This window comes from Lissotriton helveticus, chromosome 11, assembly GCF_964261635.1.
Source record: "Lissotriton helveticus chromosome 11, aLisHel1.1, whole genome shotgun sequence".
Taxonomy (NCBI): Eukaryota; Metazoa; Chordata; class Amphibia; order Caudata; family Salamandridae; genus Lissotriton; species Lissotriton helveticus.
The window spans coordinates 746,761,100-746,833,188 of NC_136072.1; positions in this window are offsets into that span (position 1 = coordinate 746,761,100).

Sequence of the window (72,089 nt, forward strand, 5' to 3'; positions counted from 1 at the left end):
AGCCATAGATGATGTGTGTAAGCGGTTGAGTGACATCTGGGGGTTAGCTCGAGAGAGGTTGTTGGAATCTAAGGCTGAGATGAAGCTTCAAGCAGATAAACATCGTGTCCCTTCTCCTGACTATAAGGTGGGAGATCAGGTATGGTTAGCTTCCCGTAATCTGAGGTTGCAGGGTTCCCGCAAATTGCAGCCTCGGTTTGTGGGTCCCTTTCCTGTTATACAGGTGATCAACCCAGTGGCTATGAAGCTTCAGTTGCCAGAGGATTACAGGATTCATCCTGTGTTCCACACCTCTCTGCTGAAGCCGTATATACCCTCCGAGCAGTTGTTGCCCCCTCCCCCTCCGTTGGTGGTAGACGGACAAGTTGAGTTTGAGGTCCATGCTATACTCGATTCCAGAAGGAGAAGGGGTCGCCTGTTTTATCTGGTGGATTGGAAGGGGTATTCCCCGGAGGATAGGACCTGGGAACCGGCTGGAGGGGTGCATGCGCCGCGTTTCGTTCGGATGTTCCACAGGCTGCATCCCTCCAAGCCTCGCCCGGTGGGGAGAGTCATCGGGGGGGGGGTACTGTTAGGGCTAGTCCTGTTTCAGTGACCATGGTTTGTCATCACGTGTTCCTCCAGGAATGGAATAAAGGTTTGTCCTACCTTCATTTCCCTGGTGACTCACTCGACGCTTGCCAGCTGAGTGGTCGCTCCCTTTGGCTGCGGTATCGTTGCTTAGCACTTCTTGCTGCAAACTGTGTCATTTAAATTGCCTGCTGTGCGCTTTGTGTTCCGCTTTGATTGTTTCACTGCTCAGATTGCCAGCGCGACTTTCCGACCTTTAAAGTGTATTCCCCCCAAGCGCCCTCCATTTTGTTGTTGTTGTGCTTCTACCTAGCCCGCCCCGCCTCCCAGCTGAGACGCCCTCCCACAGACTACTTCAGCGCTCCGTTACCTGGAAGCGCTGTGACTCACTCGACGCTTGCCAGCTGAGTGGTCGCTCCCTTTGGCTGCGGTATCGTTGCTTAGCGCTTCTTGCTGCAAACTGTGTCATTTAAATTGCCTGCTGTGCGCTTTGTGTTCCGCTTTGATTGTTTCACTGCTCAGATTGCCAGCGCGACTTTCCGACCTTTAAAGTGTATTCCCCCCAAGCGCCCTCCATTTTGTTGTTGTTGTGCTTCTACCTAGCCCGCCCCGCCTCCCAGCTGAGACGCCCTCCCACAGACTACTTCAGCGCTCCGTTACCTGGAAGCGCTGTGACTCACTCGACGCTTGCCAGCTGAGTGGTCGCTCCCTTTGGCTGCGGTATCGTTGCTTAGCGCTTCTTGCTGCAAACTGTGTCATTTAAATTGCCTGCTGTGCGCTTTGTGTTCCGCTTTTATTGTTTCACTGCTCAGATTGCCAGCGCGACTTTCCGACCTTTAAAGTGTATTCCCCCCAAGCGCCCTCCATTTTGTTGTTGTTGTGCTTCTACCTAGCCCGCCCCGCCTCCCAGCTGAGACGCCCTCCCACAGACTACTTCAGCGCTCCGTTACCTGGAAGCGCTGTGACTCACTCGACGCTTGCCAGCTGAGTGGTCGCTCCCTTTGGCTGCGGTATCGTTGCTTAGCGCTTCTTGCTGCAAACTGTGTCATTTAAATTGCCTGCTGTGCGCTTCGTGTTCCGCTTTGATTGTTTCACTGCTCAGATTGCCAGCGCGACTTTCCGACCTTTAAAGTGTATTCCCCCCAAGCGCCCTCCATTTTGTTGTTGTTGTGCTTCTACCTAGCCCGCCCCGCCTCCCAGCTGAGACGCCCTCGCCCCTCCCCCTCCACTATCCATATATGACAGGAGTTCCCGCGCGCAGCGTTTACGCGCAGCGACCGCGCCCAATCCGCGCCGAAGGTGCGCCAAAGGTAAGCCCGTCTACGCCCGTCCGCGCCTGGACCGCGCCCAGCGCCAGACCCCCTGCCCCTCGCGCTGCCCAGCCCCCCCGCATTACCTACGATGCCGCCACCCTCCTAGCCCTTAACTCCGGTCGCGCCCCAAACTGCGTCCAAGCCGCTCCCGGACACACCCATGGACCTTTCTCCTGCTACTCCTGCAAATTCATCGGCACCGACAACATCTCCGCTATGACCACAACACAGACTCCTGACCCCAACCACCTACAATGCATCCTTCTCAACACCCGATCAGTCCACAGACACGCCATTGACCTATGGAACCTACTAGACACCATCTCTCCGGACGTCGCCTTCCTAACAGAAACTTGGATGAACGCTTCCTCCGCCCCAGACATCACCATTGCCATCCCTGAAGATTATAAGATCATTCGTAAGGACCGCACCGACCACACAGGAGGAGGAATCGCTATCGTCCATAAGAAGTCAATCCGCATCTCAACCAGCTCTGACGCCAATCTCACCAACTCTGAACACCTTCACTTCCAGATCCACATCGACCCCAAGACCACACTCAGAGGCTCCCTCCTCTACAGACCACCAGGACCCCGCTCAAAATTCAGTGAAGACATCACGGACTTCATCACTCCTCACGCGCTCCCCTCCAAAGACTACATCCTTCTGGGAGACCTCAATTTTCACCTTGAAAAGATCAACGACCGCAACACCACCACCCTCTTGGACAATCTCGCCAACCTCGGACTTAAACAACTGGTCACGTCCCCCACCCACATCGCAGGTCACACACTCGACCCCATCTTCACCTCCAGCAATCATGTCTCCTTCAGCCACACTACGGAGCTCCTCTGGACTGACCACAGCTGCGTTCACTTCACCTACAACAAACCAAAACCCACCAACCACCTCCAACCAACCCTGCAAAGAAACTGGAACAAAATCACCACGGACCAGATCTCCGCATCGCTCCTTCTAAACACCCCAGCCCACTCTTCTAACGCAAACGAAGCCGCCGCCAACCTCACCCTATGGTTATCCAACACCGCCGACACCTTAGCACCACTGAAGAAACGTCAAAACAAACCTGCCAGCAAAAAGGCCTCATGGTTCAACGATGATCTTAAGAAGTCCAAGAAACTCTGCCGCTCCCTCGAAAAGGCCTGGAAAAAAGACCCAACTACTAGCACCAAGGACGCCTTCAAAAACGCCACCCGCACTCACCACCATCTAATCCGAAAGGCCAAGAAAACAGCATTCAAGGATCGACTTGACAACAACGCCCACAACAGCAAGGAACTCTTCAACATCGTCAAGGAATTTTCCAATCCCTCGGCCAACTCCAACGACATCACCCCCTCTCAAGCCCTCTACGACTCCCTAGCCTCATTCTTCCACAACAAGATTGCAGACATCCACAACAGCTTCGACAACCAACCCGGAAACCAACCCACCCTACCTTTTGCTGAACATTCTCCCCCCGTGAACACCCTTAACGACTGGAACCCAATCTCCACTGAGGACACAATCCGCCTGATGAATTCCATCCACTCAGGATCCCCCACAGACCCATGTCCTCACCACATCTTCAACAAAGCAGACTCCGTCATAGCACCGCACCTCCGAGACGCCATCAACAGCTCCCTCAACTCCGCCACCTTCCCGGAAGACTGGAAACACGCTGAACTCACCGCCCTTCTGAAGAAACCCACAGCGGACCCCACCGAACTCAAAAATTACCGCCCCATCTCGCTCCTTCCATTCCCGGCCAAAGTCATCGAGAAAGCTGTCAACAACCAGCTCGCCGCCTTCCTCGAAGCCAACAAATCCCTCGACTCCTCACAATCTGGCTTCCGAACAAAACACAGCACTGAGACCGCCCTCATCGCAGCAACAGACGACATTCGAACTCTACTGGACAATGGAGACACAGTCGCCCTCATCCTCCTCGACCTCTCTGCAGCATTTGACACAGTCTGCCACAGCACCCTTTTACAACGCCTCAATAACATCGGAATCCAAGGAAAAGCACTTGAATGGATCACCTCGTTCCTCACCGGAAGAACTCAGAAAGTCCGCCTCCCACCATTCAAGTCCGAGGACACTGAAGTCATCTGTGGCGTACCACAAGGATCCTCACTCAGCCCCACCCTCTTCAACGTATACATGAGCCCCCTCACGGCCATCGCCCGCCAACACAACCTCAACATCATCTCTTACGTGGATGACACTCAACTTATCCTTTCTCTCACCAATGACCCCAGCACCGCCAAAACTAACCTACACGAAGGAATGAAAGAAGTTGCCGAATGGATGAAACAAAGCCGTCTGAAACTGAACTCAGACAAAACAGAAGTCCTCATCTTAGGTACATCCCCCTCTGCATGGGACGACTCCTGGTGGCCGGAAGCCCTCGGAAAAGCACCCATCCCGACAGACCACGCACGGAACTTAGGCGTCATCCTGGATTCTTCACTCTCAATGAATAGACAAGTCAGCGCCGTATCCTCTTCCTGCTTCAATATTCTTCGCATGCTTAGAAAAACATTTCGCTGGATCCCCACAGAAACAAGGAAAACAGTCACCCATGCTCTGGTCACGAGCCGACTGGACTACGGAAACACCCTCTACGCAGGCACTACCGCTAAACTCCAGAAGAAACTCCAACGAATCCAAAACGCCTCAGCCAGGATCATATTAGACATCCCACGCAACGAACACATCTCTGGTCACCTTAAAGACCTCCACTGGCTACCCGTCAATAAGAGGATCACTTTCCGACTGCTAACCCACGCACACAAATCACTCTACGACATCGGACCAGAATGCCTCAACTCTCGACTGTCCTTCTACACCCCCTCCCGCCAACTACGTTCTTCCGGCCAAGCCCTCGCCACTGTACCTCGCATCAACAAGACCACCATGGGAGGCAGATCCTTCTCATACCTGGCTGCTAAAACATGGAACTCACTCCCCGCTTACCTTCGCCTTACCCAGAACCACCTAGCATTCAGAAAGCAACTTAAAACGTGGATATTTGACAAATAATCCTCCTCCCCTTTCTAAGCGCCTTGGGACCCTCTGGGTATGTAGTGCGCTATATAAATTCTCTGACTTGACTTGACTTGACTTGCTTGTTATTGCCTTTTGCTTGGGTTCCTGGTCCCTGGTTGCTGATTGCTGATTCTGTGTCTTCAGACTCTTTTTTCCTGTTATGTCTCACGGGCTCGTGAGGATAACTTTGCCCCTGTTTGGTCCCGATAGGTTTTTCCCTTAATCCCCTGGTGTTTGCTGTGTTATCTCCAGAGTTAGTTAGTGTTCCCTGCCCGTCTGCCCCGTTTTTTCACTGCCCTGGCGTGATCGCGGTGCTCTGGTTGAGAAGCTGTGAGGTGAACAGGGGCTCCTGTTTGCTTCCGTTAATCACCTGTCTGCTCGTGGTGGTTCCGAAGGAGGTGTGGAGGAATTGCGGTTCAGTTTGGAGCATATACTATTGTTTGCTTCGCGTTCCGCTTTTTCAACCGCTCCACCTCGTTATGTGCGGATATGACGTTTTTTGGGTCATTCCGCGAGTAAAGAGCTTCTTGAGTGCCGCGTTTGCCGGTTAGCTGTTCTTCCCCTTTTTTTCTTCTTAGTTTGTTTGGGAGTCTAGGGGTTTTTTTTTTACATGCAGGTTGCTGGGCATGTTATATTTTTTCCCTAAGACATCGGTGTTTCCCTATGAGAGACGTCATTTACACGATGCAGTCTTCCTGAGTTCTTGCTCGGACTGCTTTCCATCTGCTGCCCTATATCTTCACAAGGCAAATCCTGCAACAGCTCCTGGTAAGCAATTGGGATTGTGGTGGCAGGGCATGGTCACTGTGATTTGGGCACTCTCCGGATTGGTAGTTATATGACAAAGTGTGTTCCTTACTTTTGTGTGCTAGGTGCAGAAGCGTGGAGGAGGGAGCAGTCACCTTATTACAACAGGGTGGAAGACGTGGTGTCTCCTCAATATACCACCCTCTTTCCGGGTCCATGGGCATACTCACAGTTTTCGGCCTGTGAGTGGCATATGGGCAAGGGGAGTGGATTGGTGCATACTTCGTTCCTGCAGTGCATGGGCTGAGTGGGTAGAACCCAACACTCTGCTCCCGCTGCAATGCTGCACACAACATCTTCAGGATCTCATCATTAAAATGGACTCCTCAGTATGATTCCAGAGAAGTCAGGTATCTGAATCTCTGAATCAACTCCCTGAACAAGAACTTAGCTACTGTGAGGCTGGCATTTCTCCTGGTCCGGTAAGCTTCAACCAAATGTGAAAAGATGCACACAATCACCAGGAGATATCTCAGCCCATTACGCACAGGCATCTCAATAAAGTCCAGTTGCATTCTATTGAATGGACCTCCTGATCTCAATATTGGACTCAGTGTTCCTACAGTTCTTCTTCCCACATTCATTTGCTGACACACACCACACCTGTGACACAACTCTTCACTATCAATCTGAACGTAGGATTTGATCACTTCTGCAGAAACAGTAACACCATGGCATCCCTACATACATGAGCAGGTCCGTAATAGTGTCTTGCCATTGAGAGTAAAAACTTGTCTGGCAACACAAGTCTTCCATCTCCTGAAACTCAAACGTCATCTTCATCTCTCTTGACACAACCTGCTCTAACCCAGCCTTCCTTCTGACACTTACTTCTGAAGTCTCCTAACTTCCTCCCATTTATAAGCCATAGTTAGCAAGAGGTTGTAATTGGACTCATATGTTCCCTCATTGTGATATTCAAAATTCAAAGAACAAGCATTTAAGACACACTATTTGGAGATTTCATCAGCGTACCTGTTGCCCACAGTTATATAATCATCTTCTTTGTGGTGTGCTGAACATTTCATGTCTGGTAATCTGAGAAGGTAGCTGCAATGCCTTCAACAAGTTATGTACACTTTCTCCATTCCTCATAAGGGACCCTAAAGGGTCGTCAATCCTCACTGTGATCATAACTGTACAAAGTCATGGACGACACCAAAGCCATACTGACTATCATTGAAAAGGTTCACTTTCAGCTGGTCTGAAACACAGCATGCTCTAATAAGTGCAGTTAATTTGGGCACTTGTGCAGAAATCACTCCTTGAAGCCAGGAGGCTTTGACCACACCTGAGACATTACAAACTGCATAGGCAGCTCTCAGGCTTCCTACATGGTGTTGTAAACACCAACCGTCAGCAAACATTACGTAATCTGATTTCGGTAGCGGCTCATCTTGTATGTTAGGTCTTGGTTTGGTGCACAGTTCAGTAACATCGAGACAGTCATGTTCAACCTCACCCTCAATAGCATCATTTACAGGAACAGGCAGCAGATTAGCAGTATTTAATGTGGTACATCACTTAAGGGTTAGTTGACTACCAAAAGTATGGCTTCTTAATACGGCTATTGGTAAGGTACTCGATTCTGGTGCAGGTCAACTATATTTTCACAGAGTGGGGGACAAAAATGTTTAGAGAATTGTAGGAAGGTGGAATATGACTGCATGGTTACCCCCACTTTTTGCCTGATGTTTTGCTGGTTTTCAACTTAGCTTGACTGGGATCCTGCTAATCAGGACCCCAGTCTATCTGCCTTCTCCCTAAATTGGTTGTTCATGTACTTTAGGTACACTCCAGATTGGATTCTGGGGTACCCTTATAAGTCCCTAGTATATGGTATGCTACATACCCAGGGCATAGGTGCCCCGGATGCCTCCCAGGGGCTGCAACATGTATTATGCTACTCCTGAGAGGCCCCTCAAATTGACACCACAGGTCTGCTACTGCAACCTGTGTAAGGTGGTGCATGCACCCCTTACTTAGATATAGGTTCACTATATCTACTTTTTCACTGCACATATATACCTATCAGTTACCCCTATGGCAGGCCCTATCAATCCTGAAGGCAGGGTGCTGGGCTTATGTGAGAGGGTGCCCATGCATGAGCAGGGCCCCACTGCAGCCTTTAAAATCTATTCTCTGTGGTTGTTTTGTGATGCAGACATACCATATACTTTTAAGTGCATTATAACTTTGCGGTAAATGCTAACTTTAAAACGGCTGCACAGAAAACTGTTGTGTTTGGTAGCAAACACCTTGGAATAATGCCTCCACACCAGTAACAGACCTGTGATGTCAATTTGAGTGGCCTCATGCATGGGCACCCTCTCAGATAAAACCCAGCACCCTGCCTTCGGGATTGGTGCCATGTATCCAACCTTCCAGAGCCTTAGTAGCACAATCTACAAAGTCAACCCGTTGCTGAGTCTGTGCCTTTTGGGTATCTCTGATTTTAATTCTGTATTGCTCAGTGGTTAAGCCAAACCCATCAATCAGAGCACTCTTCAAGACTTTGCAATTATCAGCATCTTCTTCTCTAACAGTGAGGGGCTTGTCTCTACCTTTGTCTGCAAAGGAGTGCAACAAGATTGCTGTCCACTGCTCCTGAGGGACTGTCTGTACTTTACAAGCCCTCTCAAGTGCAGTTATCATTTTGTGGATGTCATTCCCACCCTGATAGGGAGGGACAATCTTGTTCAGGTTCCTATGTTCATGAGTATGTTCTCTATCTCTAGGGACACTGTTGCTGCCACCATGGGGCTCTAGCCCCAACTTTTTAGAAGCTCTCTGGAGCTCCAGGGATTCCCTGTCTAAAGCCAATTGCTCTCTCTTGATTCTCAGCTTAGTCCTCTCAAAGTCAAGCAGTTGGCACTTTCTATCATAAGAGGATTGCCTTCTTTGAGAAGCAGAGGTCTTTTGAGAAACAGAGGTCCCTACAGATACACCAGAATGATTAGACTCCTGAGAAAGAGATCTAGATCTTCTTAGCACACTGCTAACTCTTCCTGGTGTAGTGAAGAGGGGACCCCTTGGGCCGTCTCCTCCATCCCGAGGAAGAATTGGATTGTCCAGGTTAGAATCATCATGATCCTCCTGATCAGCTTCAGAGTCTAGGTCCTGGATGTTTTCAATTCCTGGCCTTTCTTCTTCTACTGGCCACCCGATCTGCCTGTCTCATCAGACCCTGGGGTCTTTCTGAAGTCCTCTAAAAGCAAAGCCTCTATGAGGTATTGAGTATTTGGGTTTTTCCCTGTCTTCACCCTTCTGGATGCACACATATTTCTCAATTCCCGAAGTGAGAGATGGTCATAGCTAGCAAGCAAGGAACCACTGGCTTCTGCCCTAGAAGACATACCAGTTTTATGTGGTGTAGGCACCTACCTAACCTAATGGGAACTACGAAACTCTCTTGAGTTGGAGAAAGGGCGTGCTAGACCCTTGACATACCCAACTCTGAGTTTAGTAGAACTTACTTTATTCTAGACTTGATTTATATGTACCTAAGTACCTTTAGTGGTTTTCAGTTAGTCACTCAATGAGATAATCTGGTAAAACAATAGCAACCTTGAATCCCAACAAAAAAAAGCACACCAATGTGAGAAGTTGGCCTGGTACAAGGTGCCCACTATAACTAGTGGACAGCATATACCAGGCCAACGTCTCACAAGAATGACCAATAACAATGCTCACACACTGCTCAATGCTGAAAACTGCAGAGACCACAGGTTTGGGACAGCAGGGCAAAGCAGCAGCCACTGGGTCAAGTGTAGCTGAAAAATAAGCAACGGGTCTGCAGGCATTTCAGTACATCTGAGTTAGCATTGACAGAGGGCAGCCTTCCCTCTGACTGTAAAACAAAGTGAAACATTTATTGTAATCAGACATTCCCAGTGCTGGGGCATGACAAAGACTTTCTCTGAGCTCTGAGAAGGCATGCATGCAAATGTCATCCCATGGTACCGGATCGGACACATATCTGTGTGTCAGCCTTTGCAAAGGCCTGGCCACTAGGGAAAAGTTGGGAATACAATGTCGTCAGTGCCCATAATTCCCAAGAACATCATGAATTCTTTCTGAGTAGATGGCGGATTAATTTTCAGAATCACCATGGTTTTCTTTTGTGACACTATCCTCGCTCCTTTCTCAATGTGATGTCCATTGTGTCCATTGTTTTCTCTTACAGTACTGCAACTTAGTTGGGGATACTTTATGTCCATTCTCAGCTAAGTGGGTCATCAATGAAATAGTATCCTGCCTACAAGCTTCCTGTGTATTTGGCGCAACCAACAGGTCGTCAATATACTGGATCAAGTCTCAATAGTAGAGCATTACCAGGGACTCCAGATTTTTGTTAAGGATCTAGTTGAAGAGGGACGGACTCTGCATACACCCTTGTGGGACTCAGCACCATGCCATAACATGGCTGCCAAACCATATTGTGAAGAGAAGCTGACTGCAACGGTATGGAAAGGAAAGCTTGGCACAAATCATTGACAGTGAACCACTCAGCCTCACATGGAATCTGAAATGAAATCATGACTGGATTCGATACCATACGTAAACAAGGAATTATCAAGGTGTTGATATTTCTCTGGTCCTGCACTATACAATATTTGCCATTGGATTTCTGCAAACCCATAATAGGTAAGTTACATGGACTCCCTATAATATAGTTCAGAATCACTTGTTGAATCATTGAGTCAATCACAGGTGTAATCCCAACAATCGTTTAAAGGGTCAGATAATATTGCAGGATTCTCAGATACTCAGCATTAGGTTTCACTGTTATGCGGACAGGTTGAACACCTTTAGTGAGTCCTATATATTTTCTTGAAAAGCCCCAGACTTCAGATAGCACTGTGTCTCTAATTTCTGGTGGTAGATCATCACGTGTCAACATAGGATACAGTCATATATTTGATATCTGATTTACACGTTTGAAACTCAATGCCCTGAGGTGTACTGTAAATGGAACAATTCAGATTGCACAAAAGATCATGTCCAAGCCGATTTACGGAACTTGAATCACATACCACAAATCAGTGATTGTCCTGAAAAGGATCCTATTTTCACAGGTACAGATTCAGTACTAGTGCTAGTCATTTGTTTGTTGGCACTGCCTACAAATTGAATTATTTCCTGAGAGGGGTCGGTTGGGAACCTCTGCTGTTCTCACAGTAGAGCGGGTAGCACCAGTATCAATTAAGAATTATACATGGTGGCCATTCACCTTTCCATTCACAAATGGACCACTCTGGTATACCTCTAAGGTTGCGTCAACCACACAATCCTCTTCCTCCCTCAGGTACCTTCATTGCAACATGCCTGAATTGTAATCCTCAAATGCTTATATGATAATATGGTACTGTTGAGACATACAGTGATTCACAAAAGGGTGTGCTGTTTGCAGTGGAGTGACAAATAGAAAACGCAATTGATGGACACAATGCTTAACAATGTCAAACATTCACCCTAGTACAGAGATTTGGGCAAAAATCCATCATTTTTTGCTTCCAATGACATTCCCGTTTAAACCCAGCCATATGCAAAACAGTCTTGACCCTGTTGCCAATGGGAACAGTCCATCCCGAACTGCCTAGCCAGGTCCTCCCTGGACTGGAAACAAGCATCCTAGGACTGGTTTCAGGGTTTTATTGGAGACCTGATTCTGATTAAATCTGGAAGCATTTGCATTCAGCTGTGGCCTTGGGGCTTGTGGGACCTGCATTACCTGAGCTTGAGGATCCTGACATTTTTGCATCCTTTGCCTCTGTACATTCTGTGTCTGAACTTACTGTTGGGGTTACACAATTCAATTATTGTGAACCTGAATCCCAGCAGTCAATTGGCATTCCCTCTTCTAATGCCACAACTTGCTACAAACGTTACAAGGATTTGACGTTTTCAAAAGTTGCCACATAAATCCCTGTACTTAGATCAATTGGAACACCATGCCCACTACCTTGTCGTTGAAGCTCATTACCACCTTGCATCATAGGAACTCTCTGTTGATACACTCCTTACATCGGACCAACATTCACAACAAACTGTGAATTCTGACATTGGTGTGCAGCTTTCATCTGTATCACCATCAACTTCTCCTTCGATTTCTTCTGCTTCATCTCCAATAAATCAATACAATACTTCGCATACCTCAAGTTCTCATCAGTTGACTTATTCTTCTGACAAATCAGATGCTGTTGAATCATCATGCTCATTTCTAATTTCAATCCCTGCACAAATCTGAACACAATGGGCCTTCGTACGATTCGTATTCGAAGCCATCTCCGTACGAATGAAAAAAGTCCGTCCGAATTGCGTAGTACGATCCGAATCCCGAAAATACATCCGAATATCAGCGAACCGTACGAACCACAATCGAAGACCCGTACGAAATGTAATCGGAACTCAAACCGTACGATTTATAAACATGCCGTACAAACTACCAAGTACGATCCAGATCAGGGACCAAGTACACGATTTGTACGGGAAAACATAGTCGCGCATGAAGCTTGATTCGTACGGAAAACATCGCGTCTGAGCGAGCCGCACCAAAAAATATGAACCGCACAACCCTCAATCAAGCGTACACGAACCCCTACCCCGAAAACGGACCGTAATAGCTTGCCGCACCGCACACCCCTCAATCAAGCGTACACGATCCCCCACCCCGAAAACGGACCGTAACAGCCTGCCGCACCAACAAATACGAACCGCACACCCCTCAATCAAGCGTACACGAACCCCCACCCCGAAAACAAACTGTAACAGCCTGCCGCACCAACAAATACGAACAGCACACCCCTCAATCAAGCGTACACAAACCCCCACTCTGAAAACGGACCGTAACAGCCTGCCGCACCAACAAATACGAACCGCACACCCCTCAATCAAGTGTACACAAACCCCCACCGCAAAAACGGACCGTAACAGCCAGCCGCATCAACAAATACGAACCGCACACCCCTCAATCAAGCGTACACGAACCCCCACTCCGAAAACGGACCGTATCAGCCAGCCGCACCAACAAATACGAACCGCACACCCCTCAATCAAGCGTACACGAACCCCCACCCCGAAAACGGACCGTAACAGCCTGCCACACCAACAAATACGAACCGCACACCCCTCAATCAAGCGTACACGAACCCCCACCCCGAAAACGGACCGTAACAGCCAGGCGCACCAACAAATACGAACCGCACACCCCTCAATCAAGCGTACACGAACCCCCACCCCGAAAACGGACCGTAACAGCCAGTTGCACCAACAAATACGAACCGCACACCACTCAATAAAGCATACGCGAACACCCCAAAAACGTCCCGTATGAGCCAGCAACAGCAACGAAAACGAACTGCACACCCCCACTAATAAAGTGCACACAAATCCCGAAACCAGCACAAGGTGGGTGCAAACGAGTCGCACAACCCCACAAAACATGTCTCCTGTGTACACACCATAGGAAAACAATGTTCTGGCCACATCCAAACAGGCAAACAGAGGGCCCAAGTCACACCCACCCCTTATAACACACCCACCAAAAATTCCAAATAAGCCACACCCACAAAGGGACCAATAAAAGGGCCCACGCATACAACCCATCATCCTTTGCAACATACCTATTTGCGCAAAGACACTGATAGCACACCAACAACTGCAGCCATAAACCTTCACACATACACCGTATCTCATTCACACACACAGCACCCCTTCAAAATCAGACCCACACACCCTCATCCATACACACCATTACCCCCTAATCACATACACCCCACACCATGCCCACACCAAATAATCCAAAATTCGCTGACCCGGAGATGGAGATCCTTACAGATGAAGTCATCAGAGTTGAGCCACAGCTGTTGGGTGCAATGGTCAAACAGACCAGCATAGCTGAAAAAACACACCTGTGGGAGAAGATCGTCGATAAGGTCAATGCTGTTGCAGCCATTAGGCGTACCAGGAGGGATTGCCAGAACAGGTGGTACGATCTGCGTAGGATGGTCAAGCACAAAATGGATGAGGACTATGCCAACGCTCATCACACTGGAGGTGGCGGTCCCCGCAGACCTGCACAATACCATCCCTGGGAGGAGAAAGTCATGGCCCTGCTACCACAAGTGGGAGTTCACGGAATCTAAGGAGCCGTGGAGTCTGGTGAGTATACAAACAACTCATGTAACATGGGGGGACGACCAGCAGTGCCTAACAGTATGGGGGTGGTGTGGGGGGGTGTGGCTATGACTCCCAGCATTGCCTAACAGTATGGGGTGGGTGGCCATGACTCCCTGCAGTGCCTAACAGTATGGGGGGTGGCCATGACTCCCAGCAGTGCCTAACAGTATGGGGGTGGTGTGGGGGTGGCTATGACTCCCAGAAGTGCCTAACAGTATGGGGTTGGTGTGGGGGTGTGTGGCTATGACTCCCAGCAGTGCCTAACAGTATGGGGTGGGTGGCCATGACTCCCCGCAGTACCTAACAGTATGGGGGTGGCCATGACTCCCAGTAGTGCCTAACAGTATGGGGGGTGGTCATGACTCCCAGCAGTGCCTAACAGTATGGGGGTGGGTGCAAGGGGAGTGCCAGAAGGCTGCAAGGGGGAGGGTGAGAGGGTGCAAGGTGTAGGGTAGGAGGCTGCACTCAACCCATATGGCCCAGGTACACACCCATGCACCATGCTCAATTCACAGGGAGTGTGAAAGTACTGACAAGATAGCTGACACTGGGCCCTGGTGTAGGCAGCACAAGGACTTCCTGTGACCAGTGCAAACACTCACACCAGGACAAGGTCAGATATCCTGCACAGGAACTCACAACCACTATCATGGCAGCATGCTTCATGGGGGGACAGACACGCCACGAGGGACGCCCACTTGCAAATCACACTCAAACTAATAGCATGGCCTGTCACACACACCCCTTACAGAAACTGAGCCCCTGGGGACAGACAATGGAGTGCAACACTGTCACAATCTCATGTAACACAACCTAAAAATACTGATCTGAAGACGTATCCAAGCATATAAAGCACAGTGCTGAATCACAAGTCCATTGTGCCTCTTACACAATGCTGTTGCCACAGCTTTGTGACACTATGGATGTACTCAAGTTGCACCATGGACCTGGGTATTGACAAGGTAATGCATCTTGGAGAAGTGCATACGTTCTAAAGCCCTGTGCCAGAAGTGGGTGTACTGGTCCTGGGGGGTTGGGCCAGGGTGGCCGTCACGGCACAGCAACACCTCTCAAAAGTTGCTGAATGAAATCAGCAAAATTCCACTCAGTCTCCATCATAAATATGCTGCATTAAAACCCTGTGCATGCTTGAACCAGGCACAAGTATTGACGCTGCATTGTGCAGATTAGGCCACACAGAGCACAGCTGGATCTGTGTGGTGCTGGCGACACAAGCCACAGCAATGGCTGTGCCAGTCATCGTAAACAGTAGCCAACATGTCAAGCACCCCTGAGCACATGTCAATCTCATCCCACAACATACCCATACACAAGTGAACAATTACAACAATCCAAAGCAGGTGGAACAGTGCTAACAACAACAACGGATATCAACATTGGATGTTGCATGATAGTGCATTAACAGTGTTTGTCTCTCACACCCACAGGGGAACGTGTAGAAACTACCCCCAACCAGGGGGGAGATGGATCCCAGTCCCAGGCTCAGCACGGCCCTGACCCCACCGACAGCGAGACCTCTCAACACACTGTGGATGACCCCAACCAACCTGGCCCCTCTGGATCCCAAACCAGTGCAGCAGCTGGAACAGATACATCTGTGCCAACCACCATCCCGATTCCCGCCACATCCCAGCAGACAGCTCAGAGCCCTGCCCATATTCCACAACAGAGCCAGTCTGACAATGAGGGACAAGGTTCGCCAGGCACCCAGGAGGTGGCAGACGACACCACCACTGCCAGCACTCATGGGTCCCGTCGTCATGATGTGCCTACAAAGGCTGGCTGGGCTCATGTGGGCAGGGGTGGTGGGAGTGGCACAAGGCGGAGGCGAGAACCGGACCAGCCAGCTGCAGGGCCCGGTATGGCAGAACTCAGAGACATCGTGGATGTATACCGGCGGGACACCAGGGAGTTCAGCCTGGTAGTGGAGGCCCTCAACAAAATGACAAATCAGCAGGCCCAGCTACATGCCAGACAAGAACGACACCAGGGACGGATGGAGGCAAGACTGGATGAGCTCATGACGGTGCATAGGGAAATTAACCAATCACTCCGTCTGATCGCTGTCAACATGCAGCACCCTCCCTGTGTCACAAGGCCAGAAACATCTAGGCAAAGACCAACAACAGAAACAGGGAGGGAGGAGGAAGAGGAATTGTCAGACGGAGCATCCCAGGCATCGTCAAGGCCTGCACTTGAGGGTCCCCCTAGGAAGGTGGGTCGTCCACGGACAAGACGTTGAGAGGTATAGGGCCATGCACAACTCTTAGGTCACCTGGTCTGGCATCTTGCCTTCGTGTGCAACAGCATCACCTCATTGACTTTCTGACTCTCCCACATGGACTTGCTGGTCGGAGTGTGCCCAATGATGCCAAGCACTGTGGCCTGCACTCAGTTGACTCATACTGTAAGGCATCACATCTCCCGCTGTGAACTTTGGATTCCCCCCTTGTTGTACAGCACCTACTCACGTTACATGCACAAGAGTCCAAAATAAATCTAACTAGCACAATATGCTTTGATGTATTCGTATGTACCCAGATTCAAATACATTCGTGATGTGATATGTCTTCAAATGCCACAGTCTCCTGCAAACTCTAGCCATCCACACACTGGGATCTGAGTCCGGCTGTGGACACACATAGGTCACAAGATTTTCAAAACTACATACATGGATGGCAATACTCACCCGTGATGGTTACTAACTGCAGAAGGTGGGGTTTGCTTGAAATACTGCAATGACAGACAGTCATAGAAGAGTCTGTGAGGTGTCAAAAGCATGGCTAATATGTAGGTGTCCACGGAGGGAGCACCAGGATCTGTTTGATGAGGTATGAGAACTATCATCCACATACTGTTGTACTGTGGATGTGAAGATTGTTGGCCTGGCCAAGGGTGGCAAGACGGACTGTGGGCAACGGGCTGTTGGATGGTAGACGTCCATATCATTTATTTTGCCTGGGTCTGTGGAGTGCCCACTGAGTGTGGCTGAGGAGTATGAAGGTGAACCTGCAGTTGACTGTGGGACTGTTGTAGGTATCTCAGGCGGATGGGCATGTGGCAGTAGCAGGGGATGTTGAGGATGAGGTGTGTGCATGCACCCTGGCTTTCCACAAGTACCCCTGGAGTCAGGTTCTTGTTCCTTTGTAGAGGTTGTTGCTGCAGTTGGGCTGGCTGGTGTTGGTGACGGCAACCAGGCTGAACACCACCTTGCCAACAGACATCACCATAGCCATACCAGAAGGCTATGACATCTCCCGCAAACACCGCACCTACAGAGTGGTAGGAGGAATTGCCATCAACCACAATAACATTGTGGGACACCCCCGCGCCGCACGGCCACCAGCTGCTGCGTGTGCCCCATTGCCTTGCCCTCTGCCTCGCTGCCTGCCTCGCTGCCGGCTGACCCTGCTGTCGTTTGTTTTGTTTTGTTTTGTCTCCATTTGTGCCATTTGTTTTGTCTCCATTTGTGCTTGTTTAATTAGTATTTTTTGCCCGTGTTAGCGTTTTTGATATCCATTTGTGCCTGTATTTTGTCAGCTTGTGCCCGTATTAGCGTTCTCCTTCCTGTTTGCCCGCCTACCTCGCCGCCCCCGTCTTCCCTCCCCGCTCCCCGCTTCCCGCCACCACCGCTGACCCCGCCCCTTTTTGCCTTCTGTTCCCTCCCCGCTCCCGCCTCCCAGCTGCTCCGCCCACCCGCGCACTTCGCCTTATATGGCGACCGTGCGACGCAGGTGAGTGTGACCCACTTGTGGGACACCCCCGCGCCGCACGGCCACCAGCTGCTGCGTGTGCCCCATTGCCTTGCCCTCTGCCTCGCTGCCTGCCTCGCTGCCGGCTGACCCTGCTGTCGTTTGTTTTGTTTTGTTTTGTCTCCATTTGTGACATTTGTTTTGTCTCCATTTGTGCTTGTTTAATTAGTATTTTTTGCCCGTGTTAGCGTTTTTGATATCCATTTGTGCCTGTATTTTGTCAGCTTGTGCCCGTATTAGCGTTCTCCTTCCTGTTTGCCCGCCTACCTCGCCGCCTCCCGTCTTCCCTCCCCGCTCCCCGCTTCCCGCCACCACTGCTGACCCCGCCCCTTTTTGCCTTCTGTTCCCTCCCCGCTCCCGCCTCCCAGCTGCTCCGCCCACCCGCGCACTTCGCCTTATATGGCGACCGTGCGACGCAGGTGAGTGTGACCCACTTGTGGGACACCCCCGCGCCGCACGGCCACCAGCTGCTGCGTGTGCCCCATTGCCTTGCCCTCTGCCTCGCTGCCTGCCTCGCTGCCGGCTGACCCTGCTGTCGTTTGTTTTGTTTTGTTTTGTCTCCATTTGTGCCATTTGTTTTGTCTCCATTTGTGCTTGTTTAAGTTTGTATTTTTTGCCCGTGTTAGCGTTTTTGATATCCATTTGTGCCTGTATTTTGTCAGCTTGTGCCCGTATTAGCGTTCTCCTTCCTGTTTGCCCGCCTACCTCGCCGCCCCCCGTCTTCCCTCCCCGCTCCCCGCTTCCCGCCACCACCGCTGACCCCGCCCCTTTTTGCCTTCTGTTCCCTCCCCGCTCCCGCCTCCAAGCTGCTCCGCCCACCCGCGCACTTCGCCTTATATGGTGACCGTGCGAACGCTCAGCGTTCACGCGCAGTGGGCGCGCCGATTGTGCGCCGAAGGTGCGCCAAAGGTAAGCCGCGACCGGACCGCGCCCAGCGCCAGGACCCCTGGCCCACGAAGACCCTGACCGCGACCGACCCGCCTGACGTACTCCGCCGCCACCCTCATCGCACTCAACACCGGCCGACTCCCAGAATGCCACCAAGCCTCACCACGACGCACCCACGGACCTTTCAGCTGCCACGCCGGCAAATTCTCCTGCACCCGGACCTGCCTCACACCAGCACCCGCCAAGTCGAACACCAGCAGCACCCACCTCAAGTGCATCCTGCTCAACACCCGCTCCGTCCACAGACACGCCATCGAACTCTGGAACCTCCTAGACGCCACAGCCCCTGACGTCGCCTTCCTCACGGAGACCTGGATGAACGCCTCTTCAGCTCCCGACATCGCCATCGCTATCCCAGAAGGCTACAAGATCGTCCGGAGGGACCGCAACGCCAACCAGATGGGAGGAGGCATCGCCATCATCCACAGGAACACCATCCGGCTCACGACCAGCACCGACAACACCCTGACCACCGCCGAACACCTGCATTTCCAGATCCACACCGACCCGAACACCACCCTCAGAGGCACCCTGATCTACCGACCCCCGGGACCACGCACACAATTCAGCGAGGACATCGCCGACTTCGTCAGCCCGCATGCCCTCCCCTCCGCTGACTACATCCTCCTGGGGGACCTCAACTTCCACCTGGAGAACATCAACGACCGCAACACCAGCTCCCTGCTCGACAACCTCGCCAATCTTGGACTCAAGCAGCTGGTGTCCACCCCCACCCACCTCGCCGGACATACACTCGACGCAGTCTTCTCCTCCAGCCCAGACATCGACTTCAGCCACGCCACAGAGCTTCAATGGACGGACCACAGCTGCGTCCACTTCACCTTCAAGAGAACGACGACCCACCACCACCAGCAACAGACCGCCCGCAGAAGCTGGAACAAGATCACAGCAGACCAGCTCGCCACCTCCCTGAGCCAGCACCCTCCTGCCAGCTCAGCGAACCCCAGCCAGGCTGCCGACAACCTCACGAAGTGGATCAGCATCTGCGCGGACGAGCTCGCCCCGCTAAGGACCCCGCCCAGCAGACCCGGCAGCAAGAAAGCCCCGTGGTTCACCGACGAACTCAAGAGCTCCAAGAAGAACTGCCGAGCCCTCGAGAAAGTCTGGAGAAGGGAACCTACACCGGACAACAGGACCACCTTCAAGCTGGCCACCCGGAAGCACCACCAGCTGATCCGAGCCGCCAAGAAAACTGCATTCAAGGACCGGTTGGACAACAACGCACACAACTGCAAGGAACTCTTCAACATCGTGAAAGAGCTATCCAACCCCAGCGCAGGAAACAACGACATCACCCCATCGCAAGACCTCTGCAACTCCCTCGCTTCATACTTCCACAACAAGATCGCAGACATACACAACAGCTTCAACAACCAACCAACGCACACCAGGACCGAACAACCACCCCCCACCACCACCCGCCACGCCTGGACCCCGATCAGCACCGAAGACACCATCCAAACGATGAACTCCATCCACTCCGGATCACCGACTGACCCCTGCCCTCACTTCGTCTTCAACAAGGCCGACGCTGTCATCGCACCCCACCTGCGAGACATCATCAACACATCCTTCGACACCGCCACCTTCCCTGAGAGCTGGAAGCACGCCGAACTCAGCGCTCTACTAAAGAAACCAACGGCGGACCCCACCGAACTCAAGAACTACCGCCCCATCTCGCTCCTCCCGTTTCCAGCCAAAGTCATCGAGAAGACCGTCAACAAGCAACTGGCAGCCTTCCTCGAGACGACTGGATCCCTCGACCCATCTCAGTCCGGCTTCCGAGCCAATCACAGCACCGAGACCGCCCTCATCGCCGCCACCGATGACATCCGAGCCCTGATGGACAACGGAGAAACAGCGGCCCTCATCCTCCTAGACCTCTCCGCGGCATTCGACACTGTCTGCCACCGCACCCTAGTACAGCGCCTCAGCAACGTCGGAATCCAGGACAAGGCGCTGGAATGGATCATCTCCTTCCTCGACGGAAGAACACAGAGAGTCCGCCTTCCACCGTACAAGTCAGAGGCCTCCGAAGTCATCTGCGGCGTCCCTCAAGGATCCTCTCTGAGCCCCACCCTCTTCAACGTCTACATGAGCCCCCTCGCGGCCATCGCACGCCAACACAACCTCAGCATAATCTCCTACGCCGACGACACCCAGCTGATCCTCTCCCTGACCAACGACCCAGCCGCCGCCAGAGCCGACCTGCACGAAGAGATGAAAGAGGTAGCCGAGTGGATGACGACCAGCCGCCTGAAACTGAACTCCGACAAGACGGAGGTCCTCATCCTGGGCTCTTCACCCTCCGCCTGGGACGACTCCTGGTGGCCTCCTGCCCTGGGCACCGCACCCAAACCAACAGACCATGCACGCAACCTGGGCTTCATCCTGGACTCCTCCCTCTCCATGACCAGGCAAGTCAACAACGTCTCCTCGGCGTGCTTCAACATCCTACGCATGCTACGGAAGATCTTCTGGTGGATCCCCACCGAGACCAGGAAGACCGTCACCCAGGCCCTCGTCACTAGCCGACTGGACTATGGCAACGCCCTCTACGCCGGTACCACCGCCAAGCTCCAGAAGAGACTCCAGCGGATCCAGAACGCCTCTGCCAGACTCATCCTCGACATCCCACGAACCAGCCACATCTCCGGACATCTGAGAGACCTTCACTGGCTCCCCGTCAACAAAAGAATCACCTTCCGCCTCCTCACCCACGCACACAAAGCCCTACACGACCAAGGCCCGAGCTACCTCAACAGCCGAATCAACTTCTACGCTCCCAAACGCCACCTCCGATCAGCCAACCACGCCCTCGCCGCCGTCCCCCGCATCCGAAGAGCGACTACAGATGGAAGGTCCTTCTCCTACCTGGCCGCCAAGACCTGGAACTCCCTCCCGACCGACCTGCGCCTGACCCAAGACCACCTCTCCTTCAGGAAGAAGCTGAAGACCTGGCTGTTCGAGCAGTAGCGGCACCCCGCCTCCCCCAGCGCCTTGAGACCCTACGGGTATGTAGTGCGCTCTATAAATGTCATTGATTGATTGATTGACCCAGAGTCACTACCAACACCAACGACACCCTCCCCACCGCCTAACACATGCACTTACAGATCCACACCGACACCAACACCACCCTCAGAGGAACACTCATCTACAGACCACCTGGAGTCCTACCACAATTCATCAACTCCATCGTTCACCTCACTCACGCCCTCGCCTACACGGATTACATCCTCCTTGGGGAACTTAACTTCCACCGTCATAACAACAATGACGCAAACTCCACTGCCCTGATGGACAACCTTGCCAACCTTGGATTACAACAACTCGTGATGACCCACACCCACACCGCTAGACACACACAGGACCCCATCTTCTCAGAAACTCCACACGTCTCATTCAACCACACCACCTAACACCACTGGACAGACCACAGAAGTGTCCACTTCACCTTCAGGAAACCCTCCACACCCCCGGCACACAGAACATGCCACGCCGCTGCTGGTGCAAGCTCACCGAGGACTAACTAACAGCAACCCTTGCACTGGGACCACAAGCCTACCCCACCTACCCCCACACCGCTGCCATCTGCCTCAAACAGTGGATCAACGACTGCGCAGACGCCTTCGCCCCACTCAAGTCCTCCGCGACCGATCACAACAACAACATTGCCGCATGGTTCACCAAAGACCTCAGGACCTCCAAGTGCACCTGTCGGAAGCTGTAGAGGAGCAGGCTCTGCAAACAAACACCAGAAAGCTACAACGCACACAAGAGTGCCACCTGCAGACACCACCAACTCATCAGGACCGAGAACAGGACAGCCATCAAGGACCGCCTAGACAGCAATGCACACAACAGCAAATAGCACATCAACATCGCAATTCAACTCTCAAAACCCAAATACAGCACCAACGACATTCCAACATCACAAGACCTGTGTGACTCACTAGCCAACTTCTTTCACTGTAGGATCATCGACATCCAGAACAGCTTCTACTCCGCTAGCCCCACATCCACAACTACCCCCCACAACCAACACCCACACAAATCACCTGATGGCATGCTACAACGTCAGCAATGAAGACACCATCATGACCATGGACTACATTCACTCTGGATCCCCATCTGACCCATGGCATATCCACATTTCCAACAAAGCCTGATTAGCCATCTCACCCCTTCTCCGTAAAAATATCCTACATCTCCTTCGAGATAGCAACCTTCACTGGGAGCTGGGAGAATGTCGTGATCAACGCCTTACTGAATAAAGCAAAGGTGGACCACAAATACCTGTAGAACTTCCGGCCCATCTCCCTGCTCACCTTCCCAGAACAAGTCACGTAGAAGATTATCAACAGACAGCTGACCCGCTACCTCAAAGACAACAACATCATAGAACCAATACAGTCTAGATTCTGCATCGACCACATCACGGACACCGCCCTCATTGCCGCCACCAACAACATCAGCATCCTCATGGACAAAGGAGAAACAGACGCCCACATCCTTCTGGACCTATCAGCAGACTTCCACACGGTCGTCCACGGCACCCTAACAGTACGCATCCATGATGCAGGAATCAAAGAGATTGCCTTGGTCTGGGCAACATCCTTCGCCACCGGCAGAACCCAGCGCGTCTGCCTCCCACAGTTCTGTTACAAGACCACTGACACCATCCGCAGTGTCCCACATGGATCATCCCTCAGCCCGACGTTGTTAAATATCCACATGGCACAACTCACCCAAGTGGCACAACAACATAGCCTCAACATCATCTCCTATGCCGATTACACCCAGCTGATCATATCCCTCACCAATGAGCCACACACTGCCAAAATCAACCTCCACAGAGGAATGAAGGCAGTTGCAAAATGAAGGAAGGACAGCAGGCTGATGCAGAATCCTGACAAATCGGAGGTACACATCCTCGGCCCCACCTGCTCAGCCTGTGACGACTCCTGGTGGCCAACATCGCTAGGAACAGCCCCAGAACCCACCAACCACGCACACAACCTGGGGGGCATCCTCGACTCATCACTCCCCATGACCAAGCAGGACAACGCCATCTCTGCTTTCTGCTTCAACACCCTCTGAATGCCCGCAGGATCTTATAATGGATCACCTCAAATACACAAAAAACAGTCACCCTGGCCCTCTCCACCATCTGACTTGAGTAAGGGAACGCCATCTACGCAGCTACAACAACCAAACTCCTGAGACGGCTGCAACGCATCCAGAACACCTCAACACGTCTGATCCTCGATTGCCACAACACGGCCACATCACACGACACCTGAGAGGCCTGCACTGGCTCCCTGTCAACAACAGGATCACCTTCAAACTCCACATCCACGCACACAAAGCTCTACACCACGCAGGACCTGTATACCACAGCGACAGACTCAGCTTCTACACCCCCCCGTAGCCTCTGCTCTACCAACCTTGCTCTCGCCATTGTCCCTCACATCCTGAAAAACACAGCCAGTGACAGATCCTTCTCCTACCTCGACTCAAAGACCTGGAACACCCTCCCTACAAGTCTACGACAGACTCAGGACCTGCTGTCCTTCACAAGACTTCTCAAGCCCAGGGTGTTTTGATTAATAACAGCCCCCCAGCGCATTGAGACCGTCACGGGTAGGTAGTGCGTTTAACAAATGAATAGATTGATTGATAGATGGCTTATCCAAATTGTGTGTGTAGGATAGGAGAGCTGTAGATGATAGTTACAATGAGGCTGGTCAGGATGCTGGTGTAAAACTGGATGTGCATATGTTTGACAATGCAGAGTGTGTCCATAGTGTTGGATGTGACTCTGAGGGTGTACCCCGTAACGTTTGACCAATCATAATCCTGGATTGGGTGTGTGGTCCCTGTGGGATTTTGACAATCCATATATGATGGCTAGGCAGAAGTGGTGTGCTGAGGTTGCGTACCACCAGGTTACAGCATTGGAGGCGATGTGTGGTGGTGTTGTGTCAATGATGTAATACACTACAATGTGGTGCTGCTGGAAGTAGTGTGTGTGCAGTACGAGGCACATGACCTGGTTGTACGTACACACACTGTTATGTGTGGCTGCGTCGTGTTGTCAGTATGAGTTGCACACACAGCCTGAGAGGCTGTCATGGGTGTGTTTGTGGTAGCGTGTTACCAGGTGGATGATGGTCTGGTATTCACTGTGTGGAGGTTGGCTGGGGCATGAGTCTGTTGTGTCACATGTGTCATTAAATGAGATGAGTGTCTTGCAGTGTGCATGTTGCAGGTGCTGACGGACCTGCCTTTGTCATGGCGGTTGTGCAACAGTGGCACAGACAAGCTGCTGCATGCTTCAATAATGGATGGATGGATGGAGGAGTATCTTATAGGCGTGTGTGTTGCTGGATTGGGCCACTCGGTGCAGCGTTGTGGCTGGGGATGCAGCAGCTGGGATGAGTGAACACATGACGGCAGAAGGGGCGATAAAACATGCTAAACAAGCACACAACCCAAGGATTCTTGCTAGGCAATAAGTGACATGTGTATGTGAAGGCAGGAGTGGCGGGTTACCCTTGGGTCACTGCGTGAAAATGTGTGAGCATTCACCAAAGATCACAGCCACAGGACGAGTCACCATAATGCCAAGCGGGGCACAGGACACACTGCATCAGCAGCTGTAGCCTGCACGTTGTGTGTAGCAAGCTACACAACACATACACAAACATGTACATCATGCACAATATGGTCCATTAGCCATTATGAACAGCATACTTGTTGTCACTGTACACATACCCACATATGAGCAATCATTGTAAACAATTCCATATTGAACTCATGCAGACTGGAAAGATATCGGCGGGGACAGCAATGAGGCACAATGTACTGTGTGAAACACAGTTCCTACACAATAGGATGAAGTTTGTTGCAAGGCCATGCTGCCTCAGCCAATTTACATGCCCAGTGGCATTGCTCTGACGACAATAACACTCATGCAATGATGTTACCTGTAATGCTGGGGAAACACTCTCCACACGACTGCCAGGGACTGTCCTTACCTGTGATCATCAGAGTGGTGTGATGCTGGAAGGGTTCCATCTCCCAATATCCCCTTGGTCTGACTACAAATGACAGACACATTAGGGCGATCAGGCGAGGGAAGGGGAGGATGGGAACTGCAGGGAGGGAGATCTGAAACAAAGGAAAACAAGCATAAGGATTCCATACTTTTTATGACAGATTCACAGATTACCTTGGCACCTAGACTGTACCACTCACACCTGTGTAGTGAAACCACTGTCACTGTGTCCTATTACTGATCACAGATCTTGCAATGAGACAAGATCAGATGCTTGAACACAGACACATAAAAGTTAGTAGAGGTTGTCACCAAAATGGTGCATGTATGACGCTCACTAGGCTGCTACAATGCAATTAGATCCATGCAGTCATCAACTCCGTCACAGTGTATCATTAATGCTCGCTATCTCAGTAATTGTGACGTATAGCAGTGCAAATGACACAAAGCCAACAATCCGTAGTTAGCCCTGTGAATCAGTAAGGGTCATGAAGGGAAAGTAGATATCACCCGCAAGAGCTGTAAGCAGCTCCTCAAATGAGGTAGAAAATCACCTAAACACCAGGAAGCCCCATAGAGGGCAGTCATTACCTCTTGCAACTGTGCCTTACTATGCTATACAGGACAAGCATGTGTAACCAAACTCAACAGCGAGTAAATAGGAACAAAGCCACAAAAACAACCCTACCGTGACCAGGATATGCTGCACGGCACAAGAGATTTCGGGCAATGACCTCACCCGACTGGTACCACCTAAGTGTGAACATTTGCTACAGTCATCAGCGCAACATACCTGGCATCATCAGAATGGAAAGTTAACATCAACTTACTAAGAAGGCGAGCGAAGCAGTGTTCTCCACCGGCACTGAGGTAACGACATGACAGTGACATGACATACTGCCACAAGGGGCAATGCATCCTTGCAAACAGACTCACAGGACAGTTGACAGAACATGTGGGACATACACTGGCCCACACCGACACAACATGGTTTTCTGGAAATCAAACTGTACTGGCCCACAAGGTTGAGTGGATGATTCAGACACATCCTGCTGCACACAGTGAGGCTGCAATTCTCCACGGAGCCTGTGTTTGTGATGTCACACACAATGGCAACCCATGGTATCCGCAATGTATCAGTGTCAATGTTAACACACATTGAGGCATTCACCAAAGTCAACACTCAACTACAGATGACTGTCAAGAAAGGTGACTGTCTTGTTATGGGAGTGGCGCAACATGAAATTTGATACATGGTAATGTGAAATGTATGTATGGGCCTACAGTATGCGCATGAACAGTTTCCACACATTTAAAAACCATACCAACAATAAAATGCCTGTTTGGAATCCTTACCCAAAATGACATTTCCACATGTCCGTGCAGGTAACGCAGATTCATCCGACGTTGCTATCATCAAGAGGAATTGCAGGAGGACCGAGATGACACGAACAGACAACAGGCAGGGCGACCTGGAAAGGACAGGCACACAAGGGGTCACGTACTGAATATATTAATTCAGACATGGTCATGTACAATACACTAACAATAATAGTACACTTGTACATTCAAAGTTCACTCATTGCGCTCATGTGTGGCATGACATCGGCACTTGTGTGACACTGCACCACAAACTTCAAAGTGACATAGTATACAGTCTGCTGGACAAACAGTATGCTACACATGTCACTCTATGGTAGTGGTTTTACAGGTACTCACCGTTATGAGAAGAAGTTGCAAATGAGCTGACTCCGGATATCATCATCATCATCCTCACCGCTAGCATCCTGGCCAAGGCCTTCATCCTCAACGGGTGGATGTTCCTCATCATCAGGATCCAGGATGATTGGCACTGCCATGATGTGCAGCATGCAGCACACGGTGAAGATGTCACACACCTTGAGTGGGGCGTGTGGTAGGGATCCACCTGTCTTGTCGAGACACCTGAACCGGCTCTTCAGGAGTCCAAACGTATGCTCTATCACAGGAATGGTCTGGCCATGTGCATTATTATACCGCTGGTCTGCAGCAGTTCTGGGGTTTGCGTAGTGGAGTCATGAGCCACGGCATGTTCGGATCGCCCCTCTGCATTCTGGTATATTTTTCCCAAACTCTTCAAGTTACACGCACTGCATATACCAGAATGCAGAGGGGCAATCCGGAGGAGAGGCTAGCAGTGTGCTCCCATCGTTGTTTCCTGTTAAAAGGGCTCACATGAGCCACCAAGCTGACGAGCTTTTGGAGATGCACCTGCGCTCCTAAGAGGCAATGAAGCCTGTGACGGTAGTTTGGCGGCCTTCTCAACCACCCCAGAACTTTCACTACTCTTCAAGTTACACGCACTGCATATACCAGAATGCAGAGGGGCGATCCGGAGGAGAGGCAAGCAGTGTGCTCCCATCATTGTTTCCTTTTAAAAGGGCTCCCGTGAGCCCCCAAGCTGACGAGCTTTCGGAGACGCACCTGCGCACCTAAGAGGCAACAAAGCCTGTGACGGTTGTTTGGCGGCCTTCTCAACCACCCCAGAACCTTTCTCTACTGATGAGGGATACTATCCCGAAACACAAGCCATATCTTGTGTCTAGAGATTCTGGAAATATCAAGTACTTACTTGCACCAACTTTGGTGAAAAACTCACGAACTTTTTCCCAAACTCTTCAAGTTACACGCACTGCATATACCAGAATGCAGAGGGGCGATTCGGAGGAGAGGCTAGCAGTGTGCTCCCATCGTTGCTTCCTGTTAAAAGGGCTCCCGTGAGCCCCCAGGCTGACGAGCTTTTGGAGATGCACCTGCGCGCCTAAGAGGCAACAAAGCCTGTGACGGTTGTTTGGCGGCATTCTCAACCACCCCAGAACTTTTCTCTACTGATGAGGGATACTATCCCGAAACACGAGCCATGTCTTGTGTCTAGAGATTCTGGAAATATCAAGTACTTCTTGCACCAACTTTGGTGAAACACTCACAAACTTTTTCCCAAACTCTTCAAGTTACACGCACTGCATATACCAGAATGCAGAGGGGCGATCCGGAGGAGAGGCTAGCAGTGTGCTCCCATTGTTGTTTCCTGTTAAAAGGGCTCCCGTGAGCCCCCAAGCTGACGAGCTTTTGGAGATGCACCTGCGCGCCTAAGAAGCAACGAAGCCTGTGACGGTTGTTTGGCGGCCTTCGCAACCACCCCAGAACTTTTCTCTACTGATGAGGGATACTATCCCGAAACACGAGCCATGTCTTGTGTCTAGAGATTCTGGAAATATCAAGTACTTACTTGCACCAACTTTGGTGAAACACTCACAAACTTTTTCCCAAACTCTTCAAGTTACACGCACTGCATATACCAGAATGCAGAGGGGCGATCCGGAGGAGAGGCTAGCAGTGTGCTCCCATCGTTGTTTCCTGTTAAAAGGCCTCCCGTGATCCCCCAAGCTGACGAGCTTTTGGAGATGCACCAGCGTGCCTAAGAGGCAAAGAAGCCTGTGACGGTTGTTTGGCGGCCTTCTCAACCGCCCCAGAACTTTTCTCTACTGATGAGGGATACTATCCCGAAACACGAGCCATGTCTCGAGTCTAGAGATTCTGGAAATATCAAGTACTTACTTGCACCAACTTTGGTGAAACACTCACAAACTTTTTCCCAAACTCTTCAAGTTACACGCACTGCATATACCAGAATGCAGAGGGGCTATCCGGAGGAAAGGCTAGCAGTGTGCTCCCATCGTTGTGTAATATTTGTTGTGTAGCTAGAGCTCACATTTTAAACCATGCAAAATATATGGCAGGGCCTTATGTGGAATGGGATTGGATGAAACATAGGATGCAAAGTAATCTGTCCTATCACACTGTCTTCCTGAGACTGACAGCCCCTCAGCAGAACAGATTTAAGGTTGCATGTGGCTGTGAGAGAGCATTTGCCTGCACAACATTGGAGTGGACTACACTGCTGCTGTCTCTAAATTCCCTGGACCCTGATTTTGCTGACCATGGAGAGGGCACCTCCATTCAGTGATGAGGAGAACCAGGCCCTGCTTTATGCCCTCCTACCTAACTACAGCAAGCTGTATGGGAAACCAGGGGATCAGGTGAGTGATGAATGTGTGATTGTCACTACAGCCATTGTGTATTTATGGGACAGAGAGATGCAATGTAGTTTGGAGTGACTGCTGGGTGTGTACATTGTGGTATCTACCATGCAGTGAATGATGTACCTAAATAGTGTTTACTGCTTACCGGCATTGTGCTAACTGTGACATTCAATGCAATGTAAATCACTCTTTCTGCTGTGCCACACCTTGCATGTTTTTTGGCCTTTTTTACTGAGGTGTAACAGTGTTCCCCCCAGAGTGACAGATGAATGTACTCACTGTTGTCAATTGGTTCTCGTGACGTGTGTGGATGTTTGATAAATGCATGCTTTGAAGTCATGGACATTGAAGAGTGGATGTATGACGGTACAACGCGTACCGTTTCAACGCGTGCCTTTACAACACGTCTTTAACAACGCAAGTCGTTACAACGACTTGCGTTGTTGGGCGCGGATAGTGAATAGTATAATTTACTATTCTAACACCAGTCCCCATGGATAGTAGGGAAGGTGTTGGAATAGTAAATATACTATTCTTTATCCTTTAGCGCCCTCCAGCGCAAGTCGTGGTTACGACTTGCGTTGTAAAGGACGCGTCGTAAAAGCACTGCGGGGTAACATCCGCGTTGAAAAGGATGTTCCCCTTGGAGAGTGTGTATGTTCCTTGTCACCAGGCTAATTGTGTATGTGATGTTTAGCAACACTGATGCATGGCGTATGCCACAGCTGTACCCATCTGATGTGACAAGTATGCAGTGCCGTGTGCATGACTTGGACAGTTAGCATGAGGCCTGTGTCACATCTTTGTAATGTGTGACATGTGCAATGTGAGGTTGTATACACAGTTGACACTGATAAGCAAGTGATCTGTGCCAGGGCGTGCATGTGTGGTCTGCTGGGAGTTCTTAGGTGTAGTGGGATATGTGACAGCATGTCACGTGCTGTCCAACACCCTGAAGTTGCATATCTTGTTCAGTGTTAGCCATGCTCAGTCAGTGGTTTGCACCCCTTAGGGCATCTGTTGCCTTACAAAGGCATGTAGTGCATTGGTGTTTGCTCACAGGCCATATTCACATGGACAATGATGCAAGTCCTGTCAGCATCCTATGCCCTTTGGTCATCGTCAATGTGGTACAAGTGTGCGTCTTTGGGACATGGAGCAGGTGTACTGATGTTGTTTCACTTTGTCTTCCTGACAGGTATCTGCCTATGAGAAGGGGGAGATCTGGCTGGCCATAGCCAGGGCTGTCAGGGAAGTCAGGTCTGTGGGGGGCCCTCACCGCAAGATCCGTAACATCCGCAAGAGGTGGCAGGACATCCGGTGCTGGAGCTGCCGTATCGCCCGGGTGCATCTGAAGCTTGAAGCTCCACGCTGGCATGGCGGCACACGTCACCTCCCCCCCCTGCTCCGGGCCGTGGTTTTTCCGGACCTCCATAGACAGTTGCAGGAGGGACAGCAGCAAGGAGGGGGTAGGTACATGTCTGTTTGTTGTTGTGTGTCACATGCTACCTACAGTGCTCCGAAGCCAGGTAACACTCCCACAGTTGGGGTGGTCTGGTCAGACAGGCACTTTATGCATTGTCATTTCAATGCCCCATATTCAGCAGATGCTCTTTTAAAACCCTTCCCCTCCTCCACATTTGTCCCCTGCTTTGGTTATTTCATTTTTGCGCATATCCTCCTAGGGTGCAATGTATAAGTATGCATATTGCTTAGCACATCATCATGTTGGAGGGAGGTCTGTGACACGTGTTGGTACCTTACCTGTTCCACGACCTGTGCACTGTGTTTGCCCTTCATGATTTTTTGGCACTGATCATGAGTCTCAACATGGAGTTCAGCACGGGTCTGCCTCAGTGGCCTTTGTCCCTGGTATACTTTGTATTTCTCCTGTGTTAGCTACATGTGCACACTGTTCATGTATCCAAAAAATGGCTTGTGCATACTCACACAGGGCAGTGCGTGTGTGCATATTCAGAAGAAATGTTGCAGGTTGTTTGGGACTAATATTGATGGGCAGCCACACAATGTGACCTTGGCTTACCTAATATAGCTGCCCAGTTATTGATACCCAGATTCTGAGTTTTCACTGCTTGAGCTGTATCCCTCACATTGAGGGAGTGATTGGGGTGTTGTGCATGGGAGGTGTGATGGAACTGCCTGTTTAGCCTTGTCAGTGGTGTGCTGTGTATGTTATTTCTGATGTGAACTTGTCACTATGCACTTAGCCTGTGCTGCTGGACAATGCAGTCATTGTTGGATTTACAGGCGATGTTATTGGCTCACAGAGATGATTGTTCCACATAATTTTTTGCTACATGTATGGATTGGTGGTGCAACGCAGTTTTGTCTTGGTGTGCACACTACTGTATTCACATTTCCCATGTGGTTGCGGGTGTGTCAAGAATGCATCAATGTTTTTCACATTCACAATTGTAGGCACATTAGCTTTGTCTTTTTCTGGATTTTGGACATATGTGCCAATTCACTTGACAGCCAGTGTGTGTTATGCAACTGTATGTTCTGGTGATAGATGCCCCTGTGAGGAGTGTCTTTAAAGTGTGTGGTGATGGAGGGAGCCTCTGTACCAATCATATACTCACGCCCAGTCAACTGGTCAGGGTTTTATCCATCACCTCTCTGTTGCACAGTCTGCCCCCCAAGTTTAAACATGGTCATGTGCAAATCTGTCTCTCCATGTGCCTCATGGGAACAGTCCAGCCATAATTGTCAAGCCATGCCTTCCCTGGACTGGGAACAAGGTTCCTGGAACCACTTTCTGGCATTACAGCCGTCTTCAGTCATGCTTGTTTGTATACACATCTGTGTTTCACACAAGCCTGGCTGTAGACAGCTGTGATGCCAGTGAAAGGTGATGGATAACTTGTTTCAGGTCCAGGGATGGCATCACATGGCAGTTCGGGCAGGACTGTCCCCATGTGGCACTGGGTCAAACAGATTTGAACATGACCATGTCTGGACTTGGGTGGCAGAGTAGGTAACTGAACAGTGATTGATCAACACCTATCCTGTTGACAGGCAGTGGCTCATCATTGTGACTCTCATCCAAGTTGTGGCCTGGTCTGTTACTTGTATCTTTGTACACAATGAGCATTGTGTCTATTACAATTGCGCATTACTAGACTTATATATGTGCAGAATTATGTGGCATGTGACTCATGATGCATGCCATGATTAGAAATATCCCCAAATGATCTGTTGCTGATATGTCTGATGTGCACAGGTGACTGATATATTTTTCATTTTCTCCTTGCCAACAGCATCATCACCACAATCTGTAGGAGACACAGGCACGGACCAGACAGAGGGACCCAGCAACAGTGCCACCAGCTTTGAGGAGTCGGAGGGAGGCAGTGGCACAGAGGGTGAGGGGAGTCAGGCAGCCGGACCTCATGAGCACGACACCTCATACCATGCGGACGGCTCGGATTCGGACTCCCAGGAGGAGGGGGAATATGCAGCTATGGCATCTACAACAACTATGCCTGTCCCCTCCTCCTCCAGACCCATCACCACCCTCCCAGTTGTTAGGGTCCCTAGGGTCCGTGCTTCTCCCGTGTCTCCTTTGTCCCCGGCACTGCAGCCCCTGCCCCTGTCTCCCCTGCTGCCCTCAGTGCTGAGTCTGTGGACCTGCTCCGGCAGATCCAATTTGGTCAGACGTCAATGCTGACTGTCCTCCATGGCCAAACACACATCATGACACAGTTGTTGTCATATATGGAGGGCATGTCATCAGCCATGTCTGGCCATAGTCGGAGTTTGGCAGCCATAGAGTCTTCACTGACGGCAGCACTGTCCATCCTGCAGCGTCAGCCCCCCCACTCCTTCGGACCCATCCACATCACTCTCTCCCATACCTGTCCAACTTACATGCAGACGCCACAGGTCAGACGCCACAACAGACACACCCAGCACACCCACACGGCAGTCGAAACGCAAATCTCCATGCACCCAATCTCAAGGGGATGTAGGCACACCCACAGGGACAGGGGACAGACGTCACACACGCATCCACAGACACACGACACCTGACTCACAGCCCACTACCTCCACCCCCATTGTGTCCCCGGGTTCAGGTGGTTCTTTGTCTGAACTGGCAGCAGTGTGCAGCGCAGAATATGTGTCATCCTTTTGCGCTGCGCCGGCCACTGTGGAGGAATCCACCCCACCTGCACCCACTACACCTACTCTTCCCTCTCCTGTCCCTGCGGTGCCGGACAATTACCCCGATGATGCCCCACATGTGTCCACAGACATCTGAACTCCATGTGCAGGCAAGTTTGGGTGTGACAACATCCACAACGCCACCACTGTTGAGGACATTTATTTGGACTTGCCATTGGCCTACTGTAAGCCTGGACTCATTATTTTCATACTTTTGATTATGGCGCTGAATAAAGATTTTCATTTTTCATTCTGAACTTCTGCATTTCAGGAAATTGCTTTAGATGCTGTGTGCCTATGAGTTGGTGTAATGTTCATTTTGGGGTATTGTAACATATGTCTATTTCCTGATGGTAATGAGGTGGACCATGGTTTGTTTGTGCTATCCCAATGTTGCAGTAAAATATCTAGATTGGTGTGTGTGCAGTTTGCATGCAGACATTGTCCCAAAGAGTGTCCCTTCCTCAGTGACACATGTGATCTTCACTACGGACAGTTGCACAAATGTTGTGATTACGTTTGTATTGATTCCCTATGGATTTGTACCTTCCCGTCAGCAATGGCCATGCCTGCTCACAAATGAATTCAAATACTTGGTCAGTGCCATCCATGCTACTCACTGTGCTTGGGTTTGTAGTATGTAGTAATGCCTTCAGGGAGACCATCATACTTTATCACACTATACATGACAATGTTATCAGCCTTGACGTTATGATTCAGATTGTACATTTTTTATATTTGGACACACAAAATCAATTTTGGTTCTTTGTATCTATGGGATTTCTAACCTGTTACATCCATGAGGGAGTACATGTTGCACCACCTGGACATTCACATCATGTCCGGGATGTACATGACACTTTATTGGTCCATTTGTGCTTCATTTGATTGGTGGTCTGTTACATGACTACACACTATTGAGTCACGATGGAGGGGTGTGTGCCAGCGAACTAGACGGGTGGATATACATGTGGGATCTGACAATACACACACATGTGGTGTGTCACCCAGTGTGTGACAGGATACCATTCTCCGTGGAGTAGGTCACTGCTGTGTGTGATGTGTTGATATGCAACTATCATGAGTGTTCCCAGTTAGGGATGTACACATACAGGCATGTAGTTGCTGTATGATGTTGGACATGCACACCCCTATGACTGAGCAGTGCTGGGAGTCCTGTGCACCCACCCCCTATACTGTTGGGCACTGCTGGGAGTCCTGTGCACCGACCCCCTATACTGTTGGGCACTGTTGGGCACTGCTGGACACTGCTGGGAGTCCTATGCACCCACCCCCCATACTGTTGGGCACTGCTGGGCACTGCTGGGAGTCCTGTGCACCCACCCCCTATACTGTTGGGCACTGCTGGGCACTGCTGGGAGTCCTGTGCACCCACCCCTATACTGTTGGGCACTGCTGGGCACTGCTGGGAGCCCTCTGCACCCACCCCCTATACTGTTGGGCACTGTTGGGCACTGCTGGTAGTCCTGTGCACCCACCCCCTATACTGTTGGGCACTGATGGGTACTGCTGGGAGTCCTGTGCACCCACCCCCTATACTTTTGGGCACTGCTTGGGCACTGCTGCGTGTACTCTGCACCCACCCCCTATACTGTTGGGCACTGCTGGGAGTCCTCTGCACCCATCCCCTATACTGTTGGGCACTGCTGGGAGTCCTGTGCACCCACCCTCTATACTAATGGGCACTGTTGGGCCCTGCTGGGAACTGCTGGGAGTCCTGTGCACCCACCCCCTATACTGTTGGGCACTGCTGGGCACTGCTGGGAGCCCTCTGCACCCACCCCCTATACTGTTGGGCACGGTTGGGCACTGCTGGTAGTCCTGTGCACCCACCCCCTATACTGTTGGGCACTGCTGGGTACTGCTGGGAGTCCTGTGCACCCACCCCCTATACTTTTGGGCACTGCTGGGCACTGCTGCGTGTACTCTGCACCCACCCCCTATACTGTTGGGCACTGCTGGGCACTGTTGGGCACTGCTGGGAGTCCTCTGCACCCATCCCCTATACTGTTGGGCACTGCTGGGAGTCCTGTGCACCCACCCCCTATACTAATGGGCACTGTTGGGCCCTGCTGGGAACTGCTGGGAGTCCTGTGCACCCACCCCCTATACTGTTGGGCACTGATGGGAGTCCTGTGCACCCACCCCCTATACTGTTGGGCACTGCTGGGCACTGCTGGGAGTCCTGTGCACCCACCCCCTATACTGTTGGGCACTGCTGGGCACTGCTGGGAGTCCTGTGCACCCACCCCCTATACTATTGGGCACTGCTGGGCACTGCTGGGAGTCCTGTGCACCCACCCCCTATACTGTTGGGCACTGCTGGGGGTCTTTTCAACCCACCACTCAGGTGTGACGCGCTGTACCCCGACATTTCAGACGTGTGTGCGGCACGTATCACTGTTGCAATGGTGATATGCGCTAGCGTGTGGCGCACCATACCCCGACGTTAATATCGTATGTGCGGCACGTATCACTGTTGCAATATTGATATGCGCAAGCGTGTGGCGCACCATAACCCCCACGTTAATGGCGTATGTGCAGCACGTATCACTATTGCAATGGTGATCAGGGGCGGCTGGTGACATTTGAAAGTGGTGGGGAGGGTAAATAATGCACTGTGGCGAGAGAACGAGCCCGAACCACTTATCCGGGGTTCCGGGGGACTCCCCCGAGAAAATTTTGAAAAAAAGAGTGGGCAAATGTTGCATTCTCAAGCAAATTTGAGAAAGAGAATAGGTGGCTTGGCGAACACATCTCTGGAAGTAGCCCGACAAGTCTCTTTGCAATTGCACAGATTCATCACTCTCCCTGCATTCTCATAGGCACAGTCACCCTGCACTCATAGACCCATTACTCACCCTTCTCTGACAGATCACTAAGCCAGCATTCACCCATCCACATCACTCACCCTGGACTCACACAGGCACATCGCTCACCCTGGACTCACACAGGCACACTGCTCAACCTGCACTCACACAGACATCACTCACCCTGGACTCACACAGGCACATCGCTCACCCTGGACTCACACAGGCACATCGCTCACCCTGGACTCACACAGGCACACTGCTCAACCTGCACTCACACAGACATCACTCACCCTGGACTCACACAGGCACATCGCTCACCCTGGACTCACACAGGCACATCACTCACCCTGGACTCACACAGGCACACTGCTCAACCTGCACTCACACAGACATCACTCACCCTGGACTCACACAAGCACATCGCTCACCCTGGACTCACACAGGCACATCGCTCACCCTGGACTCACACAGGCACACTGCTCAACCTGCACTCACACAGACATCACTCACCCTGGACTCACACAGGCACATCGCTCACCCTAGACTCACACAGGCACATCGCTCACCCTGGACTCACACAGGTACACTGCTCAACCTGCACTCACACAAGCACATCGCTCACCCTGGATTCACACAGGCACATCACTCACCCTGGACTCACACAGGCACATCGCTCACCCTGGACTCACACAGGCACATCGCTCACCCTGGACTCACACAGGCACATCACTCACCCTGGACTCAGACAGGCACACTGCTCAACCTGCACTCACACAGACATCACTCACCCATCAGTTGTAACAGTTTGTATAAAAAATAACAGTTTGTATATACCACCCCCACGCCTTCTCCCGGGCAGGGGCCCCCTAAGTCGGCATTGTAATGCACTTCTTTTGCCAAGAGTAAGCCGCATGGCCTGCCTGCAGGATGGCTTTGCATGCGGCAGTATAACTGGATATTGTTTGTTTAAATCAACCCATGATGCCTTAAGCCCTAAAAAGCTTGTTAATTTGTGACGTTTATGCTGCTCTAAAAAACCTCACTGTGTGACACCTTTTTGTGTCCTAGTACCCAGAAGCCCGAAGTCGCATCTCACACTGATTCCATCAAGTGACAACCCCTTAGGGAGGCTCTTGCAGGACAGACACATTCAGGGGGTCCTCTGTTATACCCAAGAGCAGGCACCCACCACATGCCCTGCTGTTGCACATGTCCGTCCTCCCTTGGCTGGAACGGAAATCATGCAAATTTGTCAGATTCACATGCTCTGCAGTTGGCGATAGAAATGCACATTGAAAATTGAGTCCAGCATTGAAAAAACAGGCCAGTTAGCAGCACCCCCCCCCCCCTCTTTGAATACCACCCCAGTCAACCATTAGCCCCTAGATGTCCTTCATCACCACTGGCAACTCAGCCACTAAAAACGGGCTTCAAAGCACTGTTTATGGGATCGGACTTCATTTAAAAAAAAAAAAAAATAGCAACAATAGGAAGTTCACCTGTAGTGACATCAAGAGAGGTGCCTATAACGTAAAACACCCCCTGCTTCCATCTGTAACGCAAAATGCACAGAGCTACCTCAGTGAACAACACGCTTCGTCCATTTTAGTTAAAGTCGAGGAAATGGTACAAATAGTGCATTTTAAATCACCATTTTTAATTAAATTGACTAAGAAGTTACAAGGGCAGACATCTGAAGTTGACCTCCCACATAAGTGGTGAAGAAGCCGTAACTGTCAATGAAATTTCTGAAAAAATGAGGCTAAATCGTGCATTTTAAAGCACTATTTTTAAAACGTAGGCAAAAAGTCACAGGCTTTGATTACAAATGCCTCGTAATTGTGCACCCATGCTGAAATACCTGTTTCTGCATAGAGAGGTGGCTATGACGCATACATAGATTGCCTCACATTGCATTTACTGTGTGTGATAAAACCCGATGCTTAAAAAAAAACATTTTGTGCTGGAAAAAGTTCAACAAAGATACACTGACTTGAATAGGAGCATCCCGAGATATAACGACGGGGGCGAGACACAAAAGTGTACAACCTGCACCGCATGAGGACTAGTGCCCACACCATCAGCTTACTTCGCCCTGCATGCATAAACTTACATACCAAAGAAACCATGAGACATATTTGTGGGAAAGCAGTGGTGCAGGTTTATTTCGTACAACACAGGTACTTGGCAGGTGGGTCATCTTACAGGCGATCCAAAGCGGCAGCCTCTCGCTGACCCGCATGCCCAAGGAGCCATCTTGCACGGCGAGTCGATGCTCAGACGGTGCAGTACATTCACTTTATTTTGTTATACTCCCGCCACCCCTGTCAGGGCGGAAGATGAGGCACACCCCGGTCGGTTCAGGCCCCCCGACCGCCCGAAGGACTAACGGGGCGCCAACGCTGTTTCCTGGAACCCCCTCGGCTCCAGGTTCTTGGCTCGGGCACCCTACTGTGCCAGGCAGAGGTATTTAGACTGTATCCTTCTGCCGCAGAGGTACCCCTACAGTCCATCTGCTTCCAGATCGCCCTGTGACTCCGCCTGCAACATAAAACATGATCATTAAAGTATTCCAAACTGTGCCAGCCGCTCTACAGCTGGGTCAGGGTTCAGGGTGGGTTACAGTGCAGAGCAGCCACGGCGCGGGAGAGAAAGGCCGAGCCAGGCTGCTGGCCACGTATATACTTGGAAAGCGCCCTCCCCCGTCCACAACGAGCCCTCCCCATTGGCTGTTGTCCGGGGGGGGCGGCACCGGGGGCGCGCTGCAGGCTGCGCTCGCCAGATGTGTGGGACTAGGGCGCTGTCCCCCCATACTCCCCTTCGTGTCATGGTGCCAGCGGCATAGTGCCCACACCATCAGCTTTCTTCGCCCTGCATGCATAAACTTACATACCAAAGAAACCATGCGACATATTTGTGGGAAAGCAGTGGTGCAGGTTTATTTCGTACAACACAGGTACTTGGTAGGTGGGTCATCTTACAGGCGATCCAAAGCGGCAGCCTCTCGCTGACCCGCATGCCCAAGGAGCCATCTTGCACGGCGAGTCGATGCTCAGACTGTGCAGGACATTCACTTTATTTTGTTAGACTCCCGCCCCCCCCTGTCAGGGCAGAAGATGAGGCACACCCCTGGTCGGTTCAGGCCCCCCGACCGCCCGAAGGACTAACGGGGCGCCGACGCTGTTTCCTGGAACCCCCTCGGCTCCAGGTTCTTGGCTCGGGCACCCTACTGTGCCAGGCAGAGGTATTTAGACTGTATCCTTCTGCCGCAGAGGTACCCCTACTGTCCATATGCTTCCAGATCGCCCTGTACTCCGCCACAGCTCTGGAGGAGGCCCCCGTCGATGACAGAGCCCCCCCACCTACCCAGTTACCGGCACCCTGCCACCAACAGGGCTTCATGTAAGTCCAGGAGAAAAACATCCATTCCTAGCTCAGACAAATGCTAGACATTGCTGCAGTCTGCCCTTTAGCTGACCCCATCTCATTCCCGGGAAACCCAGCCATAGAATTAGAGTCCTCGCTAAGGTCAGCTCCCATCTCTTGCGCCTCGCCCACTGCTCCAATCTGGTAACGTAAGAATGGCCCATCACCCACACGCGCCAATCAGCTGCAATGAAAGACACCATTGGCACTACTGTTTTATTTTCGTTGACACTGCACTCCAACATATTTATTTTCACATCTACAAACATTGCTGCACCGCAAACAAATTCGTTCTCACATCTACAAATTAAACTCTGCACTTCAAACAAATCGTTGTAGGAATGCTGACAAACCTCCAATTACTGACTTCCGACCGCTTTTATGGAAACATGCCTGCTTCCCTAATTACCCCTCCCTGCCCTCGTGGAAAGCACGGCCCTCTGCGGCTGCTGGCTCCTAGCCGAACATAGCGCTGGTAGCAAGAGGATGACCACCTCCCCACCCTCTTGACGCCTTCCTCACCCAGCCCTGCCCTGTAAGCAGCAGTGGCCGCCCCTATCCTAAAAGAATGACTCGAAAATTTGTGCCCTGCATTGGTGGCTGACAACCCTGCTCTGGCCATCACTGAGGCCATTACTCGCTCTAACTGGAATTTGGTCAATGGTGTGCCGTCTGCATGAATTAAAAAGGTGCCTGCTAGCAGAGGCCTTATTTTCAAATAATCCCTCACCAAGGTGACCGGGCAATACCTGGGATCCTCAAATGCATTTAAGGTGATGGACACGCCCTTCCCTGCTTGATCTGTTTTGGATTTTCGAAGCCACAGCACCAATGGATCCCTGGCACAGACGTCCATCATGGCTAAAGCCCTCCCTGATCTGTCAAATTTGGATTTGGCCACTAGTTCGCTGGCCCTGAAGGCCCCAAAGAATGCCAAGCAAAAGGCTGTCGAGAAGAGCTGGGCCTCGAATGCCGAATTTGTGACAGATGGTACTGAGTCCAACATGCGTTTGAGGGCTGGGAATTCTATTCCAGTCCTTTTGTTGGGAATCCTCACTTCGTCCCTAGCCCACCCTTTCAGTGCTGCCCTAATCTGGAATGAGCATGTCGGGTCCTGTTTACCATTCAATTGAGTCTCGTGTTTCAGTGCTGCCAGGTGGCCGCACACCCAGGAGTGTGACTTGCCCGCCTCGTTTGCCCATACAACAAAAGTCTCGACTTGTTCCACTGTACTCAATGCTGATGCTCCCAGGGACCGGATCACATCGCTGAAAGTTGTCTGTTGTGCCGCATATCTTCTCCTAGTCGTAAGGGCCAGGGAACGTTGCCCCATCCTCTTCAACCGTTCCCCCACTGAAGGAGCCGCCATATGGAAGGCGGGAATGGTGTCATCTCCTCCCCCGCCTGCGGCCAGGCTTCCCGAAATCGTGACAGCTGAAAGCGAGAGAGAGCGTCAGCTGCCACATTCTTGACACCTTGAACATGCTGAGCCCTGAACTCAATGTTACTTCCCAGCCCTGCCCTCACTAACTCCCTCAGCAGACTTAAGCCTAACGGACAATTGGCACTCAGGCCGTTGATGGCTTGGACCACCGCAAGGTTATCCGACCAGAACACTACCTTTTTGTTGGCCAATTCACCTGGCCACAAATGCAGTGCCACCACAATGGGGAATAGTTCCAGAACAGTTATATTTGCAGTTACTCCCTTCTTGCGCCACGCGTCGGGCCACTTCATGGCGCACCATTTTTCTCCAAAGATTACCCCAAAACCTACTCGACCTGATGCGTCTGAGAATAGACATAGGCCCTGACTACTTTCCCAAGGGGCCCTCCATATCACTGTGCCATTGAAATTCTTCAGGAATTCTTCCCACATTCGTAGATCTGCTTGCAACCCAGGCCCCAGTCTTACGAAATGGTGCCCCTTTCTCACGCTGGCCGTCGCCTTTGCCAACCTGCGGGAGAATACCTTACCAGCTGGTATGACCCTTGCTGTGAAGTTCAATTTGCCCAGCAGCCTTTGAACCTCCTTGAGAGTTGTTCTACCCTTGCCAACCATTGCACTGATGTCCTGCCTCAGGCCATCCACTTTCTCCACTGGGAGTCTAGATTCTCCTTTTATTGTGTCCAGTTCTATGCCCAGGAACGTCAAAATCTGAGCGGGCCCTTCGGTTTTTCCGGGTGCTAATGGAACACCTAAATGTTCCATCATGACTTCAAAAGCCTGTAGGGACTCTGCGCATTCTTGGGAACCCTCCCTGCCAAAAAAGAGGAAGTCGTCTAGGTAGTGGGTGACTTGGTGAATACCATGCCTGTCCTTGAGGGCCCATTGTAGAAAAGAACTGAAGGCCTCAAAGTAGGCGCATGAAACCGCGCAACCCATGGGCATGCAACGGTCGTAAAAGAATGCCCCCTCCCACTTGAAACCCAGCAAGTGTTGACTGTCTGGGTGAACTGGTAAGAGCCGGAACTCTGACTCGATGTCTGCCTTGGCTAACCACGCTCCCCTGCCTGTTCTTCTGATCAAATCAATGGCCATATCCAGCGAGCAATAGGAGACCGAACAAGACCCTTCCTCTAACCAATGGTTGACTGAATTGCCCTCCGGGTAAGATAGGTGGTGGATCAGCCTGTATGCCCCTTGCTGCTTCTTTGGAACAACACCTAGTGGTGACACTAAGAAATCGTTTAGAGGGGGTGAATGGAATGGACCTGCCACCCTCCCCATGTCAATCTCCTTCCTGATCTTGTCACTTACCACCTGTGGTAAATCCCTTGCTGATTTCAAATTCAAGGCGTCCCTGGGTCCCCGAGGGCCTTTATAAGGAATTTTAAAGCCGTCAACAAACCCATCGACCAACAGCATACGCTCTTCCGCTAAAGGATATACTCTAAGCAAAGGTAAGATGTTCTGCAACACAATGGGGGATGGACCTTTGGTATGCTCTGTCCCCCTCCCTGGTTTCGAGAGTAAGACATTGCCAGACACCTTGCTAACTTCAGATCGTCCCCTTTCTTGTAGCTCTATGAAAAGGGGGCATTCAGCGGGAAAATTAGGGCCTATGTCGTTGGTATAATCATTCTGTCCTGTGGCAAGAGGGCTTTTAACGTGGTCTGACCGTTCTCTAAGCTGTGAAGAGAAATTGAAGCCTGTCTCGTTGTTATGCTCATTCTGTCCTTTGTGCTGTTCGGGTAAACTATTGTCGTGCGCTGTCCGCTCCTTCGGACGAAGAGGGCGGGGTGTTAAGTCCGCTGGTGCAGGCAATTGCTGCATGTTGGGCACCGCATTTGCTGCATTCATGGGCAAACTTACAGGCCCTACCCCAGGTACATACCCCATTGTTGAACATTCTGCAGGTCCCTGAGTTAAAACGTCTTTGTTCAGCTCCGTGTTCCCTCCCCCGCCCCCCCCGAAAGGGCCTCCTTGGATACTGCTCCCACTTTGGCTCCTGATCCCACCTTTTTGTCTCACCTTCGCTTTGCGCTTTATGCAATGCCTCCCTTTTGCTATTTCCAGTCCTGCACATATGTTTAAACCAAAGGTGGACGTCAGTGTGGTCCCAACCTATATCCGGACAACTTGCCATTGACTTCCTGAATTCCTGATCGTAGGAAAACCACCCCATCCCTCCGGACTCCCTTGCCCCTTGCTGAATGGAGTTTGCATACTCCATAAGGGCCTCGCTCTGAGCTGGGTCCTTCTGTACAATGATAGCTGCCAATATGTTGAAAGCCTCGGTCCAATTTTCAATAGTTTCTTCCGGCCAACGCTGGAATCTAACCTTATCCTCCTCTTTCTTACCCATCCTCCTGGTGTCTGCACCCGCGTTGTCATGCATTAGTAAGGTCAATATGTCGATATATTCCCTCCTCCATATACCTTCTTTAGAAGCCTGTGGTACCTGCCTGGCCAGGGAACCCCCGCCTTTTAGCTTTGAGCCAGGTTTCGCCATGCCCGCTGGTGAAGCTGAGGATGCCCCTCCCGATGTTGGTTGGGCCGACACCCTTGACCCCGCCCCCCCCACTTGTAACCTTCGTCGTGGTAGGTGCTTCCCCCTCTCTGGCCGGTACTTGACCCGCAGCCGGCGGCGTGGCCGGAGTGGCGCCCTCGTTTATGGTGGGGGTACCGCTTTGAGGGACGGTGCCGGGAACACTTGGCGGGACAATGGGAATGGCAATCTGTTGGGGTACTGCTGGCACATTCGACATATTGTTTTGGGCGATACTTTGAGGAACAATGGTGGCTGCACTCTGTTGTGTGACGGGCAAGACACCTAGAGTGTTAAAGCTGCTGACAACCGGGTTTGACGGCGGCTGCAATGGTAAACCGGCCAGCAATGGTGGCCCTGCTAGCAGTGGCAGCCCTGCTGGCAAAGTCTGAGCCCATACTTGACTCACTGGATCCGCCATTGTCATTCCCAGAGGTGAGACCAACCCTTGTGCTACTGCCATAGCGTCTAGGCGTCTTTGAAACATAGTCATTAAACCCAACATATCATCCACTGTCTTACCCACTTGGGCCAAGGTCGTAAATTCTGCAGCTGTCTCGTGTACCACGGCAGGTACCACGGGCATTTCCACTGGCAAATCCTCAGCGGGGGGAAGCGGTAAAGCCGGACGACTGTTACGTGCTGCTGCAGCAGCGGGGGGCGGTGGTAAAGCCGGCTGACTGTTCCGTGCCGGTGGGCCGGAAATTCCTTCTGGGTGCCCTTCCGCTTGCGATTGGACCGACGTGTTCCCTCTCCCGAGGTGCCCGGTGCCTCGTCGTGGGCCCCAGGTCCGCCCGCCTCCTCAAGCCTATGCGCTTCAATAAAACCTTGTGCCCAAGCTGGCCCTTTAGTCTGCGCGACCGCCAGGAATTCAGCCCACAGCCCATCCTGTGGCAAAGCGGCGCCACGGGTGCTCATCGTAAAGGCTTCTACCCTTCCGGGTTCCTGTTCTACTTCCAATCCTAGCCGATGCCAATCCTTGCCGCCTTCCCGAGCACAATCTGTAGCACTCGCCCTCCTCCTAGTGAGCAGTTATTCCTCGCGTCGTGTTCGGAGTGTAATCTCTAATCCTCGACGACGAAAAAGGAGGTGCAACCTCGAGCGCAGAGCAGCCACGGCGCGGGAGAGAAAGGCCGAGCCAGGCTGCTGGCCACGTATATACTTGGAAAGCGCCCTCCCCCGTCCACAACGAGCCCTCCCCATTGGCTGTTGTCCGGGGGGGGCGGCACCGGGGGCGCGGTGCAGGCTGCGCTCGCCAGATGTGTGGGACTAGGGCGCTGTCCCCCCATACTCCCCTTCGTGTCGTGGTGCCAGCGGCAATCACGTCACACGCAACACAATACACCCTCACACGTTATGAGACCCGGCAACACGTGGCACGGAGCAAAATCTACAACTGGCACAAGAGCATCGTGGAGGCACCTGGTGGCAGAGGGCACAATGCCTACAGTGGCTGCAACACACTGTGACAACATCACATTACAAAGTAGGCAATAAGAGGAACGTGAAGTCAGACGGCGGGTTACAAGTGGCACAATAAGAACTATACAACTGGCAGGAAAGCGTTAGAACTGCAAGTGGATGAATGGCACAAAACACTAAAACTGCAGCGCCACGAAGACATCACGCACCACAGGCGCCACAAAATGTAGACATGGAACAGCAATGACGTGACAAGGCCCGATTACAAAGAGCAGAATAAAAATGTATGTAACTAACAGAAAGAAAAAAAAAACATAATCTCAGACAGAAGGAATACAGAATAAAATACTAGCACTTAAGCACCGGGAAGACATCACCTAACAAACTACGCGACAAACTACGCACATGGCCAGTAACAAAGGTCACAAAAGCCGGACAGCTCTGTCAATGATCAAAGCCCTTAGCTCTCTGGGCACGGCTATTCTTCGCCCGTAGCAGGCCCATTAGGAGCCCGAGGGGCTCCTAATGGGCATGCGCCAACAAGTCAAAACACAAGTGCGCATGCGTGGGAACGGTGCGAAAATTCGCCCTCCGTCCCCACTCATGCGCACTTGTGTTGTGCTGCTGCCTGCTGCCTGTTACCCCCCACTGTCTGACAATCATATTAGTCAACATGACGCCAGACCACCCACCCCCTTCAGACTCTGAAGGGGTGGGCGGTCCGACATCATGCTGACTGACATGATTGTCAGTTCTCCCTCGCGACTTTGAACTTAAGTAAACTGAATCAGTTTACTTAAGTTCAAAGATGCCGACGGAGCTGCGGGCGGGGGGGGCTACGCCCCCACGCCCCAATAGATGCACCGCGCCTGATGGTGATATGCGCTAGCTCATGGCGCACTGTACCCCGACGTTAATGTCGTATGTGCGGCACGTATCACTGTTGCAATAGTGATATGCGCTAGTGTGTGGTGCACCATACCCCCCACATTAATGGCGTATGTGCAGCACGTATCACTATTGCAATGGTGATATGCGCTAGCGTGTGGCGCACCGTACCCTGATGTTAATGTCGTATGTGCGGCACATATTACTATTGCACTGGTGATATGCGCTAGCGTGTGGCGCACCGTACCCCGATGTTAATGTTGTATGTGCGGCACGTATCACTATAGCAATGGTGATATGCGCTAGCGTGTGGTGCACCGTATAGGTATACTTCCGTTGTTGCGGTAGGTTGTACTCACCGTCTGCGCCGTCGTCGGTTTCTATATACGAGGTCGTAGGCGTACAGGGCTGGGATGACACGCTCGAAGGGGTTCATGTCGTGTATGTCGCGTACCAGGGTGCAGTTCGGGCCGGACTCTGGTTTTACGGCAGTTTACAGCTCTCGTAGCAAAAGGGCCGTACGGAGTGTCGTCACCACGAATCGTACTTCCTGGTCCGGAAATGGCTGCCTATTTACATACGGAAGTAGCATACAGCGTCAGCTGGAGACAATCCGTATGTTCTTTCTAGTTGTACGGTGTTTGGTACGAGTCGTATGGAGTGGCGCTTTGGGTTGGAATTGTACTTGCTCGTACGTACGAGGACGTTGTAGGTGTATGATTCGTATGGGAAAAACGCTCCGTACAGCTAATCTGAGCGCTTTTTCCCGGATCGGAATCGACCCCAAAATGTCCCATGTCTTTAGCTTCAATAGTCTCTGTACCACTATACTATTTCACCCCTTCGCTGCTTCTGACAGCCAACGGCCGTCGCGCGCACTACCTCCGTAGTGCTGCGTACATGGGTTGGCCATCGCGGCCCCACCCACTCTGCTAAACCGCTGCACCATGGCGGAATTCCCGCAGCAGTTAAGCGGCTATACGCTTGCATCAGTTTTTCATATTAAGTATCTATTGTTTCTTTGGACTCTTTGGCAGTTCTGTCAATCTTGACCCTTCAATTTTAAAAAAGGTTATCACCTGCTGATACTTTTTTGTAGCTAACAGCGATGGACCCTTTGTCACAGGATGTTGCATAGGCTCCCTATCAGGCCATTATACAGAGACTTTACATTTAGTCTACAAATCATTAGGAGAAACAATGTTAAACAAGGTCTTTAAATCTTTCTACAAAACCTTTGATATTTTCACAAACCAATCAATCTGTTTGGACTATTCCAGTGTCTTCTCTCACAATTTCGGGAAATCATTTGTGAATGATACAAGATCACTTCTACTCCACGATAGATAGACATAATATCCACTTAGCACTTTTTTGATGCACCCTCTTTGCCTTTTATAGAAGGAAGCAGCTCTACCCTTGGTTTCTTTTCTTCTTTCTATTTCGCCCATTCCATTCCCACCTATCTAGTTCACTCCATTTACAGATATGGCAAATTAATTCCTCAATTTGTAATTTCTTTCCTGATGTTTTCATACTATTGATGTCCTCATCATTTAAACATGCACTGTAACTTTTCTGCAATGTTTTGGTCCTATTCAAATCAACTTTGTATTTCTGAGCCAATTCTGACAACTTTTCATAAACCTGTCCTTCATGCTTGGTAATGTTTTTACACATGAATGCGAGTTAATTCTATTGATATGTATCCAATCGAGGCAAATCTAGCATTTCAAGTATCAGTTTTTCTAATTCCACTTTTAATATAGCAATATTCTCTTTATTTTCTCTCAATGGAGACTGAACAGTCCTTCCTCTTGGGTCTGCACTTTCACCTTCATCCAAGGGTTCTATTTGCTTAAACCAGTCATTGAGTTCTCAGGCACTAAGAACTGGTTGTAATGCTATGTTGTTATTATACTTTTCAAAGAGGTAAGTGAATTTGTATTTGGTGGGGAATTCCAAATGATCATGTCAGAATTTTGTGACCCTTGCTTTATTGGAGCTCTGGGAGGACTGTGGCTATTACTTGGAGGTACATTCAAATTGAGCATAACAAACGGAGGTGATCTTTGAACAAACCCTATTGTCTGGAAAAATCTGGTTTGATTCAAAGTTGTATATGCACTCGCAGCACAAGGGGGCCTATATTTTTGTCTGAACTGAAGGAACTTGAGGAACTCTTCTCATTGTCAGGCCAACAGGAGTGTTTCCTGAGGCACCTCGTTCATTAGGAACAGTCAAAGTATGTGTTGTGTTCCCTGTCAATCCAGGGTTACACAGCTTGACAACTGGACCTGTAGTATCTGGAACAGTAAGTACATGTGGGTAGTTCAAAACAATTGGGTTAATGGGGGTACTGATCTCTGCATTCCCTCCCATCACATAAGACCTTGTATTCACTGATATGGTAGGTACGGGAAACATCACTTACAACGCAACTTTTACAACGCAATGCTTTTACATCGCAGCTTTTACAACGCAAACCATTACAACGCATTGCGCTGGGGGCGCTCTAGGATAGGGAATAGGTTTAATTTACTATCCAACACCTTCCCTAGTTTCCACAGGGACTGGAGTTGGAATAGTATATTAAACTATTCACTATCCAGCACCCCAAAGCGCTATGCGTTGTAATGGTATGCAGTGTAAAAACCGCGATGTAAAAGCATGCGTGGTAAAAGCATGCGTTGTAATGCCGTACATCCGGTAGGTACCCATGCCTTCCTGTTGAGCTTCATTATATGGGGGTGGACGGGTCAACAATAATGTGTTCAAAAGATCACAACTAGAATCACTATGATAGGCTTCATCCTCACTCTCTGCATTTTCTGCTGTTTTTCATTTTCTTTCTTCCTCTTCTTCTCCTCTCCTGTCTCTGTCTTTTCGCTTGTTAATGCAGGGTACAATCTAGCTTATCAAATCAGTGCTCCACCTCGTTTGTTCTGCATCCCATCTAGCATCAGCAAAAGTACACACTGCCTTTCTAGATCTTCCCTGAAATGTTCCTTCTGCCTTTCCTGAGCTGCTCACTCCCAAGCATGAAGTGTTTCCTACTGTGCTAGTCTAGGAGGTGGTTCCATTGTGTGTTGTACTGGCCTCAGATTTTCAATGATTCTCAAATTAAATGTGCCATATCGTGGAAACATCAATGCACCCTCTTTCTCAGTGATCCTATGTCATTGGTTAAGCCAAATACATGTTGTGAGTCCCACATATATAGTCATATAACGGCCTGGCATATCCTCAGATGGTTGGTGTGTCATCTTTATCTTGAACAGGTATCTTTACATCTCTCCTAAATGTGTCTCCTACTGCGTTAAATAATTTCATTTTTCAACAGTAAATAAATAATTACAATAAATCTTTCAATTTCTTGGGGAAGCCAAGATGGCGGCTGAGTGAGATCTCAGTACTCACCTCCGTAGTGCTCTGACCCTCCGAGGAATACTCGTCCGAGAAGATGCGCCCAGGCAATCGATGCTGGCTCCGCTGGCAACAAGGACACTACGGTCAAAAACTGTGCTTAGATCAAGATATCCTCCGGTATGATCGCCGAAACGACAAAATTCACAGCTCTCGCTGGGAGACGCTCGCTCGGCTGCTCCTGACTGCGTTCTCCGGCCGAAGTGAAACCGACGTGAGCAGATCCAGAGACGAGTCGCCTAGCAACCACGAAGCTAAGGAGTAGGAAGCATACACGAGACAGACAATGGCAGCAGCTTGCGGCGGAGCACGTAGCAAAGCTCGCTCCACTGAGCCTTCTTTCACAGCGAACTCGCAGCAGCCCGGGACAAAGTCTGATGAGAAAACGGAGATGAAAAAGGACACAATGAAAGCAAAACGCGGCTGGAATTCCGGTAAGACTGGCAAAAATCTCCATAGTAATATCAGTAAATCCCCCGCCATTCCACAGCTGGGGGTAAGAAACAAACTGTCCTCACCAGCGTGTTTCAAAAAAATAGTAACTCTAAAGCTGAACTACCTGTATCAACTGGTGATAAAGGGAAATTAGGGGGAGAAGAGAAGAAACAACAATTGCCCCCCGAACATTTACCAGAAACTGTAGATGCACGATTGTCATGGGGTCAAGTAGCGAGATCACGGTGCTACCCCTTAATGACTCCTTACTAATGGAACAGGGGGGACAAGAACGGGATACAAGATATTCCCATTGTTGAACCTGCAAGAGAGGAAACTGACATTGATATGCCCGGGAAGGAAGACCCATCTCGAGATCAGCAGTCAAGGTGCGTGCTAGCACCTCCCCCTAGATAACATTGAACAGGGGTACTTGTCCCCGGATTCTACAGAGAATTTTTTTTCACTAAATGAGGAATCCGATGGCTCGCAAATCTCGGATTCTCTCAGTGACAGCAGCGGGGGCGAGGGTGCGGATACCTCAGCAAGTGATGGCAGCCAATATGAGAGCAAAACTCAGAGGAAATCCAAAAAGGCCTCAGAGGGAGGAAACGTGACCAGAAGGTGGACACGGAGGAAGAACATGACCTCCGGTGGGACTATTCGGATACACAGCCACTCTCCCTATTGGGGGGTCACGGCTCAACCAGCACCAACAGGAGATCACAAGAGGCTGCACACACGCAGAGGGGTTCTGCACAATCACCCGAACCTACACTAGCAATGATCCTGCAATCACTAAATGCATTCCAGAGTGAGGTCAAATCAGAGAATAGACTTGCCCGTATGGCTGGGAAGAAACTACAGGGCTCTGTATGGAAAATTGGTATGACCTGCACTGAAATTGCTGAGAGAATGAGCATGGTGGAGAAGCAAACAGAGATATTGGAAAACACAGTTGATGCCCTTAAAATGCAGGTGACTGCACATGTACACACGGTGACAGACATCATGTGGAAGTTAGAAGAGGCGGAAAACCGTCAACGCCGAAATAACCTCTGAATTCTCGGGATTTCGGAAAATAGAGAAGGGAGTGATATACGGGCCTTTATCATCAACCTTTTCCAAAATGCATTCCCCGAGCTGGCACAATGGGACTGGGGCAAAGAACTCCAGCGTATACACAGATTCCCGCTATCGTTACCCAAACGGCCACGCACTGGACAACATTTTACCAGAGTCATATTGATTTTCTTCTTTAATTTCTTACTCCGACAAGCGATATATGACCTTGTCTGCCCAAACAAAAAAAGCTCCTGGGAAACTTTTACATTTTTCGCAAAGCCAGACTTCGCACATGCCACGGTGGAAAGGCGATGGAGGCTACGACAGCTGATTATACCTTTCCAGAAAGCTGGGGCCCTCGCTATTGTCCAGAACCCTGATAAACTGAAAGTGGTATCACAGGGCCAGACTTGGTTTTTCACGTCGGAGATAAAGGCAGAACAGACCCTGAAAGACATCATTGCAGAACAAACTAGGGGGGCAGGGAGCAATCGTTGATTTTTCAATATTAAGTAGATTTTTATGTATGTTTGCTCTCTGATACTCTCTGATACTCCTACTATGTCAATCTACTTTTTTGTACTTCTTCACTGTCATCCGGTTCTTCTCCTTTAAAAAAAAAGAATTATATATATATATTTTTTTGTTCTCTTACATTTTGCCTTCTCTAAAGAGGGTTTTTTGCCTAGTGGTCTGAGGAAATGCCCGAGGTGCAAGGGCACTGTCAGTTTTGATAGGAGGGAAGGAGGGTTGCGGAGAGTGGGTGAGGTTGGTCAGACTCTATCACTCAGGCTCAGGATTGAGCCTGGCGGCTTACAATTTGGAAGGGGTGGCGGGTGGGAGATGGTGTTGGGAAGACCATGGGATTTCGAGTATAAGAGGGGTGGGAAAGGTGTTGTATGAAGGGGTTAAGGAATTGAGAAAATGGCAGGGAAAGCATTCAAGGTACAAGACACTAAGCAACCGCTGGCAGCTCAAATGATAGTATGGCAAAGCTAAAAATTGTTTTGATCAACATTTGTGGCCTTAACGATACTAAGAAAAGACAGAAGATAGCAGTGGGGTTACAATCAATGGAGGCTAACATTGTATGCATGCAAGAGACACATATCGAAGGGTCTCAATAATATTTGCTTAAAACACTAGGGTATAAACTTATTATTGCCTCAACACAGGGTGTCCGAGCAAAAGTGGGGGCTCTAATTTATAAGATCAATATCCGATAAATTTGGGCGATGGGCGATCACTGAATGCCATTATAGTAATGGGTTAAACAAGATGACACTCTGCACCATCTATGGCAGCGTCAGTGATGATACAGAGGTGTTGACTACCGTTTCTAATAAACTAGGACATTGGCCCCTACCCTTGATCGTATGTGGGTATCTTAACTTACACCTCCCTGGAGATTGGTCGGTTGGCCCTGAGTTCAGATATAGGGGCAGGAAACCAAATGTTTTCCTGGCACTAAAAGATTTTTGTGTATCACATGCGTTGATTGACAGCTGGCAACTTAAACACTCAGGGGATACCGGATTCACATATTATTCCTATCCATACTCCTGGCATGTACTCTTAGATTATAGGTTTATTTCAAATTCCCTGAAATTCACTTGCACATTAGAAAAATTCCCGCGGGTACTATCGGATCATAACCCATTAGCACTAAGTTTAGCATGTACCCAAAATAATCACACGATAAGGACTTGGACGTTTGAAAGGGCATTACTGAGGAGTGAGAAATATTGGCAACACATGAGGGAGTGGATCCCGGCTTTCTTAACGGACAACCTAGGCAGCGCACCTATTGAGGTAGTCTGGGATACCCTGAAGGCTGGCATCAGAGGTGAGACACTGCAATACTCAATTAGGTCTAATAAGGAAGGGAAACTGCATTTGGCAACGTTACAACACAATTTGGGTAGAGCAGAAGAAGATTTGATTAAAGCTGTACAAGACGGACGGGCGATAGATAATGAACTGGCTCAGGTAGCCATCGCCAGAAACCTTATCTTGGAGATATTAATGGAAAAGGCCATAGCTAAAGCAACAACCTATAGAGAGAAAGTATACGAGCTAAGTGAGCAAGTTGGGCATCAGCTGGCAGTCCGTACTAGAGAGGAGATGTCAGTTAATATTGTAATGGAAATTCAGGATCCCGAACTAGGTTTAAGATCAGAACCATCAGAAATAAGGGCATTTTTTCAGAGATTTTATCAGGAGTTATACACAGAGCCAGTAGTGAGACAGGAGGATCCCAACCCATATTTAGATGCAATCACAAGGATCAGATTTGAGAAGGAAGACCAAGATAAGTTGGTTGAAACGCTTTATTGGGAAGATATTCTCCTCTCCCTAAACTCATTGACCAGCGGGAAGGCAGCAGGGATGGATGGGATCCCAACGGAGTTCTATGCTAAGTTTACAGACCAACTTAAAATAATTATGTTAGAACTCTTCATTTATATATTTCAGGGGGGAATCCACCTGCCTCATGGTCAGAAGCCAAGATTGTGGTCTTCCTGAAAAAAAATTAAAGATCCTCTAGAAATGGGATCATACCGCCCTATTACACTGATCAATGGGGACTCTAAAATTTCAACAATAGATCACATACAGAGAGTAATTTCCCTATTTGATTATACAGAGACGACAGGAGACCCTATGGCGCTTATCCTGCTTGACGCGGAGAAGGCGTTCGATAGGGTCTCCTGGAAATTTCGATGGGCAGCCATGTCTCATTGTGGAATTACTGAAAGTTTCATTAAGGCCACCCAAAGGCTATATATTAAGCCAAGCGCCAGAGTCTTGGTCAATGGGCTTCGATCTGAGAATTTTACTATTACTAGGGGGACTAGGCAGGGGTGCCCCTGCTCCCCTCTTCTATTCACAATCTATATAGACTCATTTGTCCGTCGGCTAGATAATCAAGTGATGATACCACCAGTCCAAATACGTAATCATAATACCAAAATTCTAGCATATGCCGAGGACATCGCGCTTTTCACCAGCGATCCCAATAAAGCTATAACTGTGATAGAAGAGGAGGCACAACAGTTTGGACTAGTGTCTGGCTACAAACTAAACTCCAGTAAAACCCAGATTGTTCTCAACGACATAATTACAATGAGGGATGCAAGAGTGGCAGAGAAAGCAGTATATCTAGGTGTTAACATAAGCGCCAAAAGAGAAATTATTTTTAGCGATAATATGAATCCATTGATATCGCGCACTTAAAAAGAGCTGGCATGATTGAATAATCTACACTTGACCATTGGTGGCAGATGTAATGTAGTTAAGATGCTTTTTCTGCCCAGATTCTTGTATTTCTTCCGGGCTATCTGGTTGGAGTTTACTCCCCAATTCTTCAGAACTATAGACTCAATGTTTTCAAGGTTTATATGGGGATTTAAGAAACCCCGACGGGCCCTCAGATGGATTGTGCTACCAAAGGAAAGAGGGGGATTAGCATTGCCCAACTTCAAACTTTATTACTGGGCTACTGTGTTAAGGTATTGTGCAACACATTTCTAATGAAAACAATAACCAAATTATTCCGACCCGACAAGAAATCATACTGGGAAAGGACTGTGCCGGCTGCTTCTGGCGACATGTCAACGACAGCTATTTCAAGAAAGTTAAATTCAAGACCATTACTAGTGTATACATAGTGTGGAGCAATGTTCGGAAGCTACTTGGGCTAGGGTGATATTCATGCTATACTCCTGTGAGCCAAAATAATGACTTACCAGAGATTTTCCACGATAGCTGCATGAATAGATGGGTCATGGCCCGGGTGCGGCAGCTGGGCTGTTTCTACACCCCGAGTGGGCTAAAAAGGTTTGAGGACCTACATACCGAATATAATATCATCCATGGGGACTTTTTCAAGTTTTTACAGATAAGAGACTTTTTATCAAAGAAAGGTTGTGGACGACTCAAATTCCAGAATTGTCAATTCATAGAGAATCTATGTAAGAAAACCACACCCAAGATTGGGGAAATATACGAAGCTCAGAGCTCAGTTTATCCCAATGATATGGACAAACAATCAGCTGTTTGGCAGGTCAAATAAGGAGTATGGCCAGTAATTGCTCCTCTCGCCTATGAACCTATGAACTATCCCTTATGTGCCTGATGTCTATAAAACTCCAAGCACAATGTTATAAAACATTTTTCTACTTATACTATAACCCTCACAAAATTGCAAAATGGGGGTCTGGGAAGGGAACCACTTGTCCACGGTGTGCATTGTTTGGGGCCGACATTATCCATATGTTCGCCACATGCAATACACTTTCTACTCTGATAAAGGATATATCTGAATTTCTATCAGAAGTGTTTCAAACAAAATTGAATATTACAACAGAAGAGATCGTTCTGGGGGTGGCAAACTGTGGCAGACCAAAAAGCATGCAAGGGCTGATCTTTGTGGCCATGGCAGTCTTGCGTCTTTGTGTCGCCTCATCATGGCTTGACTCAAATCCTCCCGTTTTCCAACAATGGAGGGCCAGGCTGCTTGCGTCATGTAGCTTTGAGGTGGCAATTTATGAAAATAAAGGCTTTAACAAAAGAATAAGGGATATGATGATCTGGCAGCCACTGTTACAGTGGATTCATCGACATGCTTAAGATAGCGGCTTATCTGGCATACAATTCTATATAAATAGTCACGTGCTTAGCTTTCTTTTGAAGAAGCTGTTTTCTTTTTTCTATGTTGTTTTCTTTTCCCTTTTTTTCTCTCCCACGTTGGTATAAATTGTATGGATAACGTAATGTATATTTGATCATGTACTTCTTACGCTTTTCTGTTTTTCCACCCCCATATGTATATAATGGATTATAATGGTTTGTAAACCCGGACTTATGAATGTAATAAATTGACCTTTTGTTTGAGGGTTTGACCTTGGTCTTTAGGGAATTGGGAGGTGGGGGGTGTGTATTTAACAGTAAAATTTGTGATTAAAAATACAAAAAAAAAAAATCTTTCAATTTCAAACCAGGAAATAATTTCTATACACACAGTTCTCGTTCTGCGTCAACAGCCAATACTAGCGTGACACTCTATATTGTAGACAACTTATCTCAGTGCTGCTTTACACCAACTATCTAGGTGCGGCACAATGTGACATCAATCCCACTCCTTACATCTGCTTACCCTCTTCTACAATTCTTCACAATCGCGTTCTCGCAACAATTGTTTGCAAAAACAGAAATGCAAGCAATTTCAACAACTAACTTTGTCTGCTCCTCTACAGAAATTAAAGTATTCATACACACAAGAAATGGTCCGGAGTAACACTTTCCGACCTACTCTGATGCACACTTGAATTAAACTTTGGCCAGGGTCTCACTCGGATTGATACAGTCCCTCCTTGTACACTGAAATTCACTATACCAACCAAACCTCAAAATCACGCAAAGAAAAAGTCCCTATTTCATTTCTGCTATTGACAACGTCTCACAACTAGCAACACAGCACATCAGACAACTACAATACAGTGTATCCTACACTTTTAGATACCATCCCAGGATCATAGGTCAGGTTGGGCCTAATAACCAGCTGGAACAAAATCTGCGTCGATGACTTGATCACTACTCTACAGACATCAGCCATGCACATACCCAAGCAGGGAAACATCGATGCAGAAAGCCATGACCTGACAGAAAGTATACAGATTGCCATCAACATAGTAGTTCCACCACACAAAGTTAGAATCATGGACAAGAGCAAGGGAGCCCCCTTGTTCAATGACAACCTTAGAACCCTGAAACAAACCCTCCGCCAAAGCGAGAGAGCCTGGCGGCAGACCTATGACCCATGCGCCCGGCTGGACTTCTGTATGGTCTTTTCAACTTACAAAAAAGCAATTGTTTCACGGAAAGCGGAATTCTATGAGGCAAAAATCATGGCCGCCGATAGCAAACAAAAAGAGACCCATAGTATCCTGAAAGAATTAAGGCAAGCTAAAGATCAGAAACCAACTTTCTACCTAAAAGACTGTAGCAACTTTCAGTCTTTCTTCCTGGCAAAAGTCAAAGACTTACTGACGGAAATTCACTCTACCCCTAAGTTCCCATGTACTTTGACACCTTCACCACCACCCCTCACTTTTTCTGAACCACTCACCGCCTTCCCTGCATTAACGCATGACTCCCTGGCCCATATTATTGGGACAGTGAAATCAGGGTCCTCTATGGACCCCTGCCCGCCCAAAATATTTAAGTTAGCATTCGCTGGCATAGAAAATGAGGTACTTTCACTCCTCAATCGATCCCTTGTTACAGGACAGGTGCCTTCCAACTTCAAAGAAGCTCGGGTTATCCCACTTTAGGCCAATCTCACAACTGCCGTTTCTTGCTAAAGTGCTTGAACAACATGTGTTAAAATCCCTGAGCAACCACATTGAAAATAACCATCTCCTGCAATTAAATCAGGCAGGCTTCAGGGCGCACCACAGCACAGAGTTGGTGATATTCTCGGTCCTAGATGAACTTAGACTAAGGGCCGAAAAGAAAAAACCATGTGCCCTGGTCCTACTGGACCTTTCTGCGGCATTTGACATGGTCAATCATGATCAACTAATGTCACGGATTTCGGAGCTAGGGATTCAGGGCATGGCCCTGGCATGGTTGACCTCCTTTCTCAAAGGGCGTTCGCAGAGAACACAATTGAATGACCTTGTGTCCGATTTAGGTCCACTCTCATGTGGTGTACCTCAGGGTTCGGCATTATCCCCACTCCTTTTTAATGCCTATCTTCAGCCCCTGATAGCGGCACTAAATCAAATGGAGTGTCAAATTTACAACTACGCTGATGACACTAAAATAATTATTCAGATAGACAATGCCTTATCAGCCCACTCACGTTTTCAAAACATCTTAAAATTCACGGTGAATTGGAAGTCGGCCAACGCCTTGAAAATAAACCCAGATACAACGGAGGTACTGACCGTTATTTCTGACTCCAACCCGTGGAAGGAGCTCTTCTGGCCGCATGAGTTGGGTACATATCCAGAATCTGCGGGGATGGTAAAAAGCCTAGGGATCAAATTTGATGCTAAGCTCACCATGACCCAGCAGATCTCGGCTGTGGTGGGAACATGCACTGGTTTGTTGAGACGGCTGCGCAAACTTGCCCCTATTCTCACATTTAATACACTGCGAATGGCCGTTTCCGCTCTGATACTATCACGCCTCGACTACGGCAACTCCCTATACATCGGCCTCCCGGAGAATCTTGTGTCCAGATTCCAGGTGATTATGAATGATGCCGCAAGGCTCATTTTCTAAGCACCCAGGCAAGAACATGCATCGCCTCTCCTCAAACAGCTGCATTGGCTCCCTGTCAGACAGAGAGCAAAATTCAAGGGCCTATGTATTGCACACAAAGCCCTGTATGGCAGAGCTCCTAGCTACAACAAGGACCGTCTTGCCAAATATATCCCCAGCAGGGCACTACGGTCCATGGATGCCTGCCTCCTGACTTGTCCTAGATTCAGCATGTCCACGAAAGAAGGCAGAGCCTTTTCATCATCTATCCCCCCATCTGGACAACCTACCGGAGAGCCTTCATAAGGAACACGCCCTCCTTCCTTTTAGGAAAAAATTAAAAACAGTGCTTTTTGCAGAAGCCTGGATATAATCTTACCTCTCTGGCTAGGCTAGGACCTCCCTGACAGCGCTGAGAGACCTGCTGGTGATAATGCGCTCAACAAATTTCAATTAACAATAACCACTTCAACTTTGCTGCATTCAGTGCCACATTCACACAACATCTTAAAAAATCTCTGAAGAACACCACATAATCACTGCAAAACACCACAAGCTAAGCAATTGCAATGTGCAACTGTATTAACATTCACACATCTCATGAACCACTGGAATTCCATTAATCCTCTGAACGAACCATGGGCTTTAGGGGTTTGGACTGGTTTTGGGCATTTTCTAAATGGGTCACCCTAACTCTCTCACTTTCGTGCATAACCATTCAATAGTGCCACCAGTTGATCCAGTGCTGGGCCAACCTCTTTCATTGATTCTCTGATGGGTCTTTCTAAGCAACTGAGAGGGAATGGAAGTTAGCACTTGGTCAAATGCATACAATTAGCAGTGTATCCCATTTGGCTACACAATACAGACCTGAAATCAGTAAATAAGGTCAAGAAGTTTTCTTACAAGTTAGCAGTCAGGTTAATGTAACTCAATCTCAATACGAAGCTGAAAAGGCACAAAATAACAGCTGGATAGCCAAATGTCCTGAAGAAGTTCAGGTGCATCATTATGAGAAAAAAAGAGAAGTTTAGTCACACCAATACATAGAACTTACATCCAAATCTGATGCTCAGAGAAGATTCTTTGATATTCCCTCTTAAAAATGAGTAATATCTAAAGTCCTTTAGTTTAGAATCTGAAATTATTAACCCCTTCGCAACAGCGCTAATTTCCCCACGGCGCGGGGGAGGGGGGGCTGCGCGTGGTACCGCGATGCTCATGACGAGCTCGGCTCGTCATGCAGCACGGTGGTGTTTTGCTGATGACGAGCTGAGCTCGTCATGACCACGCACGTTCTAATGGAATGCCCAGCACAGCGAGGGAATTATCCCCGCGTGGGCGTTCCGTAGCGGTCATGACGAGCTCAGCTCGTCATCAGCACAGCGCAACCGTGCTGCATGACTAGCTGAGCTCGCCATGGGCACCCGAGAGGTTAAGGGTGATTAATCTAATAGTGTTACAAAAATTAGAGGAAATGACAAAAAAGAGAGAAATTGTGGGAAGTATGCAGGAAGGTGTCAGCATTTCAGAAGGTCAGTCAAGAGTCTTCTATGGATATGGAAATAAGTGTTAGCCTAAGCAACACTCCGCAAAGAATTGAAGTATAAGCATAGAGGTCTGCATCTCTCAAAGGCCAAGGAAAAAGCTGGCAACATCAACCTCTGAGAGACCCAGTTAGTACCACAAGAATTGTCTGGGCAACACCCATCGATCACACCATCAGGGGCTCCATTGTCCTTTCCATTCTCACGTTGTGCGCTGCAGCATTTGCAGATTCTCCAAGGCTAGACCTGAGAACAACTTTGTCCTTGGTCACCTGCGATACTTCGATACATTACTGCAGTTAACGCTTTGACTCTACACGTTCTTTGTCAAGGTCTTCTTCTCAGGCTCTCTGCCACTAGTGCAGAGTTACATCTATTTGCAAACTAACAAACCATGTGAATGTAACCCCAACGAAAAAGACATGCAAGAAGAAATGTAAAACAGTATTTGATGTAGAAAGATATACAGGCCTACTCAAGTCAAGTTAAGCATCTTATTCAATGGTGCACATCACAGCATGCTGCTTGTGCACATACAATTACAAATAAATGACAAATGTAAGTACATAAATTCAACATTAGATATATAGTAACTTTGAACGCACGAATACAAGTTTGATTAAGAACTACATTATGTATACCAACGCGGAAACATCAGTGCAAATGTTTATATACAGTTCTCTTGTTTCTAATGTAAATACATTTAATATTGTGAGGATGGTTCATCAAATCTCTAAACATTATAGTTAATTTTAATAAAGTTAAAGCACACAATTATATGTACAAGATCCACGTTCATTTCAGCCTAATGGCATAGTAAGCAATTCTAAAACGAAGTGAGTGAATAAACTAGTTTCACAAAAAGATTCCAAAAATTATGTTCACAGTCACGTTCCACCACGTTCCTCGACCATCATGGCAGGATATTAAATAGAGTATGTATATTACTATTTATTAAACCTTACTAAAATTATGTATAGGCTTAGCTAAAAATATGTGGAATTTCTGTAAGATTGACCCTATGAAACTATATGAGACACACATAAAAGTCAGCAATATTTCCACTTGTTTTACAGAATGGCGCTCAAGATACAAACATGAGGTAATTGGTAGACAAATTTATGCATTTTCTTTTCTATTGCTCTACCAAAGGAGTCACTGACTAGTGGTGCTTTGGCGACTCCATCAGTTGGAAAATAAACCCTCTGGAGAGTCACCCTAAACTTTTTGCCTACCTCCTCCTGTTTTTCTTATCACCTTTTTTTGGCTTTAGGACTCTGAGCACCTTAACACTGCTAAGCAGTGCCAAAGAGCATGTGTTTCTCCGCTAAAACATGGTGACATTGGTATATAGCTGATTCCAAAGGAGAGGGTGACCTGATTCAGAAGTCTAAAATGGCTCCAGAACTGGCTGTGGAAGGGGCTAACAACTTGCCGGGAGCAGTATCAGTTACTAGAGCAGGGAGCAGTGTCTCTTCAAAGAGCCTGTCCCAGAGGAGGTGACAAACGGAAGGGAGGATCAAAAAGTTTAGCTTGAGCTTGCCAAGTTAGAGCAGGAGGAAAAGTTTACCAAACTAAAATTAGAGAAAGAACAAGCTCTGGAGGAAAGGAGATTGGCTCTGGAGGAGAGAAAGATGTCCCATGAGCTAAACCTCAGAGAGCTGGGTATAAGAACCGCAATGGTGACAGCATACCTACAGTGGCCACTGGTGAGTCCAGAGTCAGCATCCCAAAGGATATGGTACCCAGTTATGTGGGGGTGGGAGGATATAGATAAACAGGTTGCAGCCTAAGAAGTGGCTCTGAGAGTTTGTGTAGGTATATGCCCACAGTAGGGAGGGAAGTACTCCTGACACTAGACATAGCCACTAGAGATAGAGGACCAGACATGCTATACAGGAAAGAAGTGTGTTAGGAACAACAAGGGACCCCAATTAAGTCAGCATAGGACCTCGGGGAACGTATTTTTGAGAACAACAACGGTCCCATGCATACAAAATAGTAAAAAATAATGAATATAGACAAAATCAATTCTATATTGAAAGCCGGTGGGGCGGCAGCGGGATAATACCCGGTGGAAGACAGTGAACCCTGTGATTAAGAGGCTTAAAACGTTAAGGCATTATTTTATGTCCTGATGATGGTCCCCATGATCTAAGTAGTGGGACCGAAACGCCGTTGACCTGCCTCGCACCTTATACATAACTTGATTAATATGTAATGTATTGTAAATGGTGTATCTTGATTTTCTGTATATATGAATCTCTGAAACAGAAAACTTTAATTTTGCCTTAAAAAGCCTTCTTCTCTGTATGGGATCTAGGAGTGTCTGGGTACAGGCTTGTGCCCCACATTGGTGAATGTCGAAGGTATTCCTTCTGATTGTAATTTATTACATATTGAGTAAACTTGAAGACCACTGCCCGGCTGGACATGTCGCTCCTAATATAGAATTGATTCTGTCTATATTCATTATTTTGTACTATTTTGTATGCATGGGACCGTTGTTGTTCTCAAAAATACAGGAAAGAAGGCCATATTAGTCAGAGTGGGACTTATCTCTGAGAAGTATAGGCTCAGATTTACAGGCATAGACAAGATCTCTTCACAATCATGGGTGGATTTCTTGGATTATGCCAGCAAGACACAGGAAGGTGGATCATTATTCAGGCCTCTACAACTTGATTTGGAATGAGAACATGCTTGATATTTGTTGTCCAGAGCTGTGTCAACACCTGGTTGATAGCAAGTTTGCCTACCCCAGGAACCTTGCTAAGGAGGCAGACATCTGGGTTAGCACCAGAGTGTCCAGAAAGGCATCTGGGAGTGACCCCAAGAAGTTTGGTTCAGGTTCCCCCAAGATAGTGAGTGGGAGGTCAAGAGAGACCCAGACAGCTCCCAAGGTAACAGGAAGGAAAGGGTCCCCAAGTCCCTACTGAGAAGAAGGTGCCCCCACTTCCAACTCCACTGCTTTGAGTGTTCCCAACTAGGATCCACGCCGGGGGCTTCTGTCCGTCCATGGAAATGACTCACTTGTGGAAATTCTACAGGGGTGCCCCATGTGGCCTTAGGGGAAATTAGTCTCCAGGGACTGGTCATAGAACATGCCAAGATCTCCCTCAGCTGAGAGAGGGACTCAGAGAATCGGATGCTGATCCCTGAGGTTAGGGGTCATCACTTCCACCAGGTGGGAGAGAATGGGTTCCCACCCACTGCTTTGAGGGATAATGGGGCTAGCAGGACCATGGTTGTGGAAGAGCTGGTGGCCCCAGAGCAGTACACGAATGAGGGGTGTAGAGTGACTCCAGCCCATGGGCAGGACTTTTTCTGCTCTATGGCTCTCTTGTCCCTAGAGTGGGATGGGCAAGTGACCCAGGGAAGAGTCATTGTTAGTCCCTAGATGCCCATTGACTGCATTCTGGGGAATGAGTTATCCCTAGTGTCAGGAGAACTGGGAGGCAGCCGCACAGGTGCCCTCGCAGTTCAGTATTTTGGGAGCACCACTCCCAGATGGAGGGTACATAACACCAGATGTAGAGGCAGGGAGAGAAAGGACTCACCCCTGACACCTGACCAGCAAATGTATACAGACACTAGGCTGGAGGACCAGCTGCAGGATACCACTCCTGACTGAACTGGTGGGTGGTCGAGTGGAAAAATAGTGGCAGGCATCTGGAGTTACTGCGCCCCACTCTAAAGTACCACAGTGGACTGAAACCCCTGGATGGCCTTGGGGCTGGCTCTTTACACTGACATTTGTCAGTGGCCTCTTTTGGTTGCTGTCCTTGGGTACAGAGTTTACCTTTGGTTAGGTACAGAATTCAGACCTAAGGGGTGGAATGGGCCACATCACTCTGTTGGCCATGGTGGTACTGTCTACCCACTGGGATACATCTGTGAGCAAATTAAAGTTTGCTGCTACACAGGTGGGATCTAATGGTAAGGAAAAGGATTCCCCATAGGTTAGCTCAGTAGCCTCAGAGAGTACAGACATATGTATCCAACTGGGTTCAGAGAGATGTAGAACTGGCAAGTTCCCCTGCAGTAGTGGGCCATTGTCCATGTTTTAACACCCTGAGCAGGGAAGTCCAATAGGCATTGCTTAGGCTACCCTAGCTTTAGTTTGGGGGGGGGGGGGGCATGTTGGTAAATAACCCTTTCTGAAAGGTCACCCAAACTTTTTCCCTTCCTCCTATTTTTCTGAGCTCCTTTGTGTTGGCTTTAGGACTCTGAGCACTTTACCACTGCTAACCAGTGCTAAAGTGCATGTGCTTCTCCCCTAAAACATGGTAACATTGGTATATACCTGATTGGCATATTAAGTTTACTCATAAGTCCCTTGTAAAGTTGTATACCATGTACCCAGGGTCTGTAATCTAAATACCACTAGTGGACCTGCAGCACTGGCTGTGCCCAGGAGTGGGCAGAGTTCACGGAGTTTCACTCCGCGGAGTTGCCCAAAAACTCAATGAAATTCCGCTGAGTTCCATGAGTATTCATAGTATTCAATTTACTACATATGCATCAACAACACAAATTGTGGTGGAGTGAAAATGCCCTGGGAAGCATGAGGTCACTAGTTCTCCAACACAAAAACGTTTTGCTACCATTTTTGGGCAATTAAAGCTGCTGCAGTTTTGCTTATGCAATTCCTCCCCATGGGCCTACTTCTCACACTAGTCCCCCATCACACTCTCAATCTGACCTCCAGGCGCGGGCAGCTTGGCGTCCACTTCCAAAACTGTCAGTGCCTGCTGCAGTCAAGTGTCGGCTGCCATGTTCTGGAGCCCAGGCTGGCAGCTACAGCAGTGGAGCCCATTGCTGCCTCATTACTGGTTCCTCGTCTTCAATCACAGTGCCCGGGCTCTGGTGCCACCATCCTGGATCGGGACACCAGGAAACAAGCCACTGGCTGTCACACTTGGACCAGCCTTCCACAACCAATCTAAATACGCAATAGTATAAAGTGGCTCTGATGTCATCATGGCTTAGCAGGGCAAGTGAAAGGAACTAATCCTGTGTCTGACAAATGGAGACGTGGAGGGAAGGAGAGTGGAGGGCCAGATGGAGGGGAGGCGGGAGCAATCACAAAAGCAGCGAGGAGAGAGACGGGACAACATCTAGGGGAAGGGAAAGGAGGAGGCATGAAAGGGAGGAGATAGGAGCTACTGAGGTAAGCTGCAGAGTGCAGACCAGGCAGCGTTTGTGGAAGGATAGGGCAGCGAGGGAGGAGTGAGTGAGAAGAGGGTGGAACATGGGGGTGGGCAGAATCAGGGAGGGAGGATTATGACTTGAGAAGGCAAGTGCCTTAGTAATGGAACAGGTAGTGTCAGAGCCAAGGGGAGGGATACTGGGAGGGGAATAAACTGGAACACGTCAAAATTGGAGACACCTGGGGGAGGGATGCACGAAATAAACATGAAGCAAAGTCTTTATTATTCATGAACACAGGCACATTAAAAGGCCCTGGTAGTGGTAATCCCACCTTCCATTGTAATGGAAGGCCCTGGTGTTTGAGGCTGTCTATTTTGGTGAGGTCACATGCTTAAACTCTGCTCCGCAGTGGAATACAAATTTAACAGGAACTCTGCTTTCCACACTGAGTGCGGAGTTCCCGAATTCCGCAAACTTCACTGGTGGAGCGGAGTTTACCGTCCTCCCTTAGTTGTGCCACCCACACCAGTAGCCTTTCAAACCTGTCTCTGGCCTGCCATTGCAGGGCTGTGTGTGCAGTTTTCTGCCACTTCAACTGACAAGGCTTAAACTCCCTTTTTTATGACTCATAGGTCATACCAATTGTAGGCTCGAGGTAGCTCTAAGGGCAGGGTGCTGTGTAAGTCAAATGTAGGACATATACATTTAGGTTTTACATGTCTTAGTGACATCCAGCATTCGGAGGTAGCAATTTAAATTGTATGCCCGATCTCACAATTGACAAATCGACCCACCCTCCACACCGATGATAGCTAGTATTAGGACCACAAGTTTCCTACAAACATGGATGAGACATAGACAGTTCCATGACTTATTGCACTGTATATACCTCAGGAGACAAATTACTCCCATTAATCAAACGTACATTGCTTGCACACCCGAATAAATTTGCTGCTACGTAATGTGACAGTGGCCCCATATATCCTTTCCACTCAATACTTAAATTGCACATTATCCGATCACAACCAACTTAAAATGGGGGTTCAAGTGGGTAGAACTCCAGCTCCGACACCCACATGAAGACTGCAAACACAAACATTGCACTGCCCCATATTTCGTGAGACTATTGGAACACATATTCACCAATAGTTTGAGGACAATGAGACATCAGCGGCCAACAGTGGGGTCGAGTAGGATGCCTTTAAGGCAGTCATCATTGGGATGTACTTCTAAATGAACAATGTGGTATGCACTACTATCCAAACACAATTATCCACATTAGAGTGCACCATCAGAGAGATGAAGGTGACCTAAAAGACCTTAGGAAAGAACACAGAACTCTAACAGACAGATTAGGCATCTTGGACTATGATTAACATATTGCCTGACACTTTGGGGAAGCTGACAAAGCAGGACGGGTGCTGGCGTGGCTATTAAGGTCGGAGACGGCTAGGATACTTTTGACTGCAATCCGTGCCCCCAATGGGGATGCCCTTAACACACAGGTAGATGTTAAGAGGATCTTCCTAGACTACTACAGCATGCTGTACACCGCTCTAACAGGGATAACCTTCCCTCCAGCCTTATGTGCAGGAATCCCAAACCCACATATTGACCCAGTGCAGTAACAAGATCTGGATGAGCCAATCATTGTCAAAGAGATCAGAAACACCATTGACCAATGAGTGTGAAATAAAAACCCAGGAAACAAAGGCCTACCAGTAGAATTTAATTCAATTCATAGGCCAGACTTGCACCCAAACTATTACAAATGTATCGGGCAACACGAGAAATGGGAATGTTCCCTGCATCCACTAGAGAAGTGCTAATTGTTGTACTGCACAAACCAGGTCGCTACCTAATGGAATTCATATTGTACAGACCACTATCAATAATAAACACAGATTATACGATCGTGAGGAAAGTCATTGCAAATGATTTACTCTTGTGCCTGCCTACATATATCCACCTGGACCAATATGGCTTCATACTCACCAGAAACATGTTTTTAAATCTGTAAGGCTTGTTCCACCTAATGTCAGAAGCCCCCCCAAGAGGGCCACTCACAGGTAGCAATTTCTTTAGACATTGAAAAAACATTCAACATACTGGAGTGGCCCTACAATATGGAGGTGCTTGAATAAATGGGGCTGGGCAGAGACATAAGGCGGTAGATATATCTTATATATACTGGTCCGAGGCCAAAGGTCTGCACAGAGCACTAAATCTCTGGGGTTTTCAAAATTAGCAGAGGAGCACGCCGGGGCTGCCTGCTCTCTCCAATAATATTTGTCCTCACCATGGAGCCCCTGTCTCAGTCAGTTCCCTTTCCTGTAACTTTGCCCAAAGTACATTAGTTCAATGTTCCACTGTAGAAAAGTGCCCTTTTTTGACATGGTCACCCCACTTTTTGCCTGGTAAATGATGTAATTTTGACAGACATGCACTGGGTTCCTGCAATCCAAGGCCCCAGTTCCAGGTCTCTTTCAATTAAACTGTACAATTGTTCCCAGAATTGGCAATACCTTTAGCACCCCTTTAAGTCCATTTTCAATGGTACCCCTCATACCTAGAGCATGGATGATAAATAGGGTGCGTAAGGGCTGCAGCATGTATTGTGCCACCCTAAGGGACCCCTACCACTCTCATGCAAACTGCCATTGCAAGCTGCATGGCATTGTGCAGACAAAAGTGAAGACACTGCATGGCACATTTCCTGTGTGCCATTTCTTCAGCCACTGCATGCAATATGTGTAAGTCACCCCTACAGCAGACTTTACAGCCCTAAGGCAGTATGCATTGTAATATATGGGAGCACATATTTGCATGAGCAGATCATTCAATCAATCAATCATATCATTTGTAAAGTGCACTACTCACCCGTGAGGGTCTCAAGGCGCTGGGGTGGGGAATGCTGCTACTGCTCGAAAAGCCAGGTCTTGAGGAGTTTTCTGAAGGTCAGCAGGTCTTGGGTCTGCCGTAGGTGGATGGTTAGGGTGTTCCAGGTCTTGGCGGCGAGGAGGGAGAACGATCTGACGCCTGAGGTCGCTCTTTGGAAGCAGGGGACTGTAGAGAGGGCGAGGTCGGCGGTGCGGAGCTGGCGAGTGGGGGTGTAAAAGCTGAGTCGTCTGTTGAGGTACGTTGGTCCGGTGTTGTGGAGTGCCTTGTGTGCATGGGTGAGGAGCTTGAAGGTTATCCTCTTGTTGACTGGGAGCCAGTGCAGGTCTCTCAGGTGGGGTGTGATGTGGCTGCGGCGAGGGATGTCGAGGATCAGGCGTGCAGAGGTGTTCTGGATGCGTTGGAGCCGTCTCAGGAGTTTGGCCGAGGCTCCTGCGTAGAGGGCTGCTGACAAGGGCCTGGGTGACTGTTCTTCTCGTTTCAGTGGGGATCCACTTGTAGATCCTACGGAGCATGCGGAGGGTGTTGAAGCAGGAGGATCAGACGGCGTTGACCTGTTTAGTCATGGAGAGGGTGACCCCTAGAATGCGTGCGTGGTCGGTGGGTGTTGAAGCAATTCCCAGTGCGGTCGGCCACCAGGAGTTGTCCCAGGCCGAAGGGTTGGATCCAAGGATGAGGACCTCTGTCTTGTCCGAGTTCAGCTTCAGTCGGCTGTTCCTCATCCATTCAGCAACGGCCTTCATTCCTTCGTGAAGGTTGGTTTTGGTGGTGTGGGGGTCCTTGTTGAGGGAGAGTATCAGCTGGGTATCATCGGCATAGGAGAGGATGTTGCGGTCATGCCGACGGGCGACGTGGGCGAGCGGTGCCATGTAGATGTTAAACAGGGTTAGGCTGAGGGATGAGCGATGGGGTACGCCGCAGATGAACTCGGTGGCTTCGGAGCGGAAGGGGGGAAGGCGGACGCTCTGTATTCTTCATAAGAGGAAGGAGGTGGTCCAGTCCAGGGCCTTCTCTTGGATCCCAGCGTTGTGGAGGCGTGTTCGTTGTGTGTGGTGACAGACCGTGTCGAAGGCGGCTGTCAGGTCCAGCAGGGACTTGATGTCATCGGTGGCGGCGATGAGGGCAGTCTCGGTGCTGTGGTTGCTGCGGAACCCGGACTGGGAAGGGTCCAGGATGTTGTTCTCCTCGAGGAAGCGGGTCAGTTGTTCGTTGACGGTCTTCTCGATGACCTTTGCCGGGAACGGCAGCAGGGAGATGGGCCGGAGGTTCTTGAGGTCCTTGGGGTCCGCCTTGGGTTTCTTGAGTAAGGCGTTGATCTAGGCGTGCTTCCAGCTCTCCGGGAAGGCTGCTGTCTCGAAGGAGGTGTTGATGACTTTCCGGAGATGGGGTGCGATGGATGTGCTGGCTTTGTTGAAGATGTGGTGTGGGCATGGATCTGACGGAGATCCGGAGTGGATGGTGTTCATGATCTTGATGGTGTCATCGTCGTTGCTGTTGCTCCAGTAGAGCAGCCGGTTGGTGCGGATGGTGGTCGTGGGGGCGGAGGTCTCACTGGTTGTCGGGGCGGTCGTGGCATTGAAACTGTCATGGAGGTCTGTGATCTTGCGGTGAAAGAAGGTGGCCAGCGAGTCACACACGTCTTGCAAGGGTGTGACGTCGTTGGTGTTCAGGGCCGGACTGGCTACCGGGCATTTTGGTGTTCTGCTAAGCTGGGGGCTGATTTCACTGCGGTGCGGGCTGATTTCGTTGATGGGGACCTGCCTGTGCTTCTAAATAAACAAAGCAAAACGAATGGTGCTGAAAACCATTCGTTTTGCTTTGTTTATTTAGAAGCACACGCAGGTCTCCATCAACGAAATCAGGTCCCAGCTTGGCAGCACACCAAAACGCCATCCGGTACCCAGTCCGGCCCTGGGTGTTGGAGCTGGGGTTGGAGAGTTCCTTCATGATGTTGTAGAGCTCTTTGCTGTTGTGCGTGTTGTTGTCTAGGCGTTATTTGAGGGAGGCTCTTTTGGCGGATCTGATGAGGTGATGGTGTCTACGGGTGGCATTCTTGTGGGCGGCGTGTCTGTCCAGTGTTTGTTCACGGAGCCAGATCTTCTCCAGATTTCGGCAGGTTTGCTTGGAGGCCCGGAGGTCTTCAGTGAACCAGCTGGCTTTCTTGTTGGTATGATTGTTGGAGGGTTTCTTGATCGGGGCGAGGGTGTTTGCACAGTCATTGATCCACTGTCTGAGGTTGCGGGCCGCGGTGTCGGGGTCGGTATGGTTTGCGGGTGGGCTCTGGGCGAGGGTGGTGGTTAGCTGGTCTTCGGTGACTTTGCTCCAGCAGAGGTGAGGCATCTGTTGGGTGCGGTGGTGCGTGGTGGGTTTCTTGAAGGTGAAGTGGATGCAGCGGTGGTCGGTCCAGTGGAGTTTGGTGGTATGGTTGAAGGAGACGTGGGGTCTTGCGAAGAAGATGGGGTCAAGCGTGTGACCGGCGGAGTGGGTGGGTGTTGTGACGAGTTGTCTGAGTCCTAGGTTGGCTAGATTGTTGATCAGGGTGGTGGAGTTGGTGTCATCATTGTTCTCGAGGTAGAAGTTCAGGTCCCCGAGGAGGATGTAGTCTGTGGAGGCAAGGGCGTGTGTGCTGACGAAGTCGGCGATGGAGTCGCTGAACTGTTGTCGGAGTCCGGGCGGTCTGTAGATGAGGGTTCCTCTGAGGGTGGTGTTGGGGTCGGTGTGGATCTGGAAGTGCAGGTGTTCGGCGGTGCTGAGGGTGTCGTCTGTGTTGGTTGAGACTCTGAGAGTGTTCCTGTGGACGATGGCGATTCCTCCTCCCGCTCTGTTGGTGCGGTCCTTGCGGGTGATCTTGTAGCCCTCCGGGACGGCTATGGCTATGTCGGGTGCCGAGGCGGGGTTCAGCCAGGTGTCCGTCAGGAAGGCGACGTCTGGGGAGGTTGAGTCGAGTAGGTCCCAGAGTTCAATGGCATGTTTTCGGGTGGAGCGGGTGTTCAGAAGGATGCATCTGAGGTGGTTGGGTTCTTTCCTGGTCGGCAGCATGGTGGGGCGGATGCTTGTGAAGCTGCAGTTCCGGCAGGTGAAAGCTCCATGGGTGTGCTTCGGGCAGCCAGGAAGTGCGATTGTCTGGTGTTGATTGCGTGGAGGGTTCTGGCATCGTAGCGGTGTCAGACGTCGTGGCGTTCGTGGTGTCCAGTGGTCTTGGAGCTGGGCGCGGTCCAGGCACGGACGGGCACAGACGGGCTTGCCTTAGGTGCACCAGCGGCTTCCATATGAGGGGATGTGGGAGGGGGGAGCAGCTGGGAGGCGGGAGTGGGCGGCGAATGGGATTGCAGGTGTGCGGGGATGCAGGGACGCAGCGGTGGGAAAAACAGGTGGGGGCCGCGGGAGAACTGGGCATAGGAAGGAAAAACAAGTTTAGGCAAGAAAACAAGTACAGGCACAGAGGAATAAAAACAAGCCTGGGCAAGAAAGCAAGTTAGGCACAGGGGAATAAAAACAAGTCTGGGCAAGAATACAAGTACAGGCACAGGGGAATAAAAACAAGTCTGGGCAAGAAAGCAAGTACAGGCACAGGGGAATAAAACCAAATCTGGGCAAGAAAGCAAGTACAGGCACAGGGGAATAAAAACAAGTCTGGGTAAGAAAGCAAGTTAGGCACAGGGGAAAAATACAAGATTGGGCATAAACAATGCAGGCAGAGCCGTGAAGCAGCGTGGGGAGCGACCTGCCTGCGA